Source organism: Diplotaxodon limnothrissa, linkage group LG3, assembly GCF_057381915.1.
Source record: "Diplotaxodon limnothrissa isolate DT_005_m linkage group LG3, D_limnothrissa_male_GT1.1, whole genome shotgun sequence".
NCBI classification, from domain to species: domain Eukaryota; kingdom Metazoa; phylum Chordata; class Actinopteri; order Cichliformes; family Cichlidae; genus Diplotaxodon; species Diplotaxodon limnothrissa.
In genome coordinates this window covers 64,111,259-64,183,347 of record NC_140598.1, presented here as the reverse complement: position 1 = coordinate 64,183,347, position 72,089 = coordinate 64,111,259, and positions in this window count along the sequence as shown.

The following is a 72,089-nucleotide window of genomic DNA, read 5'->3' as shown; positions in this document are numbered from 1 at the left end:
GCAGTGATGAAACTGCAACGTTATTGAAATCATTTGCTGCTTTTTTTTTAAGTGTTTTTAAATCATCTGTAGACTGGTTTAAAAGCAGAAATTACCGGTGCAAGGTCCATAATATTTTTGTAACTGAATGGCAGCTGCTGATTTAATATTTGCTAGTGATGATGTAGAAATGTTATCAGACATCCAGGTACTTCACTGCAAAAAAATAACATATAAACAGTATTAGTAATGGTGATGGTTGCTCTTGTCTAGGGTATTTCAAAGAATTCACTAAATCTTCTCCATCAAAAAACTGATGAGATGCGACTGTGAGCCTTCAGTCACCCACAGTGAGCATTACCACATCATTGCCATCAGATAGCAGTCACCTTGAATTAACAGTTGCCATCATACCTCAGCCTATTTTCCTATGCAGTGTGTGTGTGTGTGTGTGTGTGTGTGTGTGTGTGTGTGTGTTTTCTCACATATACATCTTTCTGAGGACCAAAAATTCAACTGTTACAGTACTTGTGGGGATCAACAGTCCTTTATGGGGCCAAAACTCTTGGCAAAATTCCTACAGTTAGGTTATGGTTAGGTTTAGGCATTCATTTTGGATGGTTAGGGTTGGGATAATTGGCTAGGGAAAGCATTATGTCAATTAGATGTCCTCACTAAGATATGAAGGGCACGTGTGTGTGTGTGTGTGTGTGTGTGTGTCTGTTGGGGCACAACGAAACACTGAAAGTAGTGATTTTAGATAGAGCAGCAGTGATAAAACTAAACAAATTCCCACATGCAAACACCTATATGTATAATTGCAGAAGACACGCTCAAAATCCTGTGATTTTGAGTGCTGCCATAAGGAGCCAGATGTTTACTGTAGTACAGCGCTTATGAAGTTATGAGTTGATGATTGTCTGTTAAATGTCTCGGTAGCTGATATACCACACACCCTGCTGTTACAGATGCTATCTAATGCAGATTACCAACTCCCTCTAGAATTAAACATAATTCTGAAGCATTCTCAAACCTTTAAAGATTATGTGCTACATCCTAATTTGTGCTTCAACTTTCCCTTGGAGTTCTGCTGCCCATAATGAATGCTATGGGGAGATACCCGGATCCCCAGTGCTGCCAGATGGTTGCCATTTTCCTGGTTGCTGTCTAGTTAGCTGTTCACAGAGCAGCCAATTGCACACGTGAGGAGAACAAGCTAACACCTGAGGGCTTTCAAATAATGACACATCCAGCGGAGCGCAGTCCATACAGCTTGCAATATTGTGTCCTTCTGTGTTCTTGTTGTGAAGGTCATCATTGACTATAGTCATTCTCTAAATCAAGATAAAGACTAGTGCAATTTACTGCAGCTTGGCCTAGTGTAATGGGCAAAAAATTGGTTCTCTTAATCCCTGACTTTAGGGCCCTTTGGCATCTCAAATTGCTCTTATATTTGTATTTATCTTCTCAAAATGTTATTCAAATATGGGTTAAATATGATTTCTGACATTCCAATGATGGCAATATTTCCTCTGCATGTAAGGCATCTCCAGTCCATATTTAGAAGCAGTGCACACAATTAAAGGAATCTGCAGGAAGTGGAGACTACAAGCTAGATCTAATTCAGATCATGTTGGTCCTTTGCTCTTATAAAAAAACTTCCTGGAACAAAAGAAAAATGTCAACAAATCTTCTGAATGAATTATGCTGGGATGTACATACATGCACTCACTGAAAACTTTAATAGGTACATCTTCTAAGTACTAGGATGGACTTGGAGACAGAACCTGAACTCAGACTTTATTGCTGGAGCTCAGAAAATGAAATACAAAATAACGGAAAACTCAAATTAAACTGGGATCTAGGACTCACAGTTACGTAACTGAATGAAAGGAGACATGACAAAGATCAGGGGAAAAGTCAGACAATAAATACACAAGAATCAGGGCAGAGAGGACACACCCGGGGCACAAAGGAATCTAACTGACAAGAGACAGGAAGCAAAGCAGAACATAACACACATGATGAGGAACTGTCAAAATAAAACAGGAAACACAATGTGACACAACTGTGACTATATTCAGAAGAAGGATAAATAAATTCAAACACAAACACACACTCAGGCTCAAACTTCTTTTTTAACCCTGTACGATGTCAAGCAGAGTGGATGTGCCTATGGTCATCTCAGACATGCAGAGCCAACATCCAGCTGCTGTGCAAACCTTTTGTTTACAAGGGACAGCCAATCAGAAGACAGTTCTAGACAGCGGCTGTGCCAAGTTTAGGTATAGTATAAATAAGGATTATTTAAGGGTCCAAGCGTAAAAATATTGAGCTGGAAAATGAGCATTATTTTCCTCCACTGTGGTGTTACATACGTGCAAAATTGCCTTCATGTATAGACAGACTTTCAAACTTACAGACATATATGGAAAAAAGGCTCAACATCTAAAACCTTCCGGATTTGGGGCTCCTCTCAGGAGAGACAAACCAATTAAAAACGACAGCAGAGTCTTATCCGATTTTTGTCTTTGTATTGCTCAAAAATCTCCCTTCCTCATTTCCTTCTCTTCACCCCTTTCTCCTTTCTGTCATTTGTGGGAGATGGTCTAGTTTTAAGGCCAGTGTAAGGCGGGGGTGGGAGTAGGTTTGGGGGGCATCTTTTGTGTCTTTGTTGCTCAGGATATTTGAGTGTAATTGCTGCACTTGCTACTAATTAACAGTCTAACAGAGATAAGCTGGCAAGAGGCTCAGAACAGTATCTGTGTGGATTCACTGATAAAGGGACACTTTCAAGAGGAAGCAGAAACCCACATGACAACCTATCAGACATGGACTAACTGAGAAGGAACACTACTTTTATTATAATTAGCTGGAATGCATTGGTTTTAGGAGAGCAGAGCTAAAAAGTTTTGGTTTATGCACTATTTGTTTAGAAGTGCTTTAAAAGACCATAAACAGTTGGTGGACTCAAACTTCTAATTAGTTTTGGTTGTCATAGCACGTGAAAGAGAACGTACGTTTTAGTACGACACACTGACTTACTGGGTTGAACGGGTCAGAAAGTCAATCTGAAGCAATGTGCTTCTAGTGCTGTTGTTACTTAAATGTGTTTTGAATTCCCACTCAAAAGCTCCTACTTCATCTTAGTACAAAAACACAAACAACCCAAAGAGACACTGTGGTGGCTGTGACAGTCAGACATGGCTCATAGTATGTTTTAGCTCTGCATCATCCCTGAGAAATTCAGAGGAATTAATCCATCAATGACAGCAAAGCCCTAATATGGAGGCCAAGGAGGAGAGGGAATGTGTGCTGAGGGATTATGGATAAGCAGATGAGCAAACATTAGACATTACAACAGTAAACACTGATGTATTCCTTCTTTCTTGAAAAGGAAAAAAAAAACAACGACTAGGGGATCAGAATAAGGGCCTCAACTGAAACTGGAAAAGGAGGGGTGTTGATGAAGTGGTTCCTCCTGCTGTTTGCAAATGTGAAAACGCTGTTTTTCACAGTTGCAATTTTGGATACTACAGCAATCTGGTAAGACTCATCCCCACCTATTTCCAGTCATTACAAAGCAAATTATAGCTGAATGTCAAGGCAATTTCCAGATAATCACTGGTATTGCAGAGATAGACATTGGTTCCCACTCGGGTCCTTCTTTTTTCCTGCTGATGGCAGTACATTTCACTCCAGTAGAAACTCAAAGTATAGCTCCATTCTCTCAGCTGGGGCCTATTATTCCTTCCTTCGGTTTTGTAGAGATTCAATTCCACCATCAGTCTCCTGAACTTGGCATCAACAACGAGAGGCCCAATCCCAGTGGAATGCTGCTTTCTCCTACCTATCTTCTGTCTTTCACTCGTGGCTTTCCTCTTAACGGAGCCCCTTTCCTTCTCTCCATGATCGGAAGCGATAATGGAAATGAGCTGCAGCACGCTGATTATTTTTGTCACATTTTACCTCCACAGGGGGTTCAATTTTAGAGCTGCGATCATTATCTAGGAATGGAAGGTCCTATGGGCGACACAACATGACAGCGAGTGCTTAATTTGACACTCACTTGCTTTATATCAGATAAAACACAGGTTCTTGTATTTGCACTGATGAGGAAGATAGAAATTAAACATTTACGTGGACTCGTTCAACTCGCAAATGCTTTTCAGTGCGTAGCTGAGGCAGTGGAGGCAAGCTGGAAGAGCAATTGTGACAAAATGCTGTGACAAGACAGGGAGGAGGGCTAGTGCCAGTGACAGACAGGTGAATTACTCCTGAACCTGGACCTGGGGGATACTTGTCCCCATAGCTTACTGACTGGGTTAGGAAACAAATGTCATCATCACAGCACAGAGCAGCCAATCAGCTGTTGGACACTGGCAGGGTGTGTCAGTAAAAGGGGGTTAAAGAGACAGAGCAAAGTGTTTGTGCACCTGTTCGCAGGTATGTTAGCTCATGTGATCACTGTCTTGATACATAGGCAGTCGTATTGTATCACACTTAAAATCCAAATCCAGAGAAAAAAACCCTGCCCTTGCCATCTGTTTCTCCTCTACCTGCAGTGCCTGCTCCTTCCCCTCAACCTAGCCACTCGCTTCACATCTGCTCTCCCTGCAGTGTTTGTGTTTACTCGTTCTGCGGCAACAGTTTCCCTTTCCTTCCTCTCTCCTCTTTCCACTTCCATTCTTTCCAAGCCACTGGCTGGAGCCTTTAATCGTCAGTGGCACCTGTCCCCAAGAGCCGTAATGTCCCCCATCCATCAGAAGTAGATGACGGGCCATATGCCCCCCCCCCCCCAAACAGACACACACACACACCATCCATGCCTCTGACCAAGCAAGGTGGGGAGGGTTCACACTCTACCAGACCAGAGCCGCTGTAAGGTGTTTGTGTAGTAGAAGAGGACACTCATGGTCATTGGACCCGGACTCTTAATCATTGAGGCCTGATGTGTCTGTCTCACCCCTCCCGCTCCAGCCACTACAGCATTTCCCCCACATCCCCACAGGATGAGGATGGAAAAAGGAGGTGGACAGAGGGTGGAGGACATGCAGAACTGTTCATCTGAGGGATCTGTGTGTGGCATTCACCAATGCAGTGAGTGATACTGTCTATGTCTTGCATTGCTTCATAAAAATCAATTAATTTATTACACACTAATTCTAGAATACACTGATTCCATATACGTAAACAGAATTATCTTGAATTTAAATGCTATTTTTAGATATTTCAATCTTGGCACCAAACATATTCCAGAAAGTAAATGGTTTAGTTCCTTATAAAGCAATTTTCTAATTAGTAACTCAAAGCACATTTAAATGCTTTCTATCTAGCAATGACAATGAATGCCAGGAGAGAAACTGGAGGTTTATCATGGTCAAGAATACTTTGGCATGCAGACAAGAGCAGCCAATGATCAACCCACCAACATTCCGCCTAATAGATTAGCTGTTCTACCTCCTGAGATACAGCCACCCTCAAAGCATGGAGACTCTTGCAAGTGGTGTTATAAGTGACCACTGACACTGAAATGAACGTAAGTGTTTGAAGGTGTTTAAAGATGGTTGCCAGGTTTCCAGACTTACTCTTTCCCTCTTTTAATGGCTTTGACCACATGGAAAAACACCAGATTGAGGCAGGAATAATGCATATGCATTAATACACGCTTTACAAGTAGGTGTTGCTTCAGTGTGTGATGGTGGGGGAGCCTATGTTGTTTTTGTCTGTTTGTTTTTTTAGTTTTTTAGTTTTTTGTTTGTTTCTTTGATGTGCATTTGTCATAGCAACAACAACCAATTATTCGCAAAGCTAGCAAATGAGCAGCACCGTTAAACTGATAAACTCCGTCAGTTTGATGCCAGACTTTTTAATTCAATTGCTCTTTATACTGTAAATTAAAGAACCTTCAATTATACAGATTAAACAGAAAAAGCCCCAACAATTATATGACCCCCTCTATGAGCAAGCCCTTTGGTGAAACTCCCTTTTAACAGGAAAAAACCTCTGGCAGAACCAGCGAGGCAAGTGAGGGAGGAGCCAGTTGGGGTTGAGGGGAGGAAGATAAGACAATGACACGCTGTGGAAGAGAGCCAGAGATGAATAATAACTCATTACTACAAAAGCAACGACTTCAATCTCGAGATATCTTCATAATGTGATCCAATTGGTTTATGCCTGTGCTTGCACTTGAAACGAGTGCTACAAGGCTATTTGTTGTTGTTGTTTTTAACTGGGGAGTGAATCATTAACTATATTCCCAGGCAAAATAGTCAGATAGAAAATTTATGTTTAAAGCTGAAAATTCTTTCTTTTTCTTTTTCTTTTTTTTTTTGCAAGCAGTCTCTATCTGTGCTTTTACCCCCAGGAAAAGTAATTTTCTACTATGAATATATACAAACAAAACTAAGGCTGTCCAACTGCTCGATGTTCTGCTTCATTCTGAATCATACTGATATACGCCTGCTCAAATGAATGAATTAGGTGGGTAAATTGGTTAGGATCTACAATTTCTGGAAATATAAGAATATGTGCCATAATATAATCAAAAATCATGTTGTTTGGCTTTTTTACTCAGTATTCTTTCAGCGGGAATATTTTCAGGTAATATGACCTTTAGTCAGATCAATGCAAACACAGTCAATAATCACCATAGACTTCGCTATGACTTGGTATGACTACGATTTTAATTCAGTGAAATTTATACAAAGAGTACAGAACCTCTACGGTCCAAATATGATTTTTTAAGAATAATAAAAATATAATTAAGGGCTCTGAATGTTTAATCTTCATAAAACTAATACAATAGGGTCTGAACTACTTTTTAGCTTTTTTTTTTAGCTACTTTTTTAATAGTATTGGTCATAAGTATATGAAGTGGAGTAACATCAGTCGAATGTTTAAACAGAAATTAGGTTGATGGGTCACTACTCTTTTGATTCATTTGAAAGAAGCAGATGCAGTATATCACTGTTTGCAGCTGTGGCAGCACAAATCATATCACCGTATTTTACAAGAGAAAGTTTAAAGTGACAGAATGTAGATATTTAGTGGTCCTAAAAATTACAAAAAAACAAAGTCTAAAAACAGTGTGATCAAAGCTGAGCAGTTGTTTTGAAAAATGGTATTTTATTTCATCACAATTAGACGTGTCTGGAAAGCACTTTCTCAGAGATATCGTCGCTTTCATCTGCTCTCTCACAGAAATCACATAAATAGATGATAAAAAGTTCATTAACTGATGTCTGCAGTGAAAACGGGTGCCAACAACTTCACCATTTGCTACATTACATGTCACTCAGCCATAATTGGAAAAATCAGCACAAAAAGGATGATCTGACAAAATGCCAGTGTGAGATGTTTCTCTTTCTCACTCACTCTTTTCCTCTATCTCTATATTTAGACCCAGGAGATGAACAAGAAAAAGGTTTGCAGTAGGAAACTTGCTAGAAATACATTTGAAAAAACATGGAACTCTCAGCTTGGCTGAATATACACAGCAAGAGAAACATTTTTAGGTCTTTTCCCCCACTTCAATCCTTCCTGTTACCATGGGGGCCCTTTAAGGGCTTTGTCTGCAAATTGCAAGCCATTTTTACTATGTGCACATAGTGTAGCACATACTGTGAAAATCCAAGCTGCTGCCTGATCCAGCAGAGATTATGTGAGGAAAAATATATATAGCATGAATAGTGCATGAGAGCTTGAAACCTCTACGAAGTTTCGGAGCTATATAGTTCATGGTAAAATGTCACTGCCTTTTAACATCAAGTGTTGTTCTATCGTTCTGTTGCGTAAGTACAGATTACTTTTACAGCATAGAACCCATAGAAACAAAACTATGAATGCAGAATAGTGTTTTGTGGTATTTCCACTAAATATTGATATTTGTACTATCTAGTAAATGCGAGGAGACCGTCACAGCCCTGCACAAGCAGAAGCAGTTAGTTAAAAGCAACCAAAGGGGTGTGCGTCGTGATCACTAAACTCGATATGAAAATAATCATAAAGCTGTAATATGTTCTACAATCAAGGACAGATGAGATGAGGGTGTTGTGGAAGTTTTCCATTTAAATAAAGCCTGCAGACAAGCGGTGAGTGGTAGCTAACATTCTTTAATCACAAACAAAGAACAGAAAACCAAGCTTGGTGGAGAGCCTGTATGATCGCCGGGCAGACGGTCAGCAGAGTCTCACCTGAGCCTAGCATGGCTCTCAGTTAAATACCTTCTCCAGGAACAAAAGGCAGTACACAGCTGTTTCACACCTTAAGGTTCACACTCCCTTGCTACCCCAGAGTCCTCGAAGAGACAAAAGACTCTTCCTGTGGAGTGTCTGCTTCCCCCCAACTTCCTTACCAAACACTGACAGCAGCAGCAGACCTGACCCTGGCTTCCAAAGCCTGTGACATTTGTGTTTGTGATTCTCGTGACTTACTGAGCTTTGTATATAGTGTGTACATTAGTTGTAAATAGCACATTGTAAATAGCCACTCACCTCATCTCCTGACTTAGCTTGTTTTGTTTGTTATTTTGGCCTTTGTTCACCCCAGAGCTTCATTTTCAGTGTAGACAAATAAACCACCATTCACTAAGAAATTGTTTTTTCTGTGTATGGTTTTGGGGACCAGGGCGGGGTGACTTCCTTTTTTTGTAACTCTTATGCTACGTTCCTGTACCCCTAGACTGGTGCGTAACCTATATTTTAGTGAATACCTTAAATTTCGATTATTTCCACAAAAGGTGGTGTTAAAACTGTTATGTTAAAGTAACTTTTGTCGACAGTGTACAGGAACATTCTGATGTACTTGTTATATGCAACCCCATGTAAAAGTATGTGTGAACTTACCCAGTTATCCTTTCAGAATAACATACTCTATGATACAAATGCAACAATGTCTGCAATTTACCCAACTGATCAGTTAGTCCAGTCAAATCATTCACTGTTATGACTATTTTTTCCCCTTGTCAAAGATAAGACTCTCAGGCAAGGGTGGGTGTGTGTGTGTGTGTGTGTGTGTGTGTGTGTGTGTGTGTGTGTGTGTGTGTGTGTCTTCATGTCTTCTGTTATCTTTGAACACAGGGACCATGCAACTCGTTCGCAAAATTGCTCAGCACTTATCTCAAAGTGTAGGCTTTAAAAACAAGCAGCAGTCATCAAGCAGACTGGCTTTTATAAAGCTGAATAGGAAAATGCATTAGAAATGGTGTTTGCAACACACACACACACACACACACACACACATTCATTTGAATAATTGAGTTTTACAATCCATCAAAGCCACATTTTGTTGTCTTGTTTCCTAGAAGAAGCAAGGTCTGAAACAAGGAGATGAAGGTACAATTTGAATTTTGACCCTGTACAGGGTTATGTTATTGATATATAATGAAAATATCAATCAGCTACATTTGTATAAACATGTTTTAATACCAGCATGCCAGTGTTATTGTCAAGTCTGGACAGTAAATCACTGGACAGTAAAACCTCACTGGCATGTAACAAACTATATACAAGTTGGGCTTGTGTTAGGGTACCAATGATTACTAAGACCTAAAAGCTTGGTCTTCTGGCTGCAAGCTTTACCTGCTGAAAGTGTTGATTCGATATTTATTCCCCAAAGGGGGTACATGGATCATGTGTGCAATTTGATAGGATTTCCCACAAATCAGATCACATGTTTAATGGTGAAACAGGATCCCCTGTGTGGCACTATGTGGAACCGTGTGTATAAGTGTGTCTTGACTGTTGCTCCCTGGATGCCAGCTAATGTGTTGTCATCAGGGTTTTTCAAGGTGGGATCACTTACCCATGTCCTCCACGAACCACTCAGATGTGTGACCTTCACCACCGTAGGTGCCTTGGGTGCCGGCTAACCTTTCAGATTCATTCACTGTTAGCGAGGATGAAATATGTGTCTGTGTACGGTTACAATATTCAGCCCAGAACAAATGTAATTTGGAAGATCCTCATGCGCCTTTGGGTCTTATAACTTTAAACACATTGTAATTTAACATCATAGAGACCATGTAAATGCAGGTCAAGAGTAATGTTTGATCACTTACACTTGAAAATATTACCACCTTTAAAAAAAAGGAGGGAAAACTGAAAATATGGTAGTAACAAGTAACAAGAAAGAACATTAGGCTACAAAGTCACTCATCAGAACTTATTTGTGCTTAAATCGTATGTACAAACAATTTAAGAGAACTCCAGTTAGAAAATACAAGAGGTAAATGAGAAAATAGATAATGAAGTGTGTGTTAGGATGTGAAGTGCACATCTGTGCACTCTCATGCATGGTTGTCTCCTGCTAACTGTGGCCTTAGGGACAGAGTATGTGAATGTGTCCGCCTGGTGTTCACCGAGCAGAGTCGGTTAAAGGCAGACGCATCTCAAGGTCAACCTCCATCAGGAAACTAAAGCCAATCAGGCTTGACATGACCCCTCCATCGCCACATGGCTGGGCATCGGTACCACGGCCAAATTCTCTCTTTCTCCTCCGACTCTCCCTTCCCCTCTTCATTACCTCCGCCCACGAAAGCGCTGCTTCTGCCAAAAACCTGCTGCCCTCAGCACTGGTGGAGACATGTCTCTCACTCTGTCTCTCACACTAACATACAGACTTGCTTACTCACTGGTTTGCTCATGCACAGTCATGCACTGTCACACACACACACAAAAGCAGCCACTGATTTTTTTTTGTTCTCAGGTTATCCCTTCCAGATCCTCTGTTGCATTTCCTTCCCTCCTGTTTATGTCTCTGTGACCTCTACACCATCCCCACTGCCACCATGACTGCCCACCATGTTGCCCATGAGCTTATTGTTCCTGACAGCAAGTATAAACACAGAAGCTTTGCTTAAGTAATTCAGAGTGCGTACTGTGAAAGGACTGCAGTTCAAAGTCGTTATTCTGACATGGAGAACTCTGAATGACATCTGAGTTTATATTTTTATAGCTCTACTATTTGTTCCTTTTCATTAGCTACTTAGAATTACGGATATACAATATTTTTACCATTAGAATAGCAAAAATGTACCTTACCCGAATCGTGGCACTTACTCATAGCTTTTAATTAGCAAGATCCCTTAACAGCTGTTGGATGTTGCAACTTCAGGTGTGTCTGTTTCCTGTGGAGGGTGGTGATTCAGTAAATAAACCCCAATGGGGAAGCAAAGAAATGACACCAAATGCTCTGGTTGTGCTAAAAGTTACATCCACATAAATAATACACCCAGCTGAAAATGATTTCAAGCTGGTGTTTGGTTAATTTGAGTTCGTCTCTGTGGAGGAGATACCAGTGGAATAAAAGTGTCTAAAGGAAATGTAGGTCTTTTGTTAGGTGGGAAAACATGTTTTTATTAATGATATAAAAAAAACACTAAAATAAATGATGTGCTTGTGAATCAAACGAGGGTGCTGAATTGAGGGATCAGTGTTTCAGCATTAGATGAAAAAGATGTGAGGTAAACACATGCAGCTTATTTAACTGTTCCCCAGAATTCATTAAAAATCATGTTTAAAAGCGATAAAACTCGACAAAACCAAACGATTAAACTGCTTCAAACATTTTAAAGGTTTTAAATGCAGGGTAAAAGTATTGGCTCTCCCAAATTTATTCTCAAGCATGACAATGACCCTTAACATTACCACCAGAGTCTGTATGACCCCACAAAATGATACGAGCATCCTCAAAGTAAATTTGGGCTTTGATGATGATAAAGATGCATTTGAAAACAGCACAGATATGTGTAAGAATCTGGACAAATTATCCAAGGCACCCAGCAAAATAAACACATATTGCTGTGAGGAAGTGCTGACCACCATGCTGCTACTATTAGACGCATTATTGTTTACACTTCTTACCTTTATTATTAATGCCTAAAACATTAAATGGTGCTAAAACTCAAATGATTCATTCTGGTGTTTATTTAGCAAATGTTAAGGCAGATTTTCTTTTACTATATTGACAAGCTACTAAATGCCAACTACTGCTACTGACTAAATGTGACAAATACACATGATCATCTGAAAAAAGCTAAATAGCCTTTTAATAAATGTGCCGGGCACTGTTGAGGAGATAGCATTATTAACATTATTAAAAATCTTGGAAATGTAGTGAAATTTAAACGAAACAATTTGAAAAAGGTAATCATTGGCATACAATATTAGTTGTAATGATAGAATATGCTTGCTGATGGGACAGTGTTGTGTTTTTCTTTAGCAGACAGACAGAAAAGAAGAAAAGAGGCCAAACAAAAAGAAAAGCAAGAATTTAATCACTTTTAGAGAACATAAAAAATAGTTCTGCAGGGAGGTTCAGGAAAATAAGTTCAGAACATAGAAGGAAAACAAGAAAAATAAAAACAGACAGCACAGCAACTGCACAGGTGAATAAAGTAAAGAATGAGGGAAGCCACAGAAGTAAAATAACCTTCAAAATAAAACAGGAACTAAATGAAAGTGTAACAAAGATGAAGCCCACACAGACAAACAGGAGCGCACAGAGAGGGCATAGAAACCATAACAAACAACTGTCCACAAAGTTTATGGGCTGAGAAAAACAGCATCAATATGCAGTGAAGTTTACCATATGATTGGCAAGTCAGATTCACAATTTGGTACATTTCATTTCAAACAAGGTGGGTGACACGGTAGTGTGCTGGTGAGCCCCACACATCCTTTTACTCTACAGGGTCCTGGGTTGAAATCTACCAACCCGCTGGAGCCTTTCCAGGTGGAGTTTGTTCTCCCCGTGAACTTTCTGTCATTCTGTGAGACAGAATGATGTTTATTCAGTTTAATATATTCACAAATGAAATGCAAAATCCAAACATGATGACATATTATAACATAGTTGTTTGTGAAATGAACTTCCCAAAAGCTATAATTCCCAAGATACATTACCATAGTAACCTAAATCACTAAAAATATCTTAAAACTACCCTAAGGATGCTAACATTTAAATAACACTAATTCAGTTCACCTAGACAGTGGCACATGAACATTTTAGTATGAATTATTTAAAGTATGAACTTTAAATTGAAAGCTATTTGCATTCCGTTCCCCTCAAACGTTTTCCCATGTATCCATGTGACAGGAAGAGTATATTGGGATAAGCTGTAGTTAAGCCTACATACTATATTACACATTGCACAGGCATTATGAAAACATGTTGCACTCAGTTAACTTCAGACATTAGTAGCGATGAAAGAGGATGACAGGGAGCATCTACCTAAGGCCGTGATATGGCATTCATTTGTTAATTCATTCATTTACTTTGCCAGGACGCCTCTGAAAATTATAACAACAAACAAACAACAACAAAAATAACAACATTCAATATGCCTATAATAAACAATTTTCTTCAGTTGTTTGGAAAGAATGAGTAGTATAGATATAGGACAGTCATACAGACTGATAGAATAAGAGATGGCTTTTATAATGTCACTACAAAAGCCACCCAGATCTGTTTAATGGGAGCTCTTCGTTGTCACGATTTCATTAATCAGTTGGTGTCAAGGAAAAATCCTTTAAATAATTAGCTTGAAGATATTGTTTATATATGAGAGTAAATACTAATAGTTTTAGAAAGATTTTTTTCTAAAATTGTCATTAAAACTGTTGGCAAGATTTTCATTCAGTTAATTTTGGGTATTTTCCTCAACTTTGGTGTGAGGGATCACAGAACAATGACGTCATTGGGCTTAGTTTAATGTTTAAGTGTATTAATTCAAAAAATGTGTGTCAGCATATTTATATTTTTTAATATATAGGTGTTTGACTTGGAGCTTTAATATGGTATTTTTAAAGTATGTTATTTTTAAATTGATTCTAAAATACCCCTTTTAAACCATTTTCATTTCATAATAATCTCAGGTATGGTAGAGTTTGTGGAGTCAGGTATTTCATCATTTAAAGTATTATGTGCAGCATCTTGACCTTTACAACTACGGACTGAATCCCAGTTTTATTAATTTTGTATTTTGGCTATTTTTGCTCTGGGCTTAAAGCAAGCTATCTTTTTTCAGTAGATAACAAAACACGTGGTACCTCTACTAGAGCATTGATTTTCCCGGCTTTGAACTTTAAGTCGATCAACTAGCTACTTGCACTGTATTCAAGCTAAAATATCTATATTTATCTATGTAATAACATCACATTTTGAATGACAGCAAAATGTCCTGCAAATATTTATGTTCCCTATATAGTCCTTCTCTTTTTCTTTTTTCTTTTTCTTCTTAGCTTAGATGCGTATTCCTCTGGCACAACCAAGAGATTTAAGAGGGTTTGAGTTCCAACTATATGTTAATTTACCATGAAATTTGGAATAGATATTCATGTCCCACATGAATCCAAATGACTGTGAAAGTCCCCTGACTTGCTGCCTGGTGCCACCAGCTGGCCAAAACTTTACTTGTCTAGGGAAATATGTCAATAACAAGCAGATGACACAGAGGAAATTTGTTTTCAGCAAACAGCCACGATTCCAAGAGGATACAGACATGACAGCTATTTAAAAGTGTAATGGATTTACACTGCAAAAAATGTTTAAAGTTTATGAACAAAGAAAGCTGTGTGTATTTTTACGTTATGATAAAATGTAACAAATTAAAATAAATGTCACTTTAAACATTGTGTAGCTTTGTGTATTACAGGCTCGTGGACACTGCAGCTATTAGAGCGAAATGAAAGTTTTGTTTTAGGGCACAAATTCCCTTAATTGCCTATGAGAATACACAGGTTTTGATTTCATTTGTGGTATACTGCAGCCTTTATGCTACTTATGACTTAAGGTTTTAAACCAATTCAGGGCAGACTATTATTTAGAAAACTCCCACCATCTCTTAGAAAAGCAGACTTATCTGAGTGTGAGATTTATGTTTTAAATCTTCGCCTTGATGTGGTTAGACAAGAACAGCTGCTTAGCGCTCCCTAATGAATTGAATACTGGCTTGTGATTCAGGAGATTCACTTAACCATGCTGCGTGTGTGAATCTGTGTCTTGCTCACTTTCCTCTTTCTACATGCATCTTTGTCTGCCTGCATATCACTGAGTGTGCTCTTGCATGTGTGTCAATCAGTGCCCGCGTGAGTTTAATGCTTTTGTTATTGTGTCTATGTGCTTGCCAAGGATAAAAGATAAACAAAGTGGGAGAATAATGACCCTTCCTCCTTCTCTTCTCCTCTCTCTCACCCTCCCACTTTGTCTCAGCCCCTGTGATGACAGTGCTGTCTGCTGGAGTGTGCTGCTTCTTGTCTCTCGGCACATTGTGTACCCATTAACAAGGCTGTGTGTGCATACACCCCCCGCTGCCAGCCACTCCACCCCAACCTCCAGTCCCCTCCTCCTCATCTTCCTTTCCTCTCAGTCGTCACATCCACTGAGGGCTGACATGTCTTGGGTAAAGCTAAGTGCTCTGCCGCAGCGTACTTTCACGAGGGAGCAGTCCAAATGAGAAACTGGTAAAGGGGTGGAACGGTGGAAGCAGTGGGTCTGTCTTTAGTATTCAGTTTTATTAAAAAATTGAATTTGACAGAGTTCATGCTTGTTCCCTCCCGGGCCAGACAGCAAGAGCATTAGCATAGGGAAAAACTGCATGGAGTGCTAATCTTCTCCTTTAGACAGATGAGATAGAACTGAGAAGAGGGAGGTTTTGGTTTGGCAAGAGATGGTGACCTGACACGTAGTTATGTCCTTATCTTTGTGATGTGTAGTGTCAAGGGTGTAATTTGCTCACTAAAACCATATACAATCAAAAATGCATCGATATCTAATACACCTTTTAAACTGTCTGAGGCACCCCAGAATTGTTTCTTTTATTTTAAAACCACCTCTAGTGGTTGATTTAGCACTGAAAAAAATAACTGGAACTTAAAAATGAATAAAGTGCCTATGAAAGTAAAAACACACATAAAATAATGACAAATAGAGAAAAGTGTTGCAGAAGAGAATAACAGCACATATTTGTTGTGCACTGCCCCTCCACTGGTATTATGAAGCATGTTTAGCAACAAATCAGGGCACAGGTAGCAGTCTAGAACAAAGAAATCCACTGTAGTGCCAACAACAAAAATGTGCCCATTAAACTTGATGTGTAACCTTTATTCATGCATTGTCATTTGTTAATATCTTAGACCGATGGGCTAGTCCTTCTCATTACATTTTTAGGGGAGCCTCTGAGATGGATGCAACAACTTCAATAAGTACACTTAAAATACTCTAACTGGAGGTATTAGAGAAAGCATGGGTAAATACATTAAAAGACTTAAAACTTAAGAAGGTCAAGCATGCTAATTATGCTCTAAATCACTACATTGTGGTGTTAGCATGTCTGTGTATTCTTGCTATCATTCAGTTTTAATGATGTATCACTGTTTTCCTTTCCCTCTCTCTCCCTGTCTTCCTGTCTTCTCTTCAGCTGTCACTATCTATTAATAGCAGAACTGACAAATAATAAATCTTTGCATAGATAATGTGTCAGTTTGGTTAAATAACTTGCTCTCTAATTTGCCTTCCCCCTGAGTTTCTTCTTATGAGTAGTCATCAACAATGGATCATATATCAAGTGCAGGAGAGAGTGTGAGCGTGCAGCGTTTAAAGCGTGGAAGTACTGACCTTATTTTGAGTTTGATTCCATAAAAAGTGACAAAAACATTAGTGTCCGTTGTGCGTGGGAAGAAAACTTCTTTTTACAGCGAAAAAACCCCTAAACTTCCAAGCTAGCACCGAGTGCACTACGACGTAATGGGAAACTCGCAGAGAAACTCGCGGATTCTTCCACTGACCGCTGCAGCACACCTGCACCAGGGTAAACCTCCGCCTACCCTACTCCTGCTTTACAGGTGAAAATAGAGCAACAGGACCGCTAGTCTGTGACTTTATTTATTTTCTGCTGTGTTTTACTTGCATCTATTTGAAAGAGTGAGTGTAAACACACACAAAAAAAATATTTTATGTGCTGGAATGTGCAGAAAATCGGTTTAAATGTTAAACAAGTTTCTTCCAGTCAGAGAATGTTGCATATAATTACATTTTTGCTTGATGCATAAAGTTAAAAGATTAAAACTAACAAAACAAGTTTTAAAAAGAGACTTTTTCCATTTGATTACATTTTGTATGATGGATTATGTAGAAAAAGTAGAATTGGGCTGAAAGATCTATCGATTTATCACCTATTCAGGTCGTAAATCGTGTTTTTAAAAAGTAACTAAGTAACTAAGTAATTAATTACTTTTGAAAATAAGTAATCAGTAAAGTAACGGGATTACTTTTTTGGGGAAGTAATCAGTAATTAGTTACTGATTACTTTTTTCAAGTAACTTGACCAACACTGACTATGAGTGACAAAGGGCTATCCACACATTAGTGAAAAGATATCATATTTGCAAGTGCCATTGTCCTCTCAATAAACAAAAAGGCAGAAACTACTGTTGCAGCATCTTTGCTGAGTTTCTACGATGACAACTAAAACTAAAACTAAAAAAATGCAAGTCACTATATTTTAGTGACTTGCATTTTTTTGACATATAAGAAACTCTTGCCTGAGTATTTGTGGTCAATATAACCTGAATTTGAGAATGCTGTACTAGAGCGATCATGCTGCATGTTGCCTCTCTCTCCTTAACAACATTACGTACAAAAGCTCCCTTCAGTTGTTCACCAACAGAAACAACAAAGTCAGATGGGAGACTTGATAGCGCCACCCTACACTGAAAACGTGTATGCAGTCAGATTGAGAGATTTGCAATTTTGGAGTACAGTCAACTTGAAAGTGACTCAGGAGAGGCATATAATCTGCAGTGTTATCTGTGACAGGATTCAAAGGCAGCGATGAGAAGGGACCCCAGGACATTATGGGGACTAAATAGCTCTATCAGGTCTAAGCTAGATCAGCACATGGTGGTGTAGGGATGCTTTGATCATACACGCTCGCGCAGACACATACAGACACACACACATACACATACACACATGAAATACTAGGTAAAAAACACCCAGCATGAATGTTGCCTCCCTACTCTTGAATGTTTTGAAAGCAAGTGAAGAAGCACATGTGGAGAGGCATTTGTGATTTACATGTGATCAAGATGGCGCCGAGTATGGCAGCCTCGTCGCGAGCTCCCCCAAGCAACGGCTTTCTTCTGTGTTTAATTTTACTTTTCCTTTATTTTTTCACGAGCAGCACTTGTCTCCTTGTGTACGACCGACAAACCTTACTGGACATAAAAGACGGTCTTTCTTATAACTTTCCGGAGTCCAAGTTTTGCAACACGGACGCTCCGTTTGCAGACCCCCCATTCATCTCACCTGAGACGCCTTTGTTCTCTGGCCCTGGAGGCCGCAAACGCCGACGCAGAGGGAGAAGATCTGGCGTTCTGGTTCGACTGAGACGGCGCACTTACAGACCACCGTTACCCAGTTTATTACTGGCTAATATGCAGTCTCTGGAGAACAAGCTGTGCGAGCTTCGGGCACGGATCTCATTCCAGCGAGAGATGCGGGACTGCTGCGTGATCTGCCTCACAGAAACCTGGCTATCGGACAAAGTACCGGACTCCGCAATACAACTGCCGGGGTTCTCTGTGCACCGCGCGGACAGGTCACAGGATCTTACTGGGAAAAGCAGAGGCGGTGGTGTGTGTTTCATGATCAACAACAGCTGGTGTGATTATGCGAACGTGCACCCGGTCAAATCCTTCTGCTCACCGGACCTGGAGTACCTGATGATTAAGTGCCGGCCATTCTGGCTACCGAGGGAATTTACAGCAGTGATTATTACGGCTGTTTACATTCCCCCACAAGCCGACACTGACCGTGCACTCAGGGAACTGTACAGCGCGATCAGCAGCGAGGAAACCGCACACCCAGAGGCAGCGTTTATCACAGCCGGAGACTTTAATAAGGGAAACCTGAAGAAAGTCTCACCAAAACTCCATCAACACATCCTTTTCAACACACGTGGAAACCGGCAACTCGACCACTGTTACACCTCTTTCCGGGATGCGTACAAAGCCCTCCCCCGCGCCCCATTCGGCCAATCAGATCACTGCTCCATCCTGCTCCTGCCCGCCTACAGGCAGAAGCTGAAACAGGAAGCTCCAACCCGGAGGGCGGTGCACTGTTGGACGGACCAATCGGAGTCTGCGCTGCGGGACTGTTTTGATCACGCGGACTGGGAAATGTTTCACGTGGCCGCCAGAGACATTGATGAATACACAGACTCAGTCTGTGGATTTATCAGGAAATGCGTGGAAGATGTCGTCCCATCCAGAACAGTCAAATCCTTCCCAAATCAAAAACCCTGGATTAACGGAGATGTTCGCGCGGCACGGAACACCGCCTTTGCCTCCGCGAACACATCGGACTACAAACACGCACATTACCAACTCCGGAAGACGATCAAAGCAGCCAAACGTGAGTACAGGGACAGGGTGGAACAACAGTTTGACAACCCTCGGAGTATGTGGCAGGGACTAAACACGATCACAGACTTTAGAGGGAAAACCAGCACACCGCAGACCACGGCCTCTCTGTGTGAGGATCTAAACGTATTCTACGCTAGATTCGACACAGCGAACACCATGAGACCGGACAGTGTGCGCACCGCGGATGACGTCAGTGCGCACACTGTGTCTGAGGAGGATGTGCGGAAGTGCTTCAGGAAGGTGAACGCATGCAAAGCTACTGGTCCGGACGGGATTCCCGGCCGCGTCCTCAGGTCATGCGCGGCTCAGCTGGCTGGAGTGTTCACGCACATCTTCAACCTTTCCCTCTCTCTGTCTGTAGTCCCAGCCTGCTTCAAAATGGCCACCATCGTCCCTGTACCCAAATCCTCCACCATCTCCTCATTGAACGACTGGCGACCTGTAGCCCTGACGCCCATCGTAAGCAAATGCTTCGAGAAGCTGGTCAGGGACTTCATCTGCTCTGCACTACCCGACTCACTGGACCCTCTACAGTTCGCATACCGCCACAACAGGTCCACTGATGATGCCATAGCCCTGACACTACACACTGCCCTGTCACACCTGGAGAAGAGAGACACGTATGTGAGGATGCTGTTTGTAGATTACAGCTCAGCATTCAATACCATCGTTCCCTCGAAGCTGGACAGGAAACTGCAGGATCTAGGACTGAGCAGCTCCCTCTGCAGCTGGATCCTTAGCTTCCTGTCTGACAGACGCCAGGTGGTCAGACTGGGCAGCATCACCTCATCCCCCATCACACTGAACACTGGTGCTCCACAGGGGTGTGTACTGAGCCCTCTCCTGTACTCACTCTACACCTACGACTGCACAGCCACTAATAGCTCCAACATCATTGTGAAGTTTGCGGACGACACTACAGTGGTGGGTCTTATCACCAACGGTGATGAGACGGCTTACAGGGAGGAGGTCAGCGCCCTGACCCACTGGTGTCAAGACAACCATCTCACCCTCAACGTCGCAAAGACAAAGGAGTTGATAGTGGACTTCCGGAGGTGCAGAGAAGTACACACCCCCATCACCATCAACGGCGCTGCTGTGGAGAGAGTGAGCAGCTTCCGGTTCCTTGGCGTACACCTGGCTGAGGATCTTACGTGGTCAGTACACACAAACAAAACAGTGAAGAAGGCGCAGCAGCGCCTCTTCTTTCTCAGGAGACTGAAAAGATTCGGCATGAGCCCCCGCATCCTCAGGACCTTCTATCGCTGTGCCATTGAGAGCATCCTCACTGGATGCATCACCACCTGGTATGGCAACAGCACCGCCTACAACTGCAAAGCTCTCCAGCGAGTAGTGCGGTGCTCTGAACGGATAATTGGAGGTGAGCTTCCCTCCCTCCAAGACATCTACAGGAAGCGGTGCCTGAGGAAAGCGGGGAGGATCATCAAGGACTCCAGTCACCCCAGCCATAAACTGTTCAGACTGCTTCCATCAGGAAGGAGGTTCTGCAGCATCCGGTCCCGTACCAGCAGACTGAGAGACAGCTTTTTCCATCAGGCCATCAGACTGCTGAACACGTCATAGACACCTCAGCTTCACTACTGGAACTTCAACATTATGCACTCCACACTGTATATAAATGCCACTTGTTTTGCACATATTCAACTCTGTATATTTTATATATTTTATTATTATTATTATTATTATTATTTTATTTTATTTTTTTACTATTTAATTTGTAAAAATGTGTATACACACACACACACACACACACACACACACACACACACACACACACACACACACACACACACGTAGGAAAATATTTAGTATACACATCCAGAAATGCATACACTATTATATATTGTACATATATTTATTAGTTTCAGGTTGGCCATTCTTGTATTTTGCTCGTTTGTGTTGTTGTGTTTGCACATCTCTGTTGCTTGTGGGGCTCGCACACAAGAATTTCACTCGCATGTGCTGTGCCAGTGTGCCTGCACATGTGATGTGACAATAAAAGTGATTTGATTTGATTTGTTTGTTACACTTACATGTTTCCAATTTCAAATGTTAACACAGATGTTCAGAGTAAATACAGATTGTAGTTTTTCAAATGATGATTTCATTTAGTTTGGGGAAACAGCTCTCCAACTTTACCTCATGTAGAAAAAGTCATTTCCTTCTAAACCTAATAAGTGGTTTTGTCATCTAGCAAGAACTGCAGTCAAGCATTTGCAATAACTAATAAAAAAAAAGCACTTGGGACAATTGTGTTGGTGACAGCTTTTGTTATAATATCAATAATATTTCTATGAATATGGGATACTGTTACATGTTTGCATAGACTTTTGTGGAATATGGAGACACTCCTGGCATTATATGAGCAAAGTGAGACTCATTTTTTAGGGTTGGTGGAGATGAGTGTGAAGATCCAAACAATCCCTGTCAGTGATGGAGAAGCTTTGATGAAAATATTTGGTAAAAAGTTCACCAGCATGAAGGAAATGAAGTTTCAAACTTTCCTTAGGAGGAGCCCAGCACGCCTGCTTAAAGAATAGTAAGTGTGGCGATGTGGATGCTTGCAGCGACTGCTGTATAGAGGCCATCCTGCTACACATGAAACACATCAGAGTCATAATTGTTATTTTAGTCACGTGTTTGTTTATTATCCTTATTGTTTTATCTGGGACAGTTTGCAGACATCTCAGAGAGAGGAGACACCAGCATCTGAACAGAGACTCAAACCAGCAACCTGCAGCTCCCTGCTTGGCTGCTCCAGTTTTCTCCTCACTCATGTTGCCCACCAGTGATTTCTAGCTGCCCACCCACACAGCAGGCTAGAATATGCGCTGAGCCTCAGCACCCAATACTTGGACATGTTTTCTTTATTAAACAATGAACCAGACCCCAAAAAGTAAACAGCTGTTATTGCTAGGCAACGGGAGCAGCATTTGGAGATGCAGCACCTGACATTCCTGACCATGTGGGCGGAGCATGCATGAAATGGAATGTTTAGTAGAACTGTGCAACACAAGCACTTAGTTCCAGCATGTTTCATTGTATCCAGACACAGCTAGAGACACATCTACAGCAGCATCTCTGTGCAGGACAAACGACAGTTGACGAAGAAACATCGAAAACTTCACTTCACTCCTCTACAAAACGTTGGTTCCTTTGTTTAAAAGGCCAAAATGAATCAAGGGAGATCGAGAAGAGGATCGGCGAGTGCTTCATCTCACAATACAGTACAGCTGATTCATTTTAAATTTCAAATGATACAGGCTGAAAATGTCAAATTAAAAGAAGAGGCAGAAAAATCAAGAGGAGAAGCTAAAAATTCTAAGTTTGAAACTGAAGTAGTATTGCAGGAATTACTGGATGTGGGTCTCAAACTTAAAGGAGAGAAGATGAGAAAACAACAGGCAGAAAACGAGAATGAAAACATGAAGAAAGAACTGTTGGAAGCTCAAAAAGCATTGGAGGAAGAGAAAAGCACAGCACAAGAAGCCAAAAATAAATATCAAACTGCAAAGAAGGAGGCAGGAAATGTGATGCAGGAATTACAGGAGGTGCAGGAAGCTTTTGAAGAGGAAAAAAGCAAAATGCAGTTGGCAACACAAGACGCTGCAAATGTAATGGCTGAAGCTGAAACACTAAGGAAGGAATTACTGCATGTGAAGCAACAACTTGAAGAGGAGAAAAAATGTAAACACGAGACAGAAAATGAGATTGAAAATATGAAGAAAGAATTGTTGGAAGCTCAAAAAGTGTTGGAGGAAGAGAAAATTAAAATACAGGAAGCAAAGAAAGAAATGGAAGATACAAAGAGTTACACTCAAAACATGAAGGAGGAACTGATGAAAGTGCAAGAGGAACTTGCAGAAGGGAAAATTGAGTTGAAGGTATTCAAGAAAGAAACGACGGTGACCAAGAAAGGCTGCAAAGATGAACTTAAAGAAATACAAAAGCACAAAAAGGAAGCTAAAGAGCTCCTCAAACACAAAGGGAAACTGGCCAAACAGCAGCTGAAAGAAACATTTAAAGATGCCGAGGAGCAGCTCAACAAAACCTTAAAAGAGCTGAAGGCAAAAGAAAAGCAAGCCGAGGACAGGAGGGGATTCTGGAGCAGACTGCTGAGAAAGAACTGACCCAGCAGCATCTTCCTCCTTCCCCCTCTCTCAACCTTTCTTTCACAAAAATCCCCCCAAACTTTACTTGGGACGTTTGTTTGTTTTTTAAAAACTCTATTCTGAATGCATGTACTGACATACAAAAATAAAATTGCCATAACTTGACCTCATGTTGCCTGCTTCTTTTCTTGTGTGTCTGTGGATGTAAAACAGTAACACACTTTCTGCTCTGTGTGTTTTTAATTGCAAATAAATGCAATATGTTTTCATTTTAAAATGCAGTGCAAAAAACTTCTGCTTTAAATCTTTTTTTTTTTTTTAGCAAAAAGCTTTTTTTTTTGCCTGTTGTGGAAGTTTTCCATTTAAATAAAGCCTGCAGACGAGCGGTGAGCGGTAGCTAACATTCTTTAATCCAAACACACAAAGAACAGACAAGCAAGCTTGATGAAGTCCCTGCATGACCGCGGGACAGACGGTCAGCAGAGTCTCCCTGAGCCTAGCATGGCTCTCAGTTAAATACCTTCTCCAGGAACAAAAGGCAGTACACAGCTGTTTCACACCTTAAGGTTCACACTCCCTTGCTTCCTACCAGAGTCCTCAAAGACACAAAAGACTCTTCCTGTGGAGTTGTCTGCTTCCCCCAACTTCCTTACTAGACCCCCAGCATTTGTCTTACTGTATGAGTGTGAGACATGTTAAAATCCAGTGGCACCAAGGTATCATACAATAAAATAATGTGATTAATGCATAAGTAAAAGAAATTCCTATACATGCCCCTTCCTGATTTCTTATGTTTTAACATGTTTGTTACACTTACATGTTTCCAATTTCAAATGTTAACACAGATGTTCAGAGTAAATACAGATTGTAGTTTTTCAAATGATGATTTCATTTAGTTTGGGGAAACAGCTCTCCAACTTTACCTCATGTAGAAAAAGTCATTTCCTTCTAAACCTAATAAGTGGTTTTGTCATCTAGCAAGAACTGCAGTCAAGCATTTGCAATAACTAATAAAAAAAAGCACTTGGGACAATTGTGTTGGTGACAGCTTTTGTTATAATATCAATAATATTTCTATGAATATGGGATACTGTTACATGTTTGCATAGACTTTTGTGGAATATGGAGACACTCCTGGCATTATATGAACAAAGTGAGACTCATTTTTTAGGGTTGGTGGAGATGAGTGTGAAGATCCAAACAATCCCTGTCAGTGATGGAGAAGCTTTGATGAAAATATTTGGTAAAAAGTTCACCAGCATGAAGGAAATGAAGTTTCAAACTTTCCTTAGGAGGAGCCCAGCACGCCTGCTTAAAGAATAGTAAGTGTGGCGATGTGGATGCTTGCAGCGACTGCTGTATAGAGGCCATCCTGCTACACATGAAACACATCAGAGTCATAATTGTTATTTTAGTCACGTGTTTGTTTATTATCCTTATTGTTTTATCTGGGACAGTTTGCAGACATCTCAGAGAGAGGAGACACCAGCATCTGAACAGAGACTCAAACCAGCAACCTGCAGCTCCCTGCTTGGCTGCTCCAGTTTTCTCCTCACTCATGTTGCCCACCAGTGATTTCTAGCTGCCCACCCACACAGCAGGCTAGAATATGCGCTGAGCCTCAGCACCCAATACTTGGACATGTTTTCTTTATTAAACAATGAACCAGACCCCAAAAAGTAAACAGCTGATATTGCTAGGCAACGGGAGCAGCATTTGGAGATGCAGCACCTGACATTCCTGACCATGTGGGCGGAGCATGCATGAAATGGAATGTTTAGTAGAACTGTGCAACACAAGCACTTAGTTCCAGCATGTTTCATTGTATCCAGACACAGCTAGAGACACATCTACAGCAGCATCTCTGTGCAGGACAAACGACAGTTGACGAAGAAACATCGAAAACTTCACTTCACTCCTCTACAAAACGTTGGTTCCTTTGTTTAAAAGGCCAAAATGAATCAAGGGAGATCGAGAAGAGGATCGGCGAGTGCTTCACCTCACAATACAGTACAGCTGATTCATTTTAAATTTCAAATGATACAGGCTGAAAATGTCAAATTAAAAGAAGAGGCAGAAAAATCAAGAGGAGAAGCTAAAAATTCAAAGTTTGAAACTGAAGTAGTATTGCAGGAATTACAGGATGTGGGTCTCAAACTTAAAGGAGAGAAGATAAGAAAACAACAGGCAGAAAACGAGAATGAAAACATGAAGAAAGAACTGTTGCAAGCTCAAAAAGCATTGGAGGAAGAGAAAAGCACAGCACAAGAAGCCAAAAATAAATATCAAACTGCAAAGAAGGAGGCAGGAAATGTGATGCAGGAATTACAGGAGGTGCAGGAAGCTTTTGAAGAGGAAAAAAGCAAAATGCAGTTGGCAACACAAGACGCTGCAAATGTAATGGCTGAAGCTGAAACACTAAGGAAGGAATTACTGCATGTGAAGCAACAACTTGAAGAGGAGAAAAAATGTAAACACGAGACAGAAAATGAGATTGAAAATATGAAGAAAGAATTGTTGGAAGCTCAAAAAGTGTTGGAGGAAGAGAAAATTAAAATACAGGAAGCAAAGAAAGAAATGGAAGATACAAAGAGTTACACTCAAAACATGAAGGAGGAACTGATGAAAGTGCAAGAGGAACTTGCAGAAGGGAAAATTGAGTTGAAGGTATTCAAGAAAGAAACGACGGTGACCAAGAAAGGCTGCAAAGATGAACTTAAAGAAATACAAAAGCACAAAAAGGAAGCTAAAGAGCTCCTCAAACACAAAGGGAAACTGGCCAAACAGCAGCTGAAAGAAACATTTAAAGATGCCGAGGAGCAGCTCAACAAAACCTTAAAAGAGCTGAAGGCAAAAGAAAAGCAAGCCGAGGACAGGAGGGGATTCTGGAGCAGACTGCTGAGAAAGAACTGACCCAGCAGCATCTTCCTCCTTCCCCCTCTCTCAACCTTTCTTTCACAAAAATCCCCCCAAACTTTACTTGGGACGTTTGTTTGTTTTTTAAAAACTCTATTCTGAATGCATGTACTGACATACAAAAATAAAATTGCCATAACTTGACCTCATGTTGCCTGCTTCTTTTCTTGTGTGTCTGTGGATGTAAAACAGTAACACACTTTCTGCTCTGTGTGTTTTTAATTGCAAATAAATGCAATATGTTTTCATTTTAAAATGCAGTGCAAAAAACTTCTGCTTTAAATCTTTTTTTTTTTTAGCAAAAAGCTTTTTTTTTTGCCTGTTGTGGAAGTTTTCCATTTAAATAAAGCCTGCAGACGAGCGGTGAGCGGTAGCTAACATTCTTTAATCCAAACACACAAAGAACAGACAAGCAAGCTTGATGAAGTCCCTGCATGACCGCGGGACAGACGGTCAGCAGAGTCTCCCTGAGCCTAGCATGGCTCTCAGTTAAATACCTTCTCCAGGAACAAAAGGCAGTACACAGCTGTTTCACACCTTAAGGTTCACACTCCCTTGCTTCCTACCAGAGTCCTCAAAGACACAAAAGACTCTTCCTGTGGAGTTGTCTGCTTCCCCCAACTTCCTTACTAGACCCCCAGCATTTGTCTTACTGTATGAGTGTGAGACATGTTAAAATCCAGTGGCACCAAGGTATCATACAATAAAATAATGTGATTAATGCATAAGTAAAAGAAATTCCTATACATGCCCCTTCCTGATTTCTTATGTTTTAACATGTTTGTTACACTTACATGTTTCCAATTTCAAATGTTAACACAGATGTTCAGAGTAAATACAGATTGTAGTTTTTCAAATGATGATTTCATTTAGTTTGGGGAAACAGCTCTCCAACTTTACCTCATGTAGAAAAAGTCATTTCCTTCTAAACCTAATAAGTGGTTTTGTCATCTAGCAAGAACTGCAGTCAAGCATTTGCAATAACTAATAAAAAAAAGCACTTGGGACAATTGTGTTGGTGACAGCTTTTGTTATAATATCAATAATATTTCTATGAATATGGGATACTGTTACATGTTTGCATAGACTTTTGTGGAATATGGAGACACTCCTGGCATTATATGAACAAAGTGAGACTCATTTTTTAGGGTTGGTGGAGATGAGTGTGAAGATCCAAACAATCCCTGTCAGTGATGGAGAAGCTTTGATGAAAATATTTGGTAAAAAGTTCACCAGCATGAAGGAAATGAAGTTTCAAACTTTCCTTAGGAGGAGCCCAGCACGCCTGCTTAAAGAATAGTAAGTGTGGCGATGTGGATGCTTGCAGCGACTGCTGTATAGAGGCCATCCTGCTACACATGAAACACATCAGAGTCATAATTGTTATTTTAGTCACGTGTTTGTTTATTATCCTTATTGTTTTATCTGGGACAGTTTGCAGACATCTCAGAGAGAGGAGACACCAGCATCTGAACAGAGACTCAAACCAGCAACCTGCAGCTCCCTGCTTGGCTGCTCCAGTTTTCTCCTCACTCATGTTGCCCACCAGTGATTTCTAGCTGCCCACCCACACAGCAGGCTAGAATATGCGCTGAGCCTCAGCACCCAATACTTGGACATGTTTTCTTTATTAAACAATGAACCAGACCCCAAAAAGTAAACAGCTGATATTGCTAGGCAACGGGAGCAGCATTTGGAGATGCAGCACCTGACATTCCTGACCATGTGGGCGGAGCATGCATGAAATGGAATGTTTAGTAGAACTGTGCAACACAAGCACTTAGTTCCAGCATGTTTCATTGTATCCAGACACAGCTAGAGACACATCTACAGCAGCATCTCTGTGCAGGACAAACGACAGTTGACGAAGAAACATCGAAAACTTCACTTCACTCCTCTACAAAACGTTGGTTCCTTTGTTTAAAAGGCCAAAATGAATCAAGGGAGATCGAGAAGAGGATCGGCGAGTGCTTCACCTCACAATACAGTACAGCTGATTCATTTTAAATTTCAAATGATACAGGCTGAAAATGTCAAATTAAAAGAAGAGGCAGAAAAATCAAGAGGAGAAGCTAAAAATTCAAAGTTTGAAACTGAAGTAGTATTGCAGGAATTACAGGATGTGGGTCTCAAACTTAAAGGAGAGAAGATAAGAAAACAACAGGCAGAAAACGAGAATGAAAACATGAAGAAAGAACTGCTGCAAGCTCAAAAAGCATTGGAGGAAGAGAAAAGCACAGCACAAGAAGCCAAAAATAAATATCAAACTGCAAAGAAGGAGGCAGGAAATGTGATGCAGGAATTACAGGAGGTGCAGGAAGCTTTTGAAGAGGAAAAAAGCAAAATGCAGTTGGCAACACAAGACGCTGCAAATGTAATGGCTGAAGCTGAAACACTAAGGAAGGAATTACTGCATGTGAAGCAACAACTTGAAGAGGAGAAAAAATGTAAACACGAGACAGAAAATGAGATTGAAAATATGAAGAAAGAATTGTTGGAAGCTCAAAAAGTGTTGGAGGAAGAGAAAATTAAAATACAGGAAGCAAAGAAAGAAATGGAAGATACAAAGAGTTACACTCAAAACATGAAGGAGGAACTGATGAAAGTGCAAGAGGAACTTGCAGAAGGGAAAATTGAGTTGAAGGTATTCAAGAAAGAAACGACGGTGACCAAGAAAGGCTGCAAAGATGAACTTAAAGAAATACAAAAGCACAAAAAGGAAGCTAAAGAGCTCCTCAAACACAAAGGGAAACTGGCCAAACAGCAGCTGAAAGAAACATTTAAAGATGCCGAGGAGCAGCTCAACAAAACCTTAAAAGAGCTGAAGGCAAAAGAAAAGCAAGCCGAGGACAGGAGGGGATTCTGGAGCAGACTGCTGAGAAAGAACTGACCCAGCAGCATCTTCCTCCTTCCCCCTCTCTCAACCTTTCTTTCACAAAAATCCCCCCAAACTTTACTTGGGACGTTTGTTTGTTTTTTAAAAACTCTATTCTGAATGCATGTACTGACATACAAAAATAAAATTGCCATAACTTGACCTCATGTTGCCTGCTTCTTTTCTTGTGTGTCTGTGGATGTAAAACAGTAACACACTTTCTGCTCTGTGTGTTTTTAATTGCAAATAAATGCAATATGTTTTCATTTTAAAATGCAGTGCAAAAAACTTCTGCTTTAAATCTTTTTTTTTTTTTAGCAAAAAGCTTTTTTTTTTGCCTGTTGTGGAAGTTTTCCATTTAAATAAAGCCTGCAGACGAGCGGTGAGCGGTAGCTAACATTCTTTAATCAAAACACACAAAGAACAGACAAGCAAGCTTGATGAAGTCCCTGCATGACCGCGGGACAGACGGTCAGCAGAGTCTCCCTGAGCCTAGCATGGCTCTCAGTTAAATACCTTCTCCAGGAACAAAAGGCAGTACACAGCTGTTTCACACCTTAAGGTTCACACTCCCTTGCTTCCTACCAGAGTCCTCAAAGACACAAAAGACTCTTCCTGTGGAGTTGTCTGCTTCCCCCAACTTCCTTACTAGACCCCCAGCATTTGTCTTACTGTATGAGTGTGAGACATGTTAAAATCCAGTGGCACCAAGGTATCATACAATAAAATAATGTGATTAATGCATAAGTAAAAGAAATTCCTATACATGCCCCTTCCTGATTTCTTATGTTTTAACATGTTTTAACATCGTTCCCTCGAAGCTGGACAGGAAACTGCAGGATCTAGGACTGAGCAGCTCCCTCTGCAGCTGGATCCTTAGCTTCCTGTCTGACAGACGCCAGGTGGTCAGACTGGGCAGCATCACCTCATCCCCCATCACACTGAACACTGGTGCTCCACAGGGGTGTGTACTGAGCCCTCTCCTGTACTCACTCTACACCTACGACTGCACAGCCACTAACAACTCCAACATCATCGTGAAGTTTGCGGACGACACTACAGTGGTGGGTCTTATCACCAACGGTGATGAGACAGCTTACAGGGAGGAGGTCAGCGCCCTGACCCACTGGTGTCAAGACAACCATCTCACCCTCAACGTCGCAAAGACAAAGGAGTTGATAGTGGACTTCCGGAGGTGCAGAGAAGTACACACCCCCATCACCATCAACGGCGCTGCTGTGGAGAGAGTGAGCAGCTTCCGGTTCCTTGGCGTACATCTGGCTGAGGATCTTACGTGGTCAGTACACACAAACAAAACAGTGAAGAAGGCGCAGCAGCGCCTCTTCTTTCTCAGGAGACTGAAAAGATTCGGCATGAGCCCCCGCATCCTCAGGACCTTCTATCGCTGTGCCATTGAGAGCATCCTCACTGGATGCATCACCACCTGGTATGGCAACAGCACCGCCTACAACTGCAAAGCTCTCCAGCGAGTAGTGCGGTGCTCTGAACGGATAATTGGAGGTGAGCTTCCCTCCCTCCAAGACATCTACAGGAAGCGGTGCCTGAGGAAAGCGGGGAGGATCATCAAGGACTCCAGTCACCCCAGCCATAAACTGTTCAGACTGCTTCCATCAGGAAGGAGGTTCTGCAGCATCCGGTCCCGTACCAGCAGACTGAGAGACAGCTTTTTCCATCAGGCCATCAGACTGCTGAACACGTCATAGACACCTCAGCTTCACTACTGGAACTTCAACATTATGCACTCCACACTGTATATAAATGCCACTTGTTTTGCACATATTCAACTCTGTATATTTTATATATTTTATTATTATTATTATTATTATTATTATTATTATTATTATTATTATTTATTTATTTTTTTAATTTTTTTTTTTTTTAACTATTTAATTTGTAAAAATGTGCATACACACACACACCACACACACACACACACGTAGGAAAATATTTAGTATACACATCCAGAAATGCATACACTATTATATATTGTACATATATTTATTAGTTTCAGGTTGGCCATTCTTGTATTTTGCTCGTTTGTGTTGTTGTGTTTGCACATCTCTGTTGCTTGTGGGGCTCGCACACAAGAATTTCACTCGCATGTGCTGTGCCAGTGTGCCTGCACATGTGATGTGACAATAAAAAGTGATTTGATTTGTGATTTGATTTGACATGTTATTTTGGACTGCAGTTAACAGCCCTGACATGGGAACAATGACATATCATCTATATTCAAGCAAAAATAAAGGGAAGACAAACAAAAGAGGCCTGAGCAATATCACCGCATTGTCTGTTGTTTAGATGTTTGCTTTTTATTCTCTGAACATTCTCATCTTACCAAAACAAAAACGCTTGTTTTTGTCTTTGATCCACTGTTTTGTGTACACTGAAAGGCACTTTGGTGCCAAGTTCTCTCTCAGCGGGGGAAACTCGACTCCTATCTTACGCTGAAAAAGTCACAATATTGTGTTCATACTGTGCACACCCAATCAGCAGAACACTCCTTTTTGTTTTTGATAAAGTTCCAAGTCTCTTCTGGTGATCGTTGTGTTATCCAGAGCAAAATGAGGCGAGAAGGTGAAAAAGAAATAAGGGATAAGATTAGACAGGGGTCTGGAGCTCGACTCACACTCATAATGACAGGAGGACATGGTATGTGCCTTAGCTTGAGGTTCAATTTCAGTTCATTTGGAGTTTATACACTTTATACACACCTCATTTAATTGTTTTTCTTCATTTTCATGACTATTTGCATTGTAGATTCTCACTGAAGGCATCAAACCATGAATGAACACATATGGAATTATGTAGTGAACAAAAAAGTGTGAAATAACTCAAAACCTGTTTTATATTTTTGTTTTATATTCAAAACAGCCACCCTTTGCTTTGATTACTGCTTTGCACACTCTTGGCATTCTCTTTGTGAGTGTCATGATGAGTCACCTGAAATGTTTTTCCGATTGAAGGTCCTTTTACCTTCAATCTTGGGTCCATCTCATCCCAAACCATCTCCATTGGGATTAAGTCAGGTATCTGGCGCAGCACTCCATCACTCTCCTTCTTGGGCAAATAGCCACAGCCTGGAGGTGTGTTTGGGGTCATTGTCCTGTTGAAAAAAGAATGATGGTCCAACTAAAAGCAACTCGAAAGGGATGGTGTGTCACTGCAGGATGCTGTGGTAGCCATGTTGGTTCAGTTTGCGTTCAATTGTGAATAAATCCCCAAAAGTGTCACCAGCAAAGCACCCCCACACCATCACACCTCCTCCTCCATGCTTCACGGTGGGAACTATGCATTTAGAGACCATCCGTTCACCTTTTCTGCATCACACAAAGACACAGCATGTGGAACCAAAGATCTCAAATTTGAAGTCATTAGACCAAAGCACAGATTTCCACTGGTCTAATGTCCATTCCTTTTGTTTCTTGGCCCAAACAAATCTCTTCCACTCATTGCTTTTCCTTTGCAGTGGTTTTTTAGCAGCTCTTTGACCATAAGGGCCTGATTCACGCAGTCTCCTCTGAATCTACTGGAATTCTGTGTGGCATTTATCTGGGTTCTAATCTCAGGTGCTGTTAACTTGCAATTTCTGAGGCTGGTGACTCTGATGAGTTTATCCTCAGAAGCAGAGGTGACTCTTGGTTTTCATTTCCTGGTGCGGTCCTCATGTGAGCCAGTTTGGTTGTAGCGTTGATTTTTTTTTTTTGCGACTGCACTTAGGGAGACATTGAAAGTTTTATCAATTTTTATTGATGTAGTATTGATGCACTGTCATTTTTTTTTTACATTCTTTTACTCAGCTGATTGTTCCTTGCCATAATATAAATTCTAAAAGGTGTCAAATAGGGCTGTCAGCTGTGTACCAACCTGACTTCTGCACTAAGAAGGCATTTCCCATTAAGAAGGCAAGAAATTCCACAAATGAACCCTGACAAGGGCAAATGAAACCTTTTCAGCTCATTGAGAGACGGCCAAGACTTTGCAGCGCTGTCAACAAAGCAAAGAGTGGAAGACTGGAAAATATTCTGGAGAAAAACACAATCAATTCCAATTCCACAGTAAAAGAGTCTGATAGGTGAATAATAAAATAATAAAAATAAAATAGTATTTTAGTATTTAGTATTTATTTATTTATTGTCATTGTCAAGAACAATGAAATTGCGTTTGGGGCTTCCATACAACCCAAAAAAAAAAGAAGAAAATAATAAATACCCCTTAAAACCCAAGTGTACATATTTAACCCAGTGTGACTCCAATGCAATAAGACAATCCTTAGCAATAATGTTCGTAGAAATTCAGACAAAGACCTGAGAAACATGACAAAATACAACAATGCAACCCGTTCAATATTATTGTACTGTGAGATATGATATCAGATATGATAGTTATCTATTTAAGAAAGAGGGGGGGGGGGGGGGGGGGGGGCAGGAGGGGGAAGAGAATAAAGATATGAGGCACCAATGCAGACCAGTTCATTGCTATTAAGAAGTTGGATATGGTTATTGTCCGTGAGAGGGGGGCAGAGAGTTCAGGAGCCTCACAGCCTGTGGATACAGGCTGTTGGCCAGTCTGGATGTTCTGGCCTGTATAGACCTGTACCTTCTCCCTGAGGGCAGCAGATGGAAAAGGTGGCGCGCAGGATACTGTGCACCCTCCTCAGACAGCGAGTGGGGAAGATATTACTGATCTCTGGCAGACTTGTTCCAATAATTCTGCCAGCTTCTTTCACCACCCGCTGGAGTGCTTGCTGATCGGCCTTGGTGCGGCTGGGGAACCACACTAGAAATCCATACGTCAGAACGCTGCTGATGGCACAGTTGTAGAAGTTCAACATCAGAGATCTGGGAATGTGTGTGCTCCGCAGTCTCCTCAGGTAGTAGAGGCGCTGTTGGGCCTTCCGTACAACTGAGGTGATATGGTTGCCCCAGGACAGGTCCTCGGTCACAGTTACCCCCAAGAATTTAAAACTGCTCACCCTCTCCACCGCCTCACTGCCAATGAAGAGAGGCAGATGGTTGTTATGACCCCTCTTCCGGAAATCTACAATGATCTCCTTGGTCTTTTTGGTGTTTAAGACCAAGTTATTGTCGTGGCACCATGACTCTAGTTGTTGCACCTCTGTCCTATAGTTTGTCTCATCATTGTTGGATATAAGTCCGAGCACTGTAGTGTCATCTGCAAACTTAACAATGAGATTGGACGCGCGGGAGGAAATACAGTCATGGGTGAAGAGAGTGTATAGCAGAGGGCTCAGAACACACCCCTGAGGGGCACCGGTGTTGACCACAAGGGTGGAAGAGGTGTTCTTACCCACTCTGACACTCTGTCTACGGTTAGTGAGGAAGTCCACAATCCAGTTGCACAGAGAGGAGTTAAGTCCCAGTTGGTGGAGTTTGGGACGGAGTTTGTATGGCCGGATGGTATTAAAAGCCGAGCTGTAGTCTACAAAGAGGAGCCGTGCATAGGTGTTCCTGTGTTCCAAGTGCTTCAGTAATGTGTGCAGCACTGTGGCGATCGCATCCTCGGTTGACCGGTTCTCCCTGTATGCAAACTGGTGCGAGTCCAGGGATGGTGGAAAAGCAGCTCTGATGTGTTTAATGACCAGTCTCTCCAGGCATTTGGCGGGAATGGGGGTGAGTGCCACAGGTCTGAAATCGTTCAGACATGTGACATTTGACTGTTTTGGGATGGGAACGATGGTTGCTGCTTTGAAACAGGATGGTACCAGTGAACAGGACAACGAGGTGTTATATATAGAGGTGAAGACGTCCGCCAGGTCCGCAGCACAGTCTTTTAGCACCCGGCCCAGCACTCCATCCGGCCCGGCCGCCTTCCTGGTGTTAATGCTCTGGAACACACGCCTCAGCTCATGAGTGCTCAGGACCGGAGCAGGGTCGGTTGAGGGGAGAGGGGACAGGACAGGGTCGGTGTTCTCCCTGTCAAAACGGGCATAAAAGAGATTTAGATCCTCAGCCAGAGTAGAACTGTCGGCTGAGGGTGATGGTGTTCTTCTTTTGTAGTCCGTGATAGCCCTGATGCCCTCCCAGACCTGCCTTGGGTTTGTGTTGTTCTCAAACCTGGCCTCGATACGCCTCCTGTGCTGCTGCTTGGCAGTCTTGATGCCTCTTCTCAGGTTGGCCCTGGCAGCACTGTATGCCTCCTGGTCCCCGGATTTGAAAGCGTTGTTCCTTGTTCGAATAAGTTGTTGAACTCCGTGTGTCATCCAGGGTGGATTATTAGGGAACACACGGAATCGTTTCCAAGTTGTTACATTGTCCACACAGAAACAGATGTAGTCCAAGACAGTGGAGGTGTAACTGTCCAATGCGACACGATTGTCAGTGTCCTGCACCTTGAATACATCCCAGTCTGTGCAGTGGAAACAGTCCTGAAGCATCGGAATAGCATCCTGCGGCCATGTTCTCACGGTTTTGGTTGTAATCCCAGTGCTCTTGATCTTTTGTGTGTATATTGGGTGTAGCAGAAGGGAGAGATGGTCTGACAGACCCAGGTGGGGATAAGCCTGGGCTCTGTACGCATTCGCCATGTTGGTGTACACCTGGTCCAACGTTCTATCGCCTCTGGTAGCACACTTCACATTACGGTGGAAATTGTGAAGTACAGATTTCAGGTCCGCGTGGTTAAAATCCCCAGCCGCAATAAAGACACTGTCCGGGTGTGCTACCAGGCTGTTATTGATGCTGCTGCTCAATTGTGCTAACGCTAGCTTAGCATTAGCATCTGGTGGAATGTAAACAGCGCAGATGTAAACGGCAGAAAATTCCCGAGGGAGATAGAATGGACGGCACTTTAACACCAACAGTTCTACCTCTGTACTGCACAGTTTTTCCGTTACCGTGACGTTCGTGCACCAAAGGTTGTTAATATAGATGCACAGCCCCCCGCCAGTCTTCTTACCCGAGTCCGCAGACCTGTCGGCTCGATAGGCGGTGCGGCCTGCTAGATCGATAGCCGCATCGGGAATGGCGCTGTCCAGCCAGGTTTCAGTGAAAATCATGCACGAACAGTTATTAAAAGTCCGTCGAGTGGCGATCTGCAGTCGTATTTCATCCAGTTTGTAACGGATTGAACGGGCGTTGGAGAGGAATATGATCGGGAGTGGTGGTTTAAACGGACTAGTCTTTAGCCGTGCCCACAGGCCTCCCCGCTTGCCTCTCTTCTGCCTCCGCTCGCAACGTCTCCTCCTGCGGCTTGCTGTTGCGGGTAGCCCCGGGGGTTGCTTAACGATCTCCGGGGGGATGAGATACTCGGATGTTAGTTGAAGATCTCCACGGCTTAGTTGTAGTAGATCATCTCTGTTGTATTGAAGTAACCCCAGACTGTGTGAAATAATACACAGTACCACCAAAAGTGCAAAAGTGTAGGAGCTCCGGGCCGCTGCGTCTGTGCGCGCCGCCATCTAGACCATACATAAGACCAGTTTGGAGACATTCAGACCTTTATGTCTTTAAGAGATGCCTTTAGTTTAACTGTATCAATTTGTAGATATATAGCTGTGTACTATCTGTATTGTAATGAAAATGCAGTGTTTTCTAAAAAATATTTGCCTCAAGGAATATTATATCAAAAACATCGGTCCCAGTACGGAGCCCAGAGGAACTGCATGCCTGACTTTCATGTGTGAGGAAGACTCCCCGTTGACCTGCATAAATCGAAATCTATCAGATAGATAAGATTCAAACCACTGCTTTGCATTGTCTTTAATATCAACAGTGTATTCAAATCTTGTGTCAGGAGTACAGAATGCTATATTTGGGTTTAAGAAGACAAGCATATAGACATGTGGGCGACTGTGGAGAGACTGTGGGTGCTCCACAGCAACTGTCCCAGAATAAAATATGAATAGTAGACAGCAGGAATAAATAGCAAACAGGGGAAATATATAGAATCAATAGGGATATGTACAAACCCAAAGAATATATATAAAAATGAGAGAACAAAATTGTTGCAAGAAGAGACTTGGTCTGAATAGACTCTGTGTGTGAGTGGCCTGAGTGATGCAGGTTACACAGACCATGGCTCAGATTAGTGAGGTGGGAGGGCAGAGTCGTGTGTGTGTGTGTGTGTGTGTGTGTGTGTGTGTGTGTGTGTGTGTGTGTGTGTGTGTGTGTGTGTGTGTGTGTTGTGGGGGGAGGTCACTTGTTTGAGGTGGGCAGGGTGCAAAGGGTCACCTGTGGTTGCCCTGGTTTTCCTCAGACAGAAGAAGCTGGTGGTGCCTCCAGGGGTGGCAGATGTCAGCCAGTGATTTTTTGGGCAGTGTTAATTACTCTCTGTTGAATCACACTTGTTATAAATCTCTCTATTAAGCCCCTCTGTTCTCAGTACTGGCCCCTGCGTACCAAACACCCAGGCAGTAAGAGAACAGGCACTCCCCTCACACAGTGACAGTGGGCAGTTGAACTGATTGAGGCCACTTGAGGAAATCTTTGATCCAGGAGCAGGTGGCAGGGGGCATTATTTGCAGCATCATATGCAGTCAGGATGTGAGGATTTTAAACATGTATCATGAAATGACACATGTGGGACTTTTTCACTGAGGATTACAGATCCATGGGGAAGAATTTTAGTTTACATGAAAAACAGAGTGACTTGTGTTGGAAGGGGAAAAGGATGAAATCACCTGTGAAGGTATCTCAAGTCCTTAAAACATGATGGAATTTTTTTGCAAAACGGAAAAGCAAAATCATACACGAGAAATGCAGACACCATATTCGACCTTCAGACATCACCTAGAAGAATTAGAATTGAATTTAGTGGGTGCTGAGAGGAAGCAAACAACAATAAAATGTTCAATACAATAAACTTTAACAAAATAACCAAAACAAACTTAGTAGGAACAATTGGATGGAATCAGATCTTGCCGAGGGCAAGAAAGCAAAGAAAAGAAAAACTCAGTGGAAGTGAAAACTGAGGATACAATTTACAGCTACTAGATACTGTTTAGACTTGTCGTGATGTCAGAGTTTGCTGACAGTGCCAGCAGGGTTAGGTTTATCATTTTTAGCCAGTTCAGTGCCTTCGTTTGCTACGACCTTGTGTTATAGAAAGGACAAAACTACTGCAAACTCTTGTATTCTTAACAAAGAATTCAGAACTCCAAACAAACATCCTAAACACAAAGCTATACTTTGTGCAAAAGATACGCAGTGCAAATAATGAATTGTGCTTAGAAAAATTATATCTCAAATTAGGAAAAGCAATTATTCCATATAAATTGCACACTGCTGCAATGTGCATTTAAAATAGGCTGTAATTTAAAACAATTTATTTCATACGACTTGCTCTGGAAAAATACACTTGTTCCCATAAGGCAAAGACCTGATACTGCAAGACACAACCGACTTAAGGTATTGAAACTCATCTGTTCTCATCTTCAGCTGTTTCACAAATAGATGGCTCTGCTGTGTTATTTTGACAGCTAAAAGAACAGAATTTATGTTTGGACAGTCTGAACACAATGGGAAAGTTTTATGGAGTGCCATTCAGTCAAGGCAGCTGCATGAGGGAACCTGGCTTGGATTCATTTAAAATTACTCCCCATTTTCACTATTTCTGTAATACTGACAATGCTTTTACTCATATTAAAATAGTATTTCTATGCACAAAACACATCAGCTACAAAAGAAGTATTAGTCTGACAGTAGGGTTGCCAACCGTCCCTTAAAAAACGGAATCGTCCCGTATTTAGAAACAAAAGTACACGTCCCGTATTGAGCTAATAAGGGACGCACTTTGTCCCGTAATACAGTGAGAATCAAAAGTAGTCTATAAATGTTAATGGAATTAACGCTTTGTTTGAAAACATAATTCCCAGCCCCTCTCCTGCTTTGTGACCAATGAGCTGACAGCACACTTATGACAATTCGAGTATGACAATTCAGATTATCTCATTGGTCGAGGAAAGGTCGCTTGCGGAGAAAATACCGGAAGACAACAGATGACCACAACAACAAGCATGGCCAACAGGGAAACAAACGCCGACACTGCGGTGCAAGTCTCGGATGACAGTACACCTAAAGCTGGGCAGACACTGCGATTTTTTTCAGTCACGTTATTCAGCTCTTGCTCAAACTGCACGATTGACTCGCAGGGATTAGAAGTTTGCAGGTCACGATGCAGGGTCTCACACTATACGGCCCGATGCTCTGATGCGACCTGAGTGCTCACACTGTGCCAACATAACATGAAGGTTATAACAGAAAATCTGTCGCTCGCTCTCTCTGTCTTTCACTCACACAGACACACCACCATCAACTTTGCTAAATTGCTAATGAAAAACATGATCAGGCAGCTGTGATTGAGCAGCAGTGTAAATCCAACTATTTTCACGGTTGTTGTGGTCGTGATAATTTTGTGATGCCACATCGAAAAGGCTCGGATGAGCTTTCCAAAGTTCTACAAGTGCCTCCATCACTTGTGTCCAGATCACACGCTGCACAGCCGTGCTGCGCCGTCTTTTTCACCGATGTTTACGTGTTTGCGCATGAGCAGTGTGAGCGGCTGTGGTGACACCCTCACGAGCGATTGATGATCGGGAGCTGGTCGTGAGGTGTTAATCGCTTCTCGTTACCCCACGTATACTACACAATGCACGATGAAGGCCAAAATCGGGCCGATCACCAAATCGGTCGCACGACTCAAAAATCGGCTCAAAATGGGCCAAAAATCGCACAGTGTAAGCCCAGCGTTAGAGCAGCAATGTTTGTTCCCCTCAGAGAAAGAAAAGAAAAAAGGCTGCAAAAGTACAGGGAGGACTGGGAAAAGGAAAACACCTGGCTGGGAAAGTGCACGATAACACCTATAAAGCGCACTGCACTGTGTGCCGGCGCACTTTTTCCATAGGCATGCTTCTAGTGGTGGGCACAAGAAGAACATGAGAGGCGTGAAAGCTCGGGGAACCCTTAACCAATTTTTTGTCCACCAGGCCACGGCAGAAGCAGATATGGTATGTAAACACTGGTTTGTTGTTTAAACCCTCTGGTTAAGGTTAATATGGGCATGTGCGGTGAATATCAGCGCTATGTGGCCAGAAGTGTGATAATATCATTTATTTTGTGTAATAAACAACTGCAAGGATGGATGATTACAACAAATAGATGAATAATACATAAAAGTAATACATAGATGAATAATGATGATGAGTTAAGGTGCGTAATCATGGGAACAAGCGGGTTTACAAACAGGAGCAGCTGATTAGCATTAGAAAAGCTGAAATAATACCTCAACTGAAGCCAATTGTACTAAATGCACTATATGTGCACTGTTACAAGAATGATTTTGTTCTATTGTTTTCTATTAATTTATATAATTTTAAGTTAAGCAGGACAGAGTTCTTTTAAAGAAAGATTTACTTATATTCTCAAAAGTTAAGCATGACAGGCTTCTGTTTAAGAAAGAGACCTGTTTTACTGTGTTAATGTTGTCATTTTGAGCTAAAAATAAATGGCTAAATGATCATTTGTTTCCCATATGGTCATATCACAAAGAATATGCATCTGCTTAAATCAAATTCAAGTCAAATGGTTAAAAAATAATTTCACACACACAAAAAAAGAGCTACCACACTGGGAAGGGTGAAGACAACTGGGTTGCCCGGCCCTGGCCACGAGGTGTCCCTTATTTATTTTTCAGGGAGTTGGCAACCCTAGTCTGACATATAATGAAAAAGAGTCAGCATGATTCTGTGCTGTGCCATGATGAGTTCTCTAGCTCTTCAGGCCTCTTGGAGGTGAAAGATGGTGGGTGTCTCACAGAGCGCCATCTGTTATGATTATGGAGACCCTGAAGGGGTGAACGGTGACTAAAGTGGGCTTCTAATTGAATTGGGTGTAGAGGTAATCTTGTCAGAGTGCCTGGGTGGCTGGCACTACTGCCAAATACTCCTCCAAAGCCTTCTCTTTACCCCAGTGCTGGTACAATGGATGACAGAACAGTTATGGTAGATCTATACCATACATGTATGAGTGGCTGTGGATAGAGAGATGTCTGTGTGAGTGTGTGGTAGAGTATTGAAATAAGCAAAAAATCTCCTGATTCTTTATGTCAGCCGAGACACATTTGAATTTAGTGAAGAAAATTCTCTCTTTTTAAGCTAAGCTACTTAGCAGTAGCAAATGATAATCGGGATAACCTATTAGTTTATTGTGAATGGATTCCTCTGAGATGATTTAGATGCACTGCACCAAGTTTAGTGAGGTGCAATAGAGCAGAAACAAATGAATATATGTTATTCTGCAGGAGATTGATAGATCATGCGTCAGTATACAAAATACATCACTGCTTAAAAGTTTGTGGTCTTCCAGAAAATGTCACAATTTCAGGAAAACTCATTCTTCCATTTATCAAATAAGTTTCAAAATGAATACAAAATATAGTCAAAGGGTTAAAAAAAAAGTTTAATTTTTACATGCAAATTATCTTTAATCAAATAACCAATATTTTCCAACATAAAGTGCACAGCCTTGACTTTTTCTATTTCACTTATGGACTTATTCACCATTCATTCAAGTTCTTCCCACAATAATCCAATCAGATTCATTACATCACTCTTGTTTTGTCCAGTGTCTGTGTTCTTTTGCTCATCTTAGTCTTTTCTTTGTACTGGTCAGTGTTCTTTGCAACTTTGCCCAGAAGGCCAACATCCTGGAGTTACACCACGACTGTTGGTGTTGAGTCTGTTTATTTGTGGGCATTATTTCATGAAGCTGCCAGTTAAGGACCTGTGAGGCATCTGTTTCTCAAACTGGGGACTCTGATGTACTTATCCTCTTGCTCAGTTGTGCACAAGGGCCTCCCGCTTATCTTTTTCAGTCTGGTTAGAGCCAGATTGCACTGTTCTGTGAAGGGACTAGTAGGCACTGTTGTAATAAAATCAAGTAGTTTTTTGGGTTTTTTTAATCACCACAACAGTTTTCAGCCATACAGAGCTCGAACGGTGGTTCATGTGATGATCAAATATCCTTTTAACATGACAAATTTGCATGTAAGTAGCACTGTGTCATATATAACAATATTACTTTGCCGCTTCCAAAGAATGGTAATTAAAGCCAGGTACTTTAGATGTAACTGAAGAGTTGTTAGCAGTGTTGGGCAAGTTACTTTGAAAAAGTAATTAATTATAGTTACTAGTTATTTCTTCAAAAAAGTAACTGAGTTAGTAACTGAGTTACAATATTCTAAAAGTAATTAATTACTTGAAAAGTAACTATCCCGTTACTTTAAAAAAAAACGTTTAACCCTCTGGGGTCCAGGGTATAATTGGCCATTTTTGACTACTTTTGATTTTCCCTCCACATTTTCCCTTTAAAAACTATTTACTTTGCCTTGTTTGGTATCATCCTTTTCAGCACAACCTCGAATGTCTGAATTTGCAGTTATGTTTTTATTTTGACATACTGTATTAACACAATTGATCTAAAATCAGACAAAAAATATAAAATCCGAGTAGAAAAATTTATATTTTTTTACTGTAACAACCACAAACATGTTTATTGAATCATATTTCATAACTTTAAATGCAAACATAAATTGTCAATTTCAAAATCATATACACAAGTTTTGCAAACAACAAAGTTATTTGCATCCATTTACCTTTTACCCTTTTTTATAACCATTTCAAACTATTTACATAACAATCAGGTGTTCTACATTCAACAAGATGCCACACAAATTATTTGTGCCACTCCAAAAGAATTATTTGTCCACCATAAAGGAAAACATCACAGCCTGATACCTGCAGACAGCAGCTGCCTCATTGTTCTAACACACAACACAAAACTATCCACAACACTACACACTAACTACACGAGACAACACATTAACTACACACTCCAAACACACTAAACGTCACAAATCTCTCACATCTCAAAACTCGCTCTCTTTTTCTGCTCTTTCTTTCTCTCTCTCTCTCTCCCTCTCTCTCTCTCTCTCTCTCTCTCTCTCTCCTAAAACTTTTTTTTGTTTATTTGAACAATTGAACAACAAATATACATAGCAATGTAGTTATAGAAAGGGTATGAAAAATTTCACATCTTGCAGTATCTTTTACAAGTCATGTATACAAATACAAATACAAATACAAATACGTAAAGAAAAAAGTACTTTAGTACTTTAAAATTTTGTACAATGTATGTGAAATTTGGCAAAAATAATCAGAAGATTGATAATATATTTTTTCCCTGGATTTATTTTATCGGTATGTGAGAGGCCGAATAGAATATGTTGAAACTTCAGTTTGCATGAGGGATCAATTTTGGTGTTTATAAAATTATTTAAATCAATCCAAAAAATATGTGTATACGTGCATTCCCCAAATAGATGACATATTGTTTCCTCTGCATTGCTGCAAAAAGTACAAAGAGTATCAATATTTTTTCTTAAATTTAACCACATATGTCTTTACTGGATAACATCTATGGATCAGCTTAAGAGTAACTTTTCTTACCTTATTAGTGATAATAAATTTCCTTGATAGGATCCAAGTGTTTTTCCAGTCTAGTCACTCCTAAAACTTCCCCCTCTTCCTAAACAACCAAATGTCATGTTGCCATATCATTTTTTGATTGGTCGACATGGTGCATTTTTCCACCAACAGGAACGGGCTGGGTTTTTTTTTGTTTTTTGTTTTGCTCAAAAGCAGACGTTAAACGTGCCGAAACTATTCAGGAAAAAACACCGTGTATATATTGTTTATCATGACTCTGGTTTTACGTGGCCTAACCCTTATATATCACCTTGTTGCTTTGTCATCTTGAAGTGGTCATGTGATTGGCTTACCACGACTACTTTATTTTTCCTCAGTCAAACAGCAGCACTCACGCAATTGTTTTGCCCCCCTAGCTACAGCTGTTGTGCCAAAAAGTGATCATGATTGCCGTCCGCGGGAGCGCGCAGCTGCTTAAAGCTGTAGCGCCCAGATTACTTACAGCTACTTCTGTGCAACTGATATAAGATGCGGTAAGATGAACACAGCTTCAACCGTCTGTTTGTTGAAAAATAGTAACGCGACCCCACCGCATTTTCTTGTTAGTAACGGTAACAGCGTTGTAACGATAGGAATAGTAATTAGTTAGATTACTCATTACTGAAAAAAGTAACGCCGTTACGTGTAACGCTGTTATTCCCATCACTGGTTGTTAGTCTTGAGTTTACAGAAGTCTAAAGTCTTAATCAAAAGGAGAGACAAGAATACTAATAAATAATAATTATAAGGGAGAAACTGAGTACAACTACTACTCTAATTGGTAATTTGTTTTAGCATTTCTGTTGCAGTCTCTGATGAAAATGTATTCAAAGTTTGATTTGGTTAAACTAAATGTTTATGATATCGTGTTGGATGGAGGACTGATTCTCCTAAGCTAGCCCTTTTTCATTTGTTATGAAGCCCTGTTTACACTCTTTAGTTTTAGTTGACACACATGTATAATATGTGGCAATCCATCACTTCATGCGGATTCCATCACTTCATGCGGATACCCTCTCGGCGCCAGCTGCGGTCGCAAGGCTGGAGCCGAACAAAGAACACCCTGATAACGACTGTCTTTAGGCTGTTCCTTCCCATTCCATGCAAGGCCACCTGGGTTGGCTGGAAGACTGTTTAGGCAAGGCAAGGCAAGTTTATTTGTATAGCAAAATTCAACAACAAGGTGATTCAAAGTGCTTTACAGAGACATTAGAAACAAGAACAAATAAAAAGCATGATTTAAAATTGATTAAAACAAGCAAATAAACTAACTAACTAATTAACAAACAAACAACAAACAACAGTATATAAAATCAAAACAGATAAAATCAGAACAGTAGATAAAATCAGTAGTTAAATGTAAGTTTTGAAATTTAAGCTTAAAGTGTGGATTTGGTGCTTTATTCAAATGCAGCTGAGAACAGGTGAGTCTTCAACCTGGATTTAAATAAACTGAGTGTTTCAGCTGATCTGAGGCTTTCTGGGAGTTTGTTCCAGATATAAGGAGCATAAAAGCTGAATGCAGCTTCTCCGTGTCTGGTTCTGACTCTGGGAACTGATAAAAGACCGGATCCAGATGACCTGAGGGATCTGGATGGTTCATACTGGGTCAGGAGGTCACTGATGTATTTTGGACCTAAACCATTCAGAGCTTTATAGGCCAGCATCAGAACTTTAAAGTCTATCCTCTGACGGACAGGCAGCCAGTGTAAGGACCTCAGAGCTGGACTGATGTGGTCCACTTTTTTGGTCTTAGTGAGGACTCGAGCAGCAGAGTTCTGAATGAGCTGTAGTTGTCTGACTGATTTTTTAGGTAGACCTGTAAAGATGCTGTTACAGTAATCAAGCCTACTAAAGATGAATGCATGGACTAGTTTTTCCAGGTCCTGTTGAGACATCAGATCTTTTATCCTTGATATATTCTTGAGGTGATAGTAAGCTGACTTTGTTATTGTCTTAATGTGTTTTTCTAAGTTTAGGTCTGCATCCATCACTACACCCAAATTTCTCGCCTGGTTTGTGGTTTTTAGATGTATAGATTGAAGTTCTCTGGTGACCTGTAATCGTTTTTCTTTGGCGCCAAAGACTATTACCTCAGTTTTGTTTTTGTTTAGCTGGAGAAAATTGTGGCACAACCAGTCATTGATTTCCTCAATGCATTTACCAAGAGCCTGTACAGGGCCTCGGTCTCCTGGTGACATTGTGATATATATTTGTGTGTCATCTGCATAGCTGTGATAGTTTATTTTGTTGTTGTTTATAATCTGTGCCAGTGGGAGCATGTAGATGTTAAACAGAAGGGGTCCCAAGATGGAACCTTGGGGAACTCCACATGTGATACTTGTCTGCTCAGATGTGAAGTTACCTATTGATACAAAGTATTTCCTGTTTTCTACGTATGTTTTGAACCAGTTTAGTACAGTTCCTGAAAGACCTGTCCAGTTCTCCAGTCGTTTGAGTAATATGTTGTGGTCAACTGTATCAAATGCTGCACTGAGATCCAGTAAAACTAAGACTGACATTTTTCCACTGTCTGTATTCAGACATATGTCATTAAACACTTTGGTCAGAGCGGTTTCAGTGCTGTGGTTCTGTCTAAAACCTGACTGGAAGGCATCGTAGCAATTATTCTGTTTTAAGAAGTAACTGAGCTGTTGAGAAACTGCTTTTTCAATGATCTTACTTAAAAACGGGAGATTTGAGATCGGCCTGTAGTTGTTCATTTGTGTCTTGTCAAGATTGTCCTTTTTCAGTATAGGTTTGATTACAGCAGTTTTTAGTGATTCTGGAAACACACCTGATAATAAAGAAAAGTTGACGATCTGTAACAGGTCTGACTCTAAAGTCTTTGAGACCTTTTTGAAAAAACTTGTTGGCAGGACATCTAAACAGCAGGAGGAGGAGTTCAGTTGACCTAAGATGTCCTCCAGGTCTTTGCTGTTAATAGGTTGAAACTGTTTCATGGTGTTTAAACAGTTTTTTGGTGGACACAGTACATATCCTGGATCTGCTGTTGATGTACCAATTGCTTGTCTAATTTTTTGGATTTTTTCAGTGAAGAATTTGGCAAAGTCATTGCAGGCCATGGTCGAATGAAGTTCAGCTGCCACTGACACAGGAGGGTTTGTTAGCCTGTCAACTGTAGAAAATAAGACCCGAGCATTATGGCTGTTTTTAGTGATGATGTCAGAGAAGTAGGACCTCCTTGCATTCCTCAGTTGTAAATTATAATTGTGAAGTTTCTCTTTATAAATGTCATAATGAACCTGGAGGTTTGTTTTTCTCCATCTGCGCTCAGCTTTCCTACACTCTCTTTTTTCATTTTTCACCAGTGTGGAGTTTCTCCATGGAGACTTTTTCCTTCCAGAGATAACCTTCACCTTAATGGGAGCAATAGTGTCCATTACATTTAACATGTTAGCATTGAAGCTATTGACGAGCTCATTGACTGACCCTCTGGGCAGGTCAGGTGTTAATGGGAAGACCTGGTTAAAGATCTCACTACTGTCTTCAGTTATACACCGTTTTGTGATCACTGTTGTTGATATATTTGTGTGGGCTGAGATTTTACTTTCAAAGAAAACACAGTAATGATCAGACAGGCCCACATCAGACACAGTAACCTTTGAAATGCTCAGGCCTTTGGAGATCAGTAGGTCAAGAGTGTGTCCTCTATTATGTGTGGCCTCTGTTACATGCTGAGTCAGCCCAAAGTTGCCCAGAGTGTTACTCAGGTCTTTAGTCCCTTTGTCCTGAGGGTTGTCCACATGAATGTTAAAATCCCCAGCAATAATAACACAGTCAAAATCAACACAGATCACAGACAGCAGTTCACTAAGGTCATTAAAAAAGTCTGTGCAGTATTTGGGAGGCCTGTAAACATTAAGAAACACAACTTTGGATGGGGCCTTCAGCTGTAAAGCCACATATTCAAAAGACTGAAAAATTCCAGGAGATAGCTGCTTACATTGAAATGATTCATTAAATAAGACAGCAACCCCTCCTCCTCTCCTGCTCGCCCTGACCTCACTGATAAAACTGTAGTTAGGAGGGGTCGTCTCGATGAGAACAGCTCCACTGTTACTTTGGTCCAACCAAGTTTCAGTTAAAAACATAAAATCAAGGCTGTGCTCAGTGATTAAATCATTAATTAAAAATGTTTTCCCAGCTAGAGATCTAATGTTTAATAAAGCCAACTTAAGTGTTTTAGAGGTATTACTTGTCCCCTCGTGTTTGGGAGCAGTCTGTGGCACACAAGGTATGTTTACTATGTTTAAAGATCTTTTAGAGTGCAGCTCTCTGTGTTTTGACCAGGCCACATGTCTCCTGTCACCTAAAAGTACAGAAATTTTAAAACCTTCTAGTAAACAGGGTCCCAGCTTCTCCTGGGAAAAGTCACCACTGCCATAATCCTCACAGCCCTTCACACATCACGCATCAGACTGCGGAGACAGGGCATGAAGAGGAACTAAGGGGGGCGAGGCTGGGCAATGTGACTTCGATTGCTCTGTTGAGGGTGGGGCTCGATGGCGAACCTTTGGCCGCTCTGGTGGGGGGTTTATGGGGGACAAAAAGGGATTGGGACGGGGGGTAGATCTGAGCCCAGCATTGACCCGCTCCATCATCTCCTCAGTGAATTTCAGGTGTGGGGAGGAGGGAGAAAGGGAGGGGGAGGAGGGTGATGGCCTGTCAGGGGTTTGGGGGACTGGGGAAGGTCGTGGTCCCTTGTCCTGGTCGTTGGTGTTGTTGAGAGAGTTGGAGGCAAATAGGGACCCCTCTTCTTGCCTTAGATGTCTCTCCTTTCTGAGGCTCTTCCTCAGATGCCATGGATGTCTCTCCTTTCTGAGGCTCTTCCCGGGTGGGGGCAAATGGAGCTCCTCCTCAAGGTTTCTGCTGGGCTTTGTCTGTTCTTGGAGTACTGTTTGTTCCTCTTTATGAGATAACTCCTCGTTTATCTCAGCCTTGGCACCAAGCACGGATGGATGACGTATGGAATAAAACAAGTTGGAGGTGAACAGTTTCACCCCTGACTTGTTAAAATTAAATCCATTTGCTTTGAACAGATGCCTGCGTTCCCAAAAAATATTAAAGTTGTCGATAAAGTGCACTGAGTGGTCAGCACATGCTGATATAAGCCATTTATTCAGTGTAAACAACCTGCTGAATTTCTCGTCTCCTCCTCTGACCGGCGGTACAGGTCCACTGATGAATACAGCTGCATTCAGAGAGTTTACAGTATTTAATAATCCAGTAAAGTCCCGTTTCAGAACCTCCGACTGTTGTTTGGACACATCGTTTGACCCTGTATGCAGAACAATGTTTGTCACAGTTGGATATTCATCTGCAATTTGAAGAATTCTCTCCTTCAGGTTGTTGACCATATCGTTAGGAAAGCAGAGGACTTTAGTGTTCTTACCGCACATCCTTTGTACATCCTTTACGGCAGAGTCACCCACAATCAGAGTTTCAGGCCTAGCCTTTAGCTTTCCCTGTGGCCTTTCACTTTTCAACAGATTTTCAGACCTTATTTCGCTGCTTTTAGATGGATGGTTGTCCGATATAGATCCAGGGTCCTTTGATAGTGGAGCAAATCTGTTCTGCAGTTTCACATTCAGTTGTTTTGGAGGTTTGTTGTTAACCTTCCTATTCACGGTTGTCCAGTCCTGTTTCCTCCCGTATACAGGGGTAGAAGAGCTTCTCTGTCTCGTAGGAAGTGAAGGCCAGTCGGTTTTGGAGATTTCAGCTCGCTGTGCCCTGCCTGTGATACGTCCTCCCCCTTCCAGGAGACATGATTTATGTCTTGGTTTTGCACCAAGACAGTCTAAGGGGGGATTATCACTTGAGGATTTATAATAATGCACAGTCTACTTTCTTGGTCATGTTATCTGTGCTCCTTAGCTGTGTACTAGCTTGCTCATCGCCATTGTTTTGAATCAAAGGCAAGGTTGTTTCATTTCCACACAGTCCATTTACCTCCACGTTTACTTCTAAGCGATGAATTTTTGTCTCCAGTACTGCAATCTTCTGCAGGAGGCTGTGGTAGTCATCTGTGGAGAGGGAAGGCATCTTGTTGCTAGTTAGCCTAGCGGTTAGCACCTTTCCAGGCTATTGAGGCTGCTCGGTGCCCAGACGCTGTAATCAGGCTTCAGCTGTGTCTAGGCCACAGACACACGGAGCGCTGAGGACAAGGTAACCATAAAATGTTGCTGTTTCTGTTAAGAACACTTTAGTCCTAATGATCTACAAGTGTCCAGAAGTTATCGCAGGTAAGCTCACACGGAAAAAAGGGAAAAAATCAGCATAAAAATCAATAAAAATCAATATAAGAAGCAAAGCATTCAAGAGCAAAGAGATGAAGCGTCCACACTCACAAAGGGGAGGAGAAAAAAAGCCTAGCAGGGCGAAGGACACTGTCTCAGCTGAACTCTGGACACGCACACACATACATATACACTGATATGCACACACTCATCCCCCCTCCCTTTCCAAACGCCTTCGACGCTTATTCCCTTCCAATGTTGACGGTGGATCAAGGAGACCAGCGCACGCAGGCCTGGATGTACTGTCTAAATCGGCTGTCTCTCACCCTTTACCCACCCCTGTTGCTTGTCATGTGTTTCTTTGGTGTATTAAGAGTTTTTTCATGTGCTATGTGCAGAGGTGTTTTTTTCTGTTCTCAAACTGATCTCCCTGTTGGAGCTCAGTCTGGGGGGAGTTATTTTTTTCTCCTTACCTTTCCTCGTGTGGTGCATTTTCCATTGTTATACCTCTCTGACCTGTCTTCCCCATGTGATGTTTTGTGTTATGTATGTATGGTCGGTGGGTAAGATGGCGCCGCCATTGCGTGCAATAGGTCGGCAGCCTTATGAAATTTCCTCTTGTGGGACTAATAAAGGTATATCAATTCAATTTAATTCAATATTCGATTATCTTCAGCTGTTCTGCACACGAGGAGGGATTTTATGACAGGGTTGTACCAATAGGTGCAAAACATGGAGAAGATTTAATATGGTGTTTAATAATTTTCTCTGGCCACTTGGAGAAGTTTCTTTTGATTAATGTGCATAGCTCTCCTGCACCACTGTCCATGCTTGACCTTAATGTCAGCTCATTACCAGCTTAATTGAAAGCAGGAAGTCAGAGTTGAATCCCTTGACCATTGCACAACTTTTATGATACGTGAACAAGGTTTTCTGCTACACACAAACACATATGCACTCTTCTACACAGTTATTACTTTGCATCACACAGTTGGAGGGATGAAGAAGTGTCCTCATTAGTGTCCCATGAATATGTGTGGGACTTGAAAATTGCTGATAATGATTGTAAGCCATAAGCTTGTTACTGCAGCTAAAGCACATATAGTTGTGCAGCAAAGTAGAGCTAGATATACAACAGTCATATTATAGTATAGATGGTTTATGCTGCACATCTACTGTATCGGTTGCTTGTCATCAGGACTTAATTGAATGCAGACGTACAAAAAATGCAAGTAAACATTTTGAGCACCACAAATAATTTAATGCAGGTGACATGAACAGTTTCCTGTTATTTTGGAAAACAAAAATACATTCAGTAACACCACTGAACGCACACATCTCATACCTCATCCACACTCGAAACTGACCTTCGTCTAAGTGTGTATCCTCCCAGGAGGCTGTCATCCAACTTTTGACAAAGTGCCGATGGCCTGGCTCCAGGTCTCCTCATTCATGCTGTCTAGGTAGGGGCTGCAGAGGCCACACTGTATTGTACTAAGTGAATAGTGTAAGTCATCCATGGGAGCATAATGCAGCAGTGGCTGAATGAAGTGGAGGTGATCACCCTGAACTTTCTCCAGTGAAACCCTTTTCATTTCTTTTCTCTGAAATGACCTTCATGACAATGGCTTGTGTGGAGATGTCAAGCTGGGCATGGAGAACAATACCCAGTGGGTTGGTCAGATAAATGCCCTGTTGATAAACCTCCCAGGTTTGAATCATGACCAGTTTTACCCTATTCATTTTATTCATCATTTTATTTTGTCCTCAAGATCACACCTCTTGAATGTCATTTGCACTGCCAGCCTGCATTGAAATGGGACAAAAGCTCTGTTCTCTGCTTTGTGCCCCATATCTTTTTTTTCTTTGTTTCAACTGTGCTGTGTATAATTGTTCTTCGTTTGGGCCCATTTATTTGTCCTCATTTGAAAAATCAATAATTATCAGAGGTGCAATTTTCCTGTTCCTCCTTTAGCTGATCTCACAATTCTTTAAATTACAGTTTCTTTTTGATTGTCCCACCTGTAATTACTGAGTAGACGCGCAGAATCCACAGTTAACACAAAGCTTTTACTCCAACGAAAAAGGCTGGGCTAATTAGGAGTATTTTAAAACCAGAGTTATAATGAAAAGTTCAGGTTTTAATAGCGCTGAGGCTCATTAAATGCTGCACTGGCTGCTTTTCACTTCTGGAGAAAATAGAATCAATGTCAGTTTGTGTAACCGGTCTTGGTTAAAAACTCCACAGTGTGTTTGAGTGCTCAGAAAAAGCAGTCTCATAATCAATATGAACGAAGCACATGCAATAATACTGACCTTGTTATTCGGCCAAGCCTCACGTTTCCACACTCCATTGCTCATTATTCCCTTATTTTATTGGAACACTTCTGGAGAATGGATTCTACAGCTGACCACTCAGCACGCTGGTCCCTGAAGGCAGATGTGCCTTAGACTCACCAACATCTATAAAAGATGACAAGTTGAATCACTAAGGTGGAGTTCTGCTGCCCTAAGCAATCTTTAGACTGCCACTAATTGATAGGAGCGTTGAAAGCTCAGAATGTAATCTGATGGAGGGGAGGTAGCACCGGGGGTCCATGCCAATTATAAATGAATGTATGAAGTAGAATATTCTGATTCAGAGTTTGGAAGCCCTGCGGGGCCATAGAACCCCACCTCACACCCTACGCTACTCCTCTTTTTTTATTGACACCAAAGTTTGATGTTATTACGTGGTGAAGGGCACCTATTTTCCTCACATGGGTAGTTTGAGCTGGACAAATATGAAAAGATTTTAAAAAAAAGAGGGTGAACTTAAAAGCATGTGTGAGAAAACACTGGGAAATGATTATGGTGATTTAGACCTCTCCTACCCACATGTCTCCTCCCAATGGTTTTCAAGGAAGAACTGGAGTGTAAAGAAGACGGTTCGTCAGTCCATGTTTTTATTTAACCTCTCCACTTCATACAGTAGCTGCGATTAGGCACCTGTAGGTGCAAGTACATAGTGTACGTTTTAGAGAATCAAAGGGATCAATTCCTTTGTGTGCAGTATCTGTGCGCCCACAATCTCTGTATGTTGCTTTATATGTATGCATGCCTGTCTACGTAAATCTGAGCTTCATCTCTCCTCCTTTCCATTTTCCCTCCCTCTGTCTTGCCTCTTGTTTTAATGGCCACAAGCAATCGACTGAAACGACAGGCTTCAGGAGGAGCAGGAACAGAAGAAGCAGGCAAATTAATGATCCCACATCACTGCTCAGATAAGGGTTACAATGTATTTCCCCCTAAAAGCTAGAAAAAAGAATAAAAAGAAGCCACCTGTTTTAGACTGTCTACTCACTTTTTCTCTAAAATCTTATCTGTTGTCCTTCTTCTCTCCCTTGATCATGCCTTCACAATGCACTGCTGCAGAACAAAGGCAAAGGAGAGGAAAACCTCACAAGGGACTGTTCACTCCATTGGTCCAGGGCAACATTTATTTTTACAGTGAGAAGATCTATCTATCTATCTATCTATCTATCTATCTATCTATCTATCTATCTATCTATCTATCTATCTATCTATCTATCTATCTATCTATCTATCTATCTATCTCAAGTCAAGGAAATCTTTTTGATTGTCACTGTCGTACTCATATATGAAAAACAAACTTGTTTACTCACACCACACAGACACCTGCTCCCATAACCCTGCTCACCATGTCAGTGACAACTGTTGAAGCTACTTGTTTATTGTCATTTCCTAATACACCCACAGAAAAGCACAAACTCAGACAATGTAATGAAATACTTATTTTTACAGTATTTCTGCCTGCATGCCTGCCTACATGGTGTGAGCAGAGCCAAGGCAGTCTGCATGCAGCCATCTATGGCAGTGTATTGAGCACAGGGAGCCAAGTGAGGGTAGCTCCATGGCATAAATTGATTGCTAGAGACATATGTTGGCAACGTTGTATTTCACTCTGTGTGAAATCTCCCCTATGGGGCGGACAGACTGAAACAGGGAGGGTGGGAGGGAAGGGAAGGGAAGGGTGCAGTAGTTGTTGAAGAAGCTAGAAATGAACATGAGGAATGAGCCTCAGCACAGGCAGGTGTGCAGTGTGTACATGCATTTGTCTGTGTGCAAAAAAAAAAAAAGTGTGCACGCAGAGCCAAAGGTTTCTGAATGTGTATGTGTGTGCGGTCTATGCAAATCTATATTCTTGCATAAATCCACAGCTGTGTGCTTCTCTTTTTGTGTGCCGGTGTGATGTCTACGCAGAGAGCAGACCTTGATGATAAGCGAGTCATCTTGCCATGCTGAGTGGGCCATTTAAAAGACAGCCATTTTTCTGGCAGCTCCGTGGAGAGAAGTATGATGGAGGGGGAAGGATGGACAGGGAGGCTGCTCTGAAGTGTGTGTGCAGTGCAGAAGAAAAAGAGAAAATATAAACAGCCTGTGGGGACAGAGCACCAAAGAACACAGTTTTCCTCTGCATCAGACATGAGCACACATTTAGAACACACACATATTCACGTGCTTATACAGAAAATCACATACATGCAAATGACATGTCTCCACCCACACACATGAAGACAAGCAGACGCAAATTATAGATCGCTTTCAGCCACAGCACCCCCTCACCTTGGCTGCACGGGCACTCAGAAACCACATACTGTGCTTCCATTAGCTGCCCTTTTATGTTAACAGCTGTCATTATAGAGATCTTCAAGAAGTGTTTGTAAGTGATTGTGCTGAATCACATGGGAATTGCACTTACACAAATCAGCATATTGCTGATACTGGGCATGTTGGTAGCTTACCTGACTCTGACTCTGAATTACTGATGTATTCATATATATAGACACTGTCTCCGGAGAGCACGGAAGTGTTCTATAAATTGGCAGCCCTGTGATTTGGCTGAGGAAGTTACATGTTTTCAGCTCAGGTTGTTCTTAATTACACATGTTCAAGTACTTACAAATACAAGTACACGCATGTACTAGCACAAGTAAGACAAAGGTGGACAAATGTCAAAGTAAATGGATACGAATAACATGGATTTTATGCATGAGTTGTCAGGCGTCAGCCTCCTGGTGGCAATTACATGAATATTTTAAAATTCTTCTCTTCACTTTCTTTTAGCTCATTTATGTGGATTTTATTTGCTGTGTGAAGAATTGAGCACCAGGCTCTTATACATGAAGGATTCCTTGTATTCTTTATATGGTAACAATTGAGGTGCTTGCGTGCAGATCACTCCTTTTTCATATATACTAGATTTATTTTTATCCAACCATCCTCTTATTAAAGAGTAAAATCTTTTTGTGTTATTTTTTTATTAGTATGGCTAAATAACAAACAATATATCAGTTAAACAGGGGTGGCTGGACACAAGAGGACCCTAGGGAGCTGCCCAGCTTAAGCCACAAAAATCCATTTAAGCGTCTTAAATTATTGTTTTAATAACAAAACCATGTTTCATTTTTTTTGTGCCTTTATACTTCAGCGCTTTCACGAGAATACTCACTTTCCACAGGATGATGTTTTGCAGGAAGAAATGCACAGGTGTCATTAACAGCTTGGAAGCATTTTGGTTGTTTGACTGTTACAGTGAAAACAGTGTGTAGTACACAGTTATTCTAGTATGAGCGCCTATGGAGAAAGGAATGGATACCTTTCTTGCTGTGTTTACTCTACTATTACGACACAAGAAGCTAATGACAATTGCTGCTGCTTGCAATATTGACATCTTGATACAGTTTCCAATATTTAAATCATGTAGCTCTGTGCTTTCGAACTAAATTAAATTGACTGATGCTGTACAGCAGATACAGCAGCAGAAATTTCACACAGTCTATATTTGGGTTACTTAGTGTCAGAGGGTTAAATGGAAGAAGTAGGACATGAACAAATAATGTTTATGTCATGCAAGAAACAGCAAAAGGTGAGATACTAAACGCGAATCCACGAACTAGTGGGTGACATTAGAGTAATTTATTGGTGAGCCAGTATTATCAGCTAATATTTATAACAGACGATGAACAAAAATTAAAAATAAAGATGTGAAAATTCAATTACAGTTTTTCTCAATTGGTTTGGCTCATTTCTTGAAACCGAGATGACATTCTCAAAATAACATGGACAAATCTCCAAACCACCTTGCAATTGTTCACAACAGAATGTCATTTTTCATTGGTTTTATCAAATTGCAAATGCTTTAGTACATGTCTCAAGTGACTCTGTGCATTTCTTTTCAAATGATTATGTACAAGTAGCTACAGTTAGCACAATGAGCCCACATTTAGCACATTTTCCAAATAAATAGATCTTGGCGATCTAAACTGATTAGTTGATTTTTCAGTGAAATGGTTACTCACTCCAAAACATATCAGCATGGTTTCATTGTGTAAGTCATCATATGCACAATTGTCTGTTCAACTGTCAAAATTAGTCAAAGATATAATACCATGAAAGAATATCTTGGAACATTTGATAAAGTTATGACAGTACTTGACAATCAATCAGGTGAAATTAGAACTTACGAAGGAGCAGTTTCCCACATCTCAGATGACCAATCAAACAGGTTGTTTAGATACCTGACAGGTGTTGTCTATGATTATGACTGCTGCCAAAAGTATATAGACAGAGCTTGGCCCGGGGCCAGTTTCATTTGCAGTGTGAACATGGAAGCACCTCGCCAAGTACAACCGCAACTTCCTGCTCGAGGAAGAGGAGGAAGAAGAAGAGGAAGAGGAGGAGTGAGAATGCGTGGAGGAATAGGGGGAAGAGGCCGAGGAGCACGGAGGCACCATGATGTCCCAGATGAAATCCGGGCCACCCTTATTGACCACGTTATAAACCATCGCCTCACAATGGCAGAGGCAGGTCGCCGAGTGCAGCCTAATGTGCCTCGGTCTACAGTCTCCTCCATCATCCAAACCTTTCGCAGGGAAAACAGGTACAGAACTATGCTATTGAACTATTCAGTGTTGGTGTGTGTGTAGGCCTAGAGTACTGTAATATCTTCATGTGATGTTATATGATACTATAAAAATGACAAAGAAAAAAAATTGAGAAAATACTGTGAATAGTATTCCAGTCACTGTGCAGTGCATCACACTTTTAGTACCATAAAACAGCAGTACAATTACATTGGTAACTCATTTTGTAACAAATTTACAGTGTTGACCTTTGACTTGTATGTCTAGGATTGGACGACAGCCTCAAGTGGGTGGCAGAAGAAAACTTCTAAATGAACAACAAGAACGAGAAATATGCAACATGGTCATTGCAAATAATGCCATCACACTGAGACAGATTCGTAATGCAATCCTGCTAGACAATGTAATGTTCCAAAATATAAACTCTATCAGCATCTCCACAATAGACCGGGTATTGAAGAAACAGCAGATGACCATGAAACAGATTTACAGGGTACCATTTGAGAGAAACTCTGACAGAGTGAAAGGGCTGCGGTACCAGTATGTGCATGTAAGTCAACTACTGGTTGTCTATCATTGTAACACTATTACAGTAAGACATGGTTACCACTGTTTTTTTGTTTTGCGTTATCCTTTTTACCTTCAGAATCCAGCTTTGTGTGACTAGAGCATTTTGCCTAGAAATTGTCTTCAGTTTTCCACTCCCTGTTTTTACAGTACTTTAGATCCTCCCTGCAGTATCTGTCTCTACTTGACTGATTAGATTTATTTCTATTCTATTGTAGAGAATAATGGCATTAGAAGGCAAACCCCTCACATCCTAGTGTTCGTTGATGAAGATGGCTTCAACCTGGCCAAAGGTCGAAGGCGTGGCCGTAACATCATTGGCCACCGAGCCACTGTGGATGTCCCAGGCCAGCGAGGAGCAAATATAACAATGTGTGCCGCTATATCAGAAAGAGGTGTGGCCACACACATTTTCCCAGTTTAGGGCCCTACAATACACAAAAGCTCCTCAATTTTTTGGACCACCTTTATACTGATCTGATCCCAGAAAATGAGAGAGGTGAAGAAGGACCTCAGCTACCACATTATGTCATTGTGTGGGATAATGTGAACTTCCACCGCGGCCCACGCATCAGAACCTGGTTCACCACCCATCCCCGGATGCTAATGGAGTTTCTTCCACCTTACTCTCCTTTCCTAAATCCAATTGAGGAGTTTTTTTCAGCTTGGAGGTGGAGGGTGTATGAGCATCAGGCTCAAGACCAGAGGGCCCTGCTGCATGCAATGGATGCTGCATGTGAGGACATCACAGGGGATCAATGTAGGGGATGGTTGAGACATTCACGCCGTTTCTTCCCTCGCTGCATCGCAAGAGAAAATATCCGTGGCGATGTGGATGAGAATTTATGGCCTGACAGAGAGCAGCGCGTCGATGGCCAGGGGGATGAGGATGGTGGCCAGGAAAGAGGGTGACAATGGCGACCACTGAAAATATTACTGTACTATAGTTCTGAAACTTTATTTACAGTATGGTAGGCTAGAGGTTTTTTTTGTTTTTTGTTTGTGTTTATAACTGTTCACATTTACAGAATCCTGTATATGTTTTCTTTTCACAGTATGTTCTCTAATGTTAACATTTCTTTGTACGAATAAAAATGTTTACAGTTTCCTTGAGTATGAGTGGTTTATTGGAGGCTGATTTTACTGTAAAATCTTTTAGTTTTATTCATAGTGGTATTCTGTTGCTAGACCTGTGCCTCAGTGACATAACGTCTAAGCATTTTGACTTGCAGTGCTTAAACAATGCCAAAGGTATAATGCATTTTGGGGGCATTGACTATTTATATGAGAAGGATATTTAGTTCTGACACATGGATAAACTCTTTTGGGAGAGGTGTGAGCTTTTGCAGGGGATCCATGGTGTTGTGCTAAACCATCCAGGTTATTTTGACAAAAGCACTAAATGAATGCACATGTGCCAAGGCACTTGAGAAGGATCTGTGCTATTTTGACTGTACTGACCTTTTATATGGGAAAGGAATCTGCTTTTGAAGCATGGACGAAGAGTTTGGGGAAAGATATTTGATTTTGCTAGTGAGCTATAATGTTGGGCAGAACTGTAAGACTGTTTGGCCAAATGACCTTATGGTTTTGAGAATGTCATCTCGGTTTCAAGAAATGAGCCAAACCAATCGAGTGAAACTGTAAAGAAGAGATGGGAGAAACACCCTTCAATCATGTGATGAATGTTGACACTCCATAGTTTATCCACCAGAGGGCACTCTGCAGCCAGCTGATCCTAGCAGAGGTAAATAACTACACAAAACAAATGCAAGAAAATTTTCATGTGTATGATAGAAAAAATATTGGCCAATATATCAGATTATCAATTTTTAAAATCACCAAATATTGGTATCAATTTTGTTATTGATCGTAAACTACATCCATATTCCATAATCTTTCTATCCACAATTTATAGTGAACAACTGAACTTGCTTTCATCTAAGAAAAATGAGATCTGAAACTCAAAAGACTACGGAAGATTTGGGAAAGATAATATTAAACTATTTTATGAGATGGGTTGAGTCAAAAGAGTGCATAAATAAATGTTTTCTAAAAATAATTTTAAAAATTAGAATACTTAGACAAGAGCATGCAAATACATCAGGAACAATACTCACTGCACTGTAGTTCAAGATTAGAATGAGTATTTCTGTAGATAGAATATATAAGATGAAAAAGATGTGAAAAGTTGCTGTCAATTGGTGAAATCCTTGAAACAACAGATGTTTGGCTTGCTGCAAGAGAGAAAATCCAATTACTAAAATAAGATGGGGCACAGTGGAGTGTAGAGATGACATATGGAATGGCGAGTTGTCTCCTTTGTTGGTCAAAATACTTTCCTCTGGAGTATGAATCTGGGGATGGTGTGTATGAAGCAGAGATGAAGCAACTGGTGTAAAGAAGTGGGTGAAAGTGGAACAGTATTGTCAGGAAAATAAGTGGGTGGGGGTGGTGGAGGAATGTGTCTGTGATGAGAAAGGAGATGGGCTTTGAGTTAGCTTTTTAGATCTAGACAAGAAAAGCTAGTAAAAAAAAAAAGGAGTAACGTGAGCGACAGGTGGAAGTAAAGTGATGTTGACAAATGCACCAAGGCACTCAGAGGAGAAAAAATTTTCACGCCCTTTTTCTTTTTTCTTTTTAAAACTGAAAGCTTTTAGTCATCGCTATCATGAGCGGTCACTCAGAGGAGCAAATATTCAAGGGGCAGGCAACTGAGAGCTACAAATTCCGACCATGCAGACAACATTTTGATTAGATGTCTTCCTAACGAAGTAAATCGTTAGGAAGCACTCCACACACTGCTTGCACTCCACACACTGTTTGGAAACTGTTTACAGGTAAATAACCACAGATAAGCAGCTGCCCACGAATGCTGATGTGACTTCCAGCCAGTTCTATAGCAGTGAATGTATCCCAAGACGTAGTTGGATTGGCTTCGACAATGACGGATGGAAGGTTTTTCTCCCACGGTTATAATTTCCATTTCATAAAAGAACACGGGCGATAAAGAGTGCTTTGTGAAATACCCCCCAGTGTCTGCACCAGCATAATGAAAAGCAGAAATCAATGGGAAAGGACTTACTCTGTTCATTTCTCATTGGCCACGTGAGTGAAACTATGCAGTGTCTCTGTATGTTCATCTCAAAGCATACAGTGTGAGCATTTGAATGTGTAGAAAACCCAATTAAAAGGAGAATTAAAAGTGGAAATACATAAATGACTGCTATTTCAGTCATACTGCCTTTGTGCTATTGAAGGCAGCAGCATGTGGTGTGAGTCACTAAAAACCGGTTGCGATAATGCTCAATCTGTGCTCTCAGAGCTGACAGACACGCAGGTTAATTTTGATCCTACCTCACTGCATTATTCTACCTTGAGGGAATAGAAGAAGTGATAAGGATGTTTTTAAATGAAGAGAATATGAAAACAGCATCTTTCTAGTGACATGACAAGGAAATGTTCCAATTGTTTTCCATTATATCAATGCTGTGGTCCCCTCTTTATACATATACTTGTGTGTGTGTGTGCGTGCGTGCGTGCGTGCGTGCGTGCGTGCGTGCGTGCGTGTGTGTGTGTATACAGGAAGATAGCGCTCCGAGATAAGCTCCTCTAAGAATGCCTCAGGCAGCTGGAGACAGACAGTGATGAGGAAAAGGAGGAGGAACTGACAATCCAACCCCTACATTGGATATATCATCGACAGATGGTATATCCCATCTGAGCAAGTAGCTGACATCAAGAAATCCTTACAGTGGCTGGAAAAGGCCAGCTTGAAGGACAGCACAGAGGCCCTCATCATGGTAGCACAAGAACAGCACTGGGTCCTTAGAGGCAGGAGTTTACCATAGCCTACAGTTCTAAACTTTGCAAAGGCGCCTCAGACACTATCCTACACATAGTAGTAGCATAGAGAAGGAGGCTGGGACAGCATACAGTGAGAGGCACAACCAAGTGGCAGGGAAGCATACAGGAACATCAGTGCAACATATGAACTAGAAGACTCCAAGTCCTGATGGGAGACACCACCAAAGATTGCTGAGAAAACCAGGGCTGTGGGACTGTTCCAGAGAGACAAGCAGCTGCTACCCAACCAGCCAGACATAGTGGTGGTGGTTGACATTATTTATTTATTTAATTTGCACTGATCAGCACAGAACTATTTGGCTGAATCTGAGCAGGGAGTGTCGCTCTGAACACATCGACATTACTTTACAACACTTCTATCAGCAGTGTGATGTCCAAACCCATGACCAAGCTCTAAAGTCACTAACTCTTATTTACTTTTATTTATTCCTTCATCTAGAAACAATGACCTACGTTAGTTTGCAGTACGTTTACTGATTGGTTTAAATACATTTGTTCTGTTTGTAAGCACGCACATTTAGTTTACCTAATTCATTTCTCTTTTTTTGGTTTGTGATTGTGACTAATCCTTGTTTCTTTTACTGGTTCCTTACCTACAATCATCCCTCGGAGTCGCCAGACAAAAGATGATGGCCAGGGCTTAGAGTACTTAGAGGGGACTGCACCACCAGTTCCTGCTTGAGGGGGAGAATGTGTATTTTCTTTAATTATCTAGCCTTTGTATTTAACTAAATATTTGATCTTTAATTAGATTTTTCTGTTTTTGAGAGTAACCAGCAGCGTGTACCTTGTTGTAAATCCATGCACACCTCACTGCACTGCACAGCATACACTGCATTGTTTAGCTTGTGTCTTTTGTCCTTGGCATAAACCGCTTTTTGTCTGATGGTGTTGCTTGTTCTGAAGTAAACTGGATTGTCATTCTTTAAAAAAAATTATTGAGTTTCTCTGACAAACCTGTCAGATAAGGGATAACAGTGTTGTTCCATTTGTCTTTGTGTTTCTCCCTGGCCAGTGTCTCAGGTTGTTTCTTATGTGTGTTGCTGATTTAATGGAGGTCTAGTTTGGATAACTACATGTTTTAAGTGTTCTATGTCCCTTCTGCACTTCCCTTTGACTGTATATGTCTCCTGATAAGCCTAGAACTGTTTTCCAGCGTGTGCAATGCAAATTTGGGGGTTTTTGTTACCAAGAAAATTCATCAGAAAGTTGTCTTTTGTGGTCTTTCAGGACTTTTAGTATTGTTGAGCTGGCTGGTACATTCATTCTTCTAAAAATGTAGCAAATTTATTTATTCAGCCACTACTTGTCTGATAGGTTTATTGTGGGCCTTTAAACTAATGGTGTGTCTTTGTCATTGTCCAAAAAGGGACCTAGCTGTAATTTTTTTTGATTAATAATAATAATAATAATAATAATAATAATAATAATAATAATAACTAGTGATTAAATCCAAAATGGCATATAAATAAAGCCTAATCTTAAAAACAGATAGGGTGTCTGTCTCCCAAATCCAAACTGGGAGCTGTTTCCACAGATGAGGGACCTGGAAGTTGGAGGCTCTGTCTCCCATTCTACTTTGAAATAACCTAGGAGCCACAAGTAACCCAGCTGTCTGAGAGTGAAGTGCTCTATTGGGGTGACACGGTGACATGAGGTCTTTAAGATAAGATGGGGCCTGATTATTCAAGACATTGCAGGTAAGAAGCAGGATTTTGTATTCAATTCTGGATTTAACAGGGAGCCAATGAAGAGAAGCCAGTGCAGGAGAAATATGATCTCTCTTTCTACTTCCTGTCAGTACTCTTGCTGTAGCATTTTGGATTAGCTGAAGGCTTTCCAGGGAGTTTTTAGGACATCCTGATAATAGTAGTCCAGCGCAGAAGTAATATATTCATGAATTACTTTTTCAGCGTCACTCTGACAGACAGATGTGATGCTGGATGTTTCTGATATTGCTTAAATGGAAGAAAGCAGCCCTGCATATTTGTTTAATATGAGCATTGAAGGACATCCTAGTCAAAAATGACTCCAAGATTCCTCACAGTGTTACTCAAGGCCAAGGAAATGGCATACAGAGTACAGATCTGATTTCATGGATATATAAAGCTGGGTATCATCTGTGTAGCAGTGAAAAAGTATGCTCTGCCTTCTAATGATGCAGCCTAGGGGAAGCATGTATGATGTAAAGAGAATTGGTCCTGAGAGAGAACACAAAGAAGTGCTTTCTTTTTTAAAAACAAAAAAAAAGCCCCTTAAAAAAGAGAAAAAGACAAAGACTGGTCAGACAGATGTTATTAGTTTAAAGGCCACAGAAAAACAATATAACCTTTTGCACAGATGCAAAATCACAAACATACAGTACAGTCTCCACAGCCTGTTTCCTACAGCACCGTGCCTATGCATATGCTCAACATCTATCAATTTAATATACCTTTATATCTGAGAGCAACCACAGCAACGCCAACACTATGGAACTGGGCAATTAGACAAATACATCAACCATGGAGATTCAACAGCACATGCTTTTTATGAGTCTCCTTACATCTACTTTCTACAAAATACACAGATAAACACTATTACAGGAGACATCAAAGTGCTGAGACTAGATATCGCTCCCCTCACGTATGTCTCCCATGAGTTGGTTGGGAGCCATTTGTCACTGATGAACCCCTCAGGCAAACACAAGGGAGAGATTTATTTGATGTACCTCTAACATGGTTTCTCCATTGCTAGAATGCTGTGAATGTTCAAAAGCATGACTATAGCTCTTGCAGCAGAGATAGAAAAGAAAGCCACATCTGGTCCATTTTCACTCATTCAGCTCATTTTTCCTTTCCCGGTATCTTGTAAAAAAAAAAAAAAAAATCTTCCTACTGTATTATTCAATCTAAAGGCTTCACGGCTTAACATTTTTGTGGAATCCAAGCCAGCCTTGAAAGTCACAAAAAGATGTCATGATGTCAAATTCAGCTCTTATGTGTTTATGTTATTTTTCCTTCATTTTTTTAACCATTTTATGAAGCTAAATGTATTAGTGCGACATGTTCCTATTTCAATTGAAAAAGCCAATATCTTTTTGTAACTATTAAGAAAATGATTTTAAACTCTGCTGTCCTTCACATGTGCAACAAACCAGCATAACCAGGCCTAACTCTAATTTAAAACTGTGAGCAAGCTGATTTAAGCAGTTGGTGCTGAAATGCTTTATTCAGTGGAGCAGACTAATAACTTTACACTCGAAAATCTCACATTGAATTCTTTCATAGTTAGTTATTGGAACTAACTTAACCAGGCAGCTTTTAAGGTTTAAAATGGTTCCACTAAAATGAAAAGTAGAAAGGAGGAAATATACCACTTGTAATGATATATATACCGTCATCAACTTCGGAGTTAGTCCCATATTTAGTAAGGGTCTTCGGTTAGGATCTGTTTGTCTGGCACGACGATGGGCCACAAGGCCAGCCTAATTACTTGCTAATGGTGATGTACCAGATGTGGTTCCTTATCTGGAGAGTAGAAATGGGAGAGGATAAACAAAGACCATACTTGCTATGCTGTGTGTTTATATTATTTGCTCCATTTTCCATAAAAATGCAGTTATAGAAAACGCTATTTATCTACCCTTCCTGCATGATTATTTCTGCGTGACAGTAAACCTTATCACATTGTCATTTCGATAATCCCGTAGGATTTATGTTATTATAAACTCAAATACTGTCAATAGTGCCTAACTGCTATAAAGCAGTCAAGCATTTTGAACATTATGAAGCGCCTTGAGGCGACTTTTATTGTGATTTGGCGCTATATAAATAAAATTGAATTGAATTGAATTGAACTTTTACATTTATTTGGAGCCTTTAAATATAACCTACAGCAACTGTATCGCTTTTTGCATTTCTTTGACATGACACTTTTGAGTGTTACCTGATTACCTGCCTCCTAAAATAAGTAAATATTGTCTTTACTGCAGCTGCCTTGTCAATGATTTGTGATTTTTGAAGGAGATGCACAAAGCAAGACTACAACAGTTTTCTGAAACTGTTTTTGTGAAACTATATGTTTGCACAACTCGGTATTTGCTGGCATATTGGACTGGTTGGTCAATCAGTCAGGCTCTGCTCACAACTGACATTTGAGGATTACCCGAAGCAATTCAGAGACATTAAGTCATAGCGATTGTTAGTTCCAGTCGAAAGACTTATAAATATTATACTTTCTGCTGTATTATGAGAAGTGTTGGGAAGGTTACTTTTAGAAGCTATTCCACTACAGATTACAGAGTACAGTATTCTGAATACTTTGGATAACTTACTATATTGTCATGCTTCTTACAACTACATGAATGTTACTGTGTGATTTATTACTATTACTGAATGCTACTCGCCACCAGGCTAACATTGTTAGCTGGCGTTAGCTGAGGTTAGTTCATAGATCGCAGACTGTTAGACTTTATAGATGGCATTAACAACCTGCTAGCTGCAAAAAATCACGAGCAGTTCTGAAAGCAATCCGAACTATTTTTAACTCCTAACCCTCTCAAGGCAGGCGTTGCCGATTTGCAACAGTTAAAAACTAACAACCTGATTACCCCACATACATATTTTGAGTTTTTTTTTACTCAGAAGTACCACTGCAGGACTTGGTTGTGCCTTAGCAACAAAAAGTTTAATTTGAGCCTGAGAGGGTTAATATAAAATGAGTAACAGTAGGATGGACATTAGGTAAGGCTAGACTTTTTTGCAGTGATCTTGTATAGAAAACTATTTCTGTATCAGTAATATGTTTTCTTTTTGTCTGACTTCAGAACTGCACATTATTATTTGCAGCTAGCAGGTTGTTAACACATCCTTCAGTAACAGTAATAAATCACACAGCAATAGTACATCAAAGATACTGAAGTGGCACATAACCTGGGTAGCTATACTAAAACAAGGTACAGTGGAACCCCGGCTTACGAAGACCCCATTTAAACGAAAAATTCAAGTTACGAAGGCACTTAACGGCAGTATTTCTGCTTGTGGTACGGCAAAATGCCCACGTAACGAAATCCGCTGGCTCTGATTGGCTGAGCCCAGAATGCCCAGAATGCCTTCCGAATCATGTGATGAGCTCTTGGCTTTTGTACTTGTGTCGCTGTTCCAAGTGAAAGGCGTACTGTTGTTGCAGTTAGCAATTAGCCTGCCGTTCATTCATAATGAGGCCGTACACGTACATGTACATGTATGCATGCATACGTATGCTTTCTTCAGCCTCCACCACCTCCGCCACCTCCTCCTCCACCAAGAACTTTGTCTTCAGCCAGCATCGCCTCAAAATGGCGATGGAAAAAGGCGCTTCGATTTACGAACATTTTGACTTACGAAAGACCCTCTGGAACGAATTCATTTCGTAAGTCGGGGTTCCACTGTAGTTGCAGTAGGCTAACCTTGGTTTTTAAAAAATAACTTATTTCCAGATGTTTCTTTAGGTTGGAGGCGGAGTGTTTTGATGCTGAGAGCAGCTTGGTTGCTGGCAAACAGAGTCGCATGGTCAGCTTTCCCGTCGGAGCCTATTATTGTGTGTTTTCTTTGGGTTTCCGGCATTACCGAAATTAAAGAGGGCATAGCCTAACATATGAAAGGACTGCCATGTAATCCATTTATTTCAACAAAAGTAACTGTATTCTAATTATCACCTATTTAATGGAATACAGTTACTCATATTTTATATGTTAAATACGTAACACCAGTACATGTATTCCGCTACTCTCCAACACTGGATGTAAGTTGTATTTAGGTTCTACTTTATTAGAACTTACTGGAGAGTAGACATAGGAGAGGGTATACAAAGACCATTCCTGCTGTGTGTTTAGATTATTTGCTTGATATCAAGTGATATTTCATAAAAATGCAGTTATAAAAATCACTATTTCTGTTCTCTTTTTGCACGATTATTTCTTTTTGTTTGTGGTGTAGTTCGTTGAAATCTATATATTTGCTGTTCACCAGTTTGTAGTGTGCAGCCACTGTTTTTTCCATTAGCACCAATAATAAACAAAGTATGCTTGGAGCAATTATTATGAAATGCTCAACTCAACCTGAAATTTCATTTGATTGCAATTAAAAACAAAAAAAGATATAATGGTGGATGAGTGAATGAATGGAATGTAAGCTGAATGCATAGATCCTCAATGCAACCAAATTGCTGAGGGAGGCAATCATATTATATATGGAGCATTAAACACAATCCCATTTCTAAATGATCCTCAGCACATAAAACACTGATTTATACACATTATTTACTTTTTAGAACCATGTGACATTTGGCTGGCTGGAAATGTTGGTAAAATCATAGTTAAGTGTTAACTCTGAGGTCTCACGAGCAGCAAAAAACGGTTCTGACTCAAACCAGATCATGACTAAAATTATTTTTATATATATACCCCAACAGCTATTTCTTTAAGTAGCCATCACTGCATTTCCCATTGTGTCACACTGATTTTAAAGCTATTACAAATGGAGCTATTTGAGAGTCTGGCAGTAGTTCTGTGCACAGTGAAGAGATAATTGCTAAAGAACCCGTGATGCTATGTTGTGACAACATCACTGCTGATAGTGGATGAGAGGAATGACTTGTGTGTTAAAATTACCATTCAAACTTGGCCAATCAATCGTGGCAGGCATTTAAATGTTAACGGTTAAAAATGAACTGCTACACTGTTGGTGGACAAGTGGTGCTTCCTAGTCAATGCAGTGTTTATTCACAAACCGTTTAATTGCTGACAAGGGCATGTACCTTCGAGTGAAGTGACTACAGAACAAGAGATATTTACAGCTATTTTTTCCAACTGAGAAATCACCGAATAAAAAAAAAAATCAATCTAAGAGAGGTCCCGCATTCATCATTATATGACAGAGATATATGTCATGCATGGGAATGGCGCAGAAAAAAGCCATTATCATATGTCATATCAGCCATGGAGTGCTCAGTTTCAATCTAATGAAAAATCTCACAACAAGATCTCAAACACACAGTTTCAAATGTCAGAGACTGCAGACCACTGCTTGTGAAGTGCACAGCCTTACAATACGTCAGAGCCAATTGAAATGATAGAGAAATGGGAAATCCTAACAACAAAAGGTCTTATATCAACAGTCATTTCATATTAGAAGCAATCCACCCTTACTTTAAGGCAGCGAGCTGTGACGAGGGTCAGGAGCTTGCAGTATAAGCTGTGGTGGACGGGAATGTGTTTCAGAGAGGATCAGAACGGAACAAGAGAATTCCATTAGCCTCAGCCTCTAAAAAGACATCATATTTATCTTTTGTACCATAAACTACCCTGTATCTTTTCCTTTTCCCTTCACTCAATTCACTACTTTTACTTTCATACCACCCTTTTCAGCTAAATGCTTTGCACTTGCCTGCCTTTTCTCACTTTTCCCTCAAATGTCACGTCATCCCTTCCCCTCCGCCTTAAATTTCTGTGCAGGAAGAATTCAACTTCCACCTACACTGAAAAAAAGGGATTGGTCATCGCTTGGATTTATGTAAGCATCTTGCGTGTATTTAACACAATTACCTTATGCTTTAAAGTTAAGTGTAACTATATAGTGTAGAAACTGCATGATATGCAGAGAGGGTAGATTAAATTGTTCATATCATGTTCGAGTGAAGTAAGTCAGTAATATAGCAATGTTGAATCTCGCGACACCGCAAGGAATATCAGGTTTGAGGAAGGCATCCATCTCAGTCAAGTCGAGCAGCCGCCTCTACTTTTTTTGGTATACTGAAAAAAGTAAATTGGGTGGTTGTTACATTAAAAAAGTCTACCTTGTAATTTGAACACAAAAATTTCATGTTTCTATCTTGAACGTAACTAAATCATGTAGGATCTGTACGAAATTCAACAACAAGATGACATGATACAATCTAGTATGAGTGGTTAGTTGCTGGACTCATGAAATTCACAAGATTGCACAAGATTTCAAACTGCAGGAAAATCACTGGAGTTATAAGAGGCAGACAACTACCACACCGCGTGTATGCTATCGCTATTTACTCTATTTATTGTGGTTTAACCTGTCAAGGACAAAAACACACAAAAGATTCTGCATCAAGCCTTGAAATCATAGCTTTCCTACTTTTGTTAAGCCTGGCTTGGTAGCATGATGGTTAGTGCTGTTGCCTCACAGTAAAGAAAGTCCTGGGTTCAAATCCACAATCTGGCTAGTTTGCAGTGGTTTCTCTCTGGGTATTCTAGTTTCCTCCCACAGTTAAAAGTCAAAAGAGTTAGGTTAGGTTAATTGGTGATTCTAAATTACCCATGAATGTAAGTGAAAATCGTTGTTTGTCTCTATGTGATAGACTGGTGAGCTGTCCAGGGTGTACCCTGCCTCCTGTAACCTATCACTTCAGGGTTATGCCCCAGCCCTTCTGCAACCAGGATAAAGATAAGAGGATGGTAGTTATTGTAGATCCATTTCATTTTTATGCTAACCAGACTCTAGACTTTGTTGAACATTATGTAATATGAAGACAACATGTAGTATTTAAGTGACCAAGTAGTACTGGGCTAAACGTTATTGAATAGTGTTGAAATAAAATAACAACATTACGAAGGATTAAAATATTCTTAGAGCTAACCTTACTTCATCTAAACATGTTTCAATCACGTTTTATCAACACAAAATGCACAGGTTTATTGAATATGAATAAGTTGTGTTGATTGTCCTTAAGATCCTCCAAGGGTTAACCCTCAGTTGTTTAAGTTTCTGCCAAAGCAAAACAGTTGTGTGCAACCAATGTCCACTATTGAACTAAGTAAATCCAACATGGCCTTTTTTTCAGTGTGGGTTACATTTCATTTTGCTCTATAAGGTATTTTTTTCTGCTAAAAAAGGCAATAGTAAAACCTTAACAACAAATGGCTGGTACTCAGCTGAAATAAACAAAGGCATTTACATGAAGGTTGTTCTGTCAGCTTAATTAAAGCACTGTGGTTTTAAGCAGCTTTGCTATTTTTTTTTTAAAACAGCACCACTAAAAATTGCAAAATGTTTTTTAAAATGTTCCTGAAATACAATCAAATGTCTGCTGCCTGTGATTTATCTCTGCAGAGTAGCTACTTTCTCAAACATTGCTTTCTTCTTAACCAGTGTTCTAAGTTCAGCTGCCTTTTTGCTTTCTATACAACAACATTATTCAAAAGGCAGTGACAGTTGTGCAATTCAGGAAAGCTGTGGCTGGCCCCTCAGTAAATCTAGTAGTGTTGGTAAACACACTGCTAAATTTAAAACTCATTTTCAAGCAAATATCTTGCAACCGCGACTGTAATTTTCATATGTGTGGTAAAAAGGAGAGAACCAGGAAGAACCTTTAGAGAGGAAAGGGAAAATGAAATAAAAAAATATTTATATTTAAGAATTCTATATTGTAACTGCATTAAAAGTGACACCATCATGCACAGTTAAAAGATATCTGTCATAGGTTTAACGACCTAATAAAACAAATCATCTGTCTTTAACTGGATCTAAGATTATTTAAATAAAATTTCAAATGAACAACACCATGTCAACATTTAACAAAAACTAAACCAAAATGCAAAAGCAATGTGTGTAAAATTAAATACACCCTTCAAAAGCTTGTAGAGCTACCTTTAACTTTACCTTTAACTTGATGTAATCACTTTCAGCATGATTTCAGTCTTTCACATTATGGCAGGGGAATTTTGGCCTTCTTCACAACACTGGTTCAGTTTATTGAAGTTTGGTGCCCACAACCATGACAAAACAAGCCTAAATTATGATGAGATGAGATGAGATGAGATAGCCTTTATTTGTCAGTTGCAGGTCTTTTGCCCACAACCGAGATGACAGACCTTGCCAACCGTACATACAATACACAAACATCACATTGGGGAGACCAGTCAGGCTAGGTAGCGAGGAAAAAAACATTGAAATGTGTAACACAGAAGGATAATACAGGAATGCACAGATATCAACACACCATAGCACAATAAACACAGACAGCAACATGTGAAAGTGTTCCAGTGTGTACATCTGATCTGGGACCGCTGCAATCTTCAACTGCACCTCCAGCTGACCCGATGTCCACATCAGAGGGGAGGTAAACAATTAACACCCGTCCACCACTATGGTTTACAGCTGGTATGAGTCATTCGTGCTAATATGTTTTTTTTGTTTGTTTGTTTGTTTCCACCAAATTTGGCACCATTATGGTCAAATTAGATCACTCAAAAAGAAATTTAAAATCAGCAAAATGATTGAAAACTTTTGAAGCATAAAACCTCAAAAAGAAAGAACAAATGCAGCATTCTGAACTGCGCCAAAGAGTAAAACACTCAATTGTTTTGTCTCTCTTCCAAAGGAAAGAAAAATGACTCTCTTCAAAGTTTTTGTTATTAAATGAACTAATATTTAATCAACATATTGATTTATCTGCTCTTACAGAGACCTGGTTGTTGAATATGTGAGCGAGTCATTCATTTAACATTCCTGTGGATGCTGAAACCAACAGCCTCAACACTACATTTGATCAATTATTAGAGTCAATTGTCTTGATGCCTGCTCAATCATCCAGGTAAGTAGATCTCAAAAGGTTGATTCTGTTCATCTGGATGTAACATTTTCAG